Source organism: Typopeltis vanoorti, chromosome 15 (assembly GCF_054136105.1).
Source record: "Typopeltis vanoorti isolate ZY-2024b chromosome 15, IOZ_Tvanoo_1.0, whole genome shotgun sequence".
Taxonomy (NCBI): Eukaryota; Metazoa; Arthropoda; class Arachnida; order Uropygi; family Thelyphonidae; genus Typopeltis; species Typopeltis vanoorti.
The window spans coordinates 76453715-76505009 of NC_143563.1; the positions used below are offsets into that span (position 1 = coordinate 76453715).

At 35.7% G+C, this 51295-nt stretch overlaps 1 protein-coding gene across 1 annotated transcript; it reads right to left on the reverse strand.

Annotated features, from left to right (window-relative positions):
• Window positions 1–623: 623 nt before the first annotated feature.
• LOC150098907 (uncharacterized) lies at window positions 624–44572 on the reverse strand. Its single transcript, XM_090405527.1, has 5 exons — window positions 44354–44572; window positions 33137–33424; window positions 16172–16411; window positions 8495–8736; window positions 624–1055 (listed from the first exon to the last, which is right to left on the reverse strand). The coding sequence occupies exons 2-5, from the start codon at window positions 33305–33307 to the stop codon at window positions 737–739; spliced, it is 972 nt and encodes a 323-aa protein (XP_090261653.1). The 5' UTR covers window positions 33308–33424; window positions 44354–44572; the 3' UTR covers window positions 624–736.
• Between the last annotated feature and the right edge of the window lie 6723 nt (window positions 44573–51295).

Sequence of the window (51295 nt, forward strand, 5' to 3'; positions counted from 1 at the left end):
TAATGTATATTCTATTGTACGTTGTGATTTCCTTAAGCTATTTAGTAAGTAAATATTTCTAATAAACACTAACACAGTAAATACTTAATATTTAAAATCAAATTTTAGTACTAAAGCATGCCATCCATTTCCAGGAAATCAAGACTACAGATTACTTTAAACTAGGTAAAATCATTTGACAATCATGAACGGTTTGTTTGAGGTAGATTTGTCATCTCTAGCATGCAGCACTTAACAAAAAGACGTTATATATTTGTCATTTCCAGTATGTAGAACTACTTTAAGCAGTTAATCAATATTTAAACATCATTATCTGTTTATTTGGTATCACTGGAGATGGACTGAGTAATTTAGTCCTAAATGTTTGATTTTAAACCAATAAATATTTACTTTAAAGTGTGTGTTATATGAATAGAATTTCCTTTCTTGAGAAATTTACAGCAGCAAAAGATGGGCTCTCGCAAAATAGCTGAAATGTGTATACACATAATTTCATCTTAAGACTAAAAATTATGTTGCTTATAATTTTCGACAAGTCTGTATAATTTATAAGGAAATAAAAACAAGTCTGTATAATTTATAAGGAAATAAAACTCCTGTTTATCATATATATATAACATTTATGCTGACAAAAATGAAGATGATATAGGTTACTATTATATTTGACAGTAAACAACACTATAAACACATTGCATTATGATAACAGGAGCATTTTTTTTTAATTACAAGTAAGATTCTAGAAAATTTTTTCACCAGAATGAAGAATGGAATGACGATTCAAATCTTCTTTACGGGAAAAAAACTTGCCACATTCTACACATTCATGAGGTTTAAACTTTTCGTGAACACACTTTACATGCCTATGGAGACGGAATTTGCGATTAAAAATTTTTCCACATTGATCACATTGGAAGCCATTTTCTCCTGTATGATGGAATAGATGGGCTTTTAAGCCACCTGTCTGAATAAATTCTTTACCACAATATTCACATTTATGAGGGCGGATACCTGTGTGAATTCGCATATGAGAAGTCAAAGTTCCTTTGACAGCAAACCTAAAAATAAATAAATCATTTAAACTATATATCAACCAGAACATTTTATTTTGCAGCAGATCAAATTCTGAAATTTTTTTTTGGAAATTTTAAGTTCATGAGTTGAGGCAGATACAATATCTGCTTTCTTTGTAAACTGTAAAGTATCATCTGAAACAGAAGTTTCGTTTTGGCTGACCTTAGCATACTACCTAAGAATAATTCCTACAGAAAGTTGTCTTATATTCTTCTAGCTTGAAAAGGGATTTTTTTTTATTTTTATAAAATGATCTTTCAGTTATCTTACCTACTTTAAATAAACAAACCTTCAATTAAACCAATCTTTGAACGGATTAGTGTGTTAATTAACTTTAGTACAGCATCATGTAAACATATCTTCAGTTATTCAATCCTTCAATTATCTGACCAGCAAATTGCTCTCCAACTGTGATTGGATAATTGAGGAATTACGGTGGTTTAAATGAGTATTTAAATCTGTTAAGAGGGTATGCAGGTAATGCTAGTCACTCAATGCTGAAATGAAATAGTATAAGAAAAAGTAAAGTGGTCTCAAGAATTTTATTACACTAATAATTATTTTTGTAAGTTATTTTTGGGTATACAAAGAAAAACAAAATAAGACCATGCTGTTAAGGACTAAACTTTGTGCAATTAACTTTCACCATGATAAGAAACTTGTTCATTTCAACAAATCGCTAGAGCTCTACAGAAGTGCAGTTTCAATAATTTAGTTCTTAAATTGGGTTTCATTGGCCTGACAAATTTTGAACTGTTGATTCTCATCAGACAGGCAGAAGTGTATAAGTTCAGGAACAAGTCTTCCATAAATTTGGTGACCTTCAGACCACTCACTCGGTGTGCATGTACTCATGAATTTTAATTAATATCAACAAAAAGGAAGACAACTTAAGAACCTGCTTTCACTAAGGGACCAGAAAGCACCAAGCCAGTATTTGGCTTGGCAGCCAGTTACACCCCAGGTAAGGTCTGGGGTGTTGCTGGCTGCCAAGTCTGTGCCAGTAAAAGCTATACCATAGCAACCATTCAATGGAATGGATCAAGGTCACCTCACCAGAAACCACCTTAGTGGGAGCCAGATCTAGGCAGAGACATAAGAGGACAAAAACCTATTGTTCAATGGCATATCAATCTCTTGTCAGAAAGTTAAATTCATCAGGTGCATAATCAAATTCTAAAATATATAGAGCCCAAAGGCTTCAATTTGACATAAATAAGATATTAAAATCAAAGATATTATGGATCCATCCATATTTTTATAGCCAAATATAGAACACATCTTAGTTTCAAAATTTACCAGAGAACTTATGAAAAATACAACCTTTGGCATCAGAATTGATTTGGTTTGCACTACTTAAAAGATATAAACTTTGCTTAGGAGCCCATGTTTTTGACTTTTATTAATGTGCAAATTATGTTCACTGTCCTGACATCTTTTTCAAACTGTTTTGGCAGAGTTTATGTATATAATAACGCAAACCAAGGCAACTCCGATGCCAAAGGTTATATTCTCATAAGCTGTTTGGAAAATTCTGAAATTTTCTTTTTATATTTGGCTATAAAATATGGATGGATTTATATTATTCTCAATTTTATTATTTTATGTGAAATATAGCCTTTTGGATTTAGATTTTAGTATTTGATTATCTCTGCCTACCACAAGTTTATTTACAATGAATTTATCTTTCATACATAGATATTAGAGCAGTGAAGATCTAATCTTATGGGATCTGGTATCTGAGAGGATTTTAATCTGATTTGATTGTGACTCATCAAAACTGATTTATTGTATCTTCATGGGATTTGAGATGTTTCCAGAGGTAAGTACCTGCTAGTCACTAGATTTTCTCTCTTCTATTTTCTGATCTACCAACTATAAATGGGTGATTTACAGTGGGAAAGCTGGTGTTTGAGTATGCATTTACAATTCAGAAGTTTTTCTGAATTCTTGCAGACAAAATGACCAAACCAATCACAGGTCAAGCTCGAGGAGGCATGGACATCTTTGTCAAGCTCAACATAGAACACAATGAAATTGTAAATCCCACTGCTACCAACATAACAAATCATAAGGGTGTTGATCCAAACTGCAACTGCAGGTCCCTTGAAAACACACTATATATATAACTAACACTATAAACAAAGTTACTGAAAGCAGAATAACTGAAATTCTAGATGCAAACCAACCAGGGTAGTAACAGGAGACCTAAATGCTAAGCATACAGTCTAGATCAGCAAAACTACAAATTGAAATGGTAGAATCCTCAACAAATTTGCTGCTGCCAGGAACACAGTGATTATAGGATCTCCAAACTCCATGTACTACAATGTGACAGGACTCCCTGGTGTCCTCGTCATAGCAATACTACAGCTCTCAGTTTTACTCCAACCGGGCTTACAGCACGATATCCCAGATCAAATCCTATCAACTGCACAAAAGTAATGACTGCTCTACATGAATCTGTTGGCCCAATTCCAACCATCAACTTAAAAAAAAATAAAAATCTGACAACATAATTTTGAGCTTCGAAAAACAAATAACTGCATTAATTGCCACCCTGGATGTGCATATACAAACTCTAATTGACTTCCAGATGAGATTACAAACTTGATCAGCAATAAGAACAGAGCAAAATGCATCGATACACAGAACTCTTAGAAGTGTTTAACAAGGCTGTGAAGGAAGTTTGATATGAGCTTAAAAACTATTAAAATCAACAGTGAGAGACAAACCTTCAGTCCTTAGACACGTAGGAGCAGATGCTCTGGAAAATGACAAAAGCTCTATGCACAGACTGTAAATCCCTCTTACCCATCTGTAGTGAATGTGGTCTGGTTTATAGTGATGTACACAAAGTTGAAGCTTTTGCGGCCACCCTAGATGTCATATACTAAAATGCACAAAGCATGTGAACACTATCCAACTGACATCCCCTGCCAAGGTACATAAAATCCTCACCAAACTTAAGAATGGAGAAAGCACCAGGCCAAGATGGGATTTCTAACAAAATCATCAAATGCCTGCCACAAAGCCGTAATGTTGCTATTATTAATGCAATATTAAAATATCATTACTTCCCAGCAAAGGTGGAAAGTAGCAGACATAATCTTAATCTCACAACTATGAAAAGCATCACACCTCTACCCAAAACTACTGTTCAATTAGGGAATTGTTCAATCGGATAAAGGAAAAAATAAAGTTGCCGAAATATTGGAAATACAGATTAAAGTTTAATTTATATCCCTTGTGTGTTGTGGATTCCTTAAGTTATTTAATAAGTATGGGATACTAAGGCGACTGATGTGAAGTCATTAGCCTCTATGTACAAGTTGCCCCAGTCCTGATTATATTTCAGGTGTAAACTTTGTTTGCTTAACTTGGATAAAGGATTAAACTAAGTATCGTATTTTTCCTTGTATAAGATGCCTCCCTATGTATAAGAAGAACCCTACTTTTTCGAACCCAAAATTAAGAAATCAATATTTTAAACATTTCCACTGTCTAATCATACACTCAGTGGGAGGAGGTCCAAACTGTCTCTCTGAAGCTTTATTTCCATGTTCTTTTGCATAATTGATACTTTTGAAGAATATGACAATTGTTTTTTTATTTTCGAACATTTTTATGGGCGAGTGCTCAAAATATTGTTAATGCATTAACTTACCCCACCGAATTGCAGACATAAATGTTTTCAGAGTTCTGGTTATTCAGAATCAGCCGTTAATGGCGTCAATCTCAACAGAGTTAACAAAGGCTAGTGATTGGCAGAAGCCTGTTCGCGGAGACAAGGTACCGGCAGTTTCGCCACAGCAACCACGTGTCTCTCAGTCGGTGACTGGGGAAACCGAATCCAAATCGGTATTGACAATATTATTAGCGCCAACATTGCTACTAACATTTGAATCATCCTTTTTTTGTTTTTTTTTTTGAAATAGTTCAATAAAATACTCTGCTGATGTTTTTCAGCCATAATTTGAAGCACAAAATCCAAAAAACAAAATGAAATCTTTTACAAATTTAACTTTAAAATTTTAACTTTAACTTAACTTCAATGTTATTGAAGAATTTACGTACAGTAAGGTTACTCTTCAGAGATGGAAAGAAGTTTCAAGTTCAAGACATGCTTTTCAACAAACTCGATGCAAAATAGAATAGAATATGAGTGTATCACACATGACCTATGACCGAGCATCTGCAATGATTCGCCAATACATGATACCCGTGATCCTCTCTGGCCTGGATCGGACGACAGCTATAGGACAGCGTTTCTCACCCTCTCTAAGCCCAAGGACAAGTATAATGCCTAAAACAATTCTATGGACCACTAAGTTATTAATTTTTGTAAAAACGTATGTGGGGATTACCAACATTTGGGGAAAACTGTGCCATTTATAACATAATAAATCTAAAAGCATGTTTTGAATATATATGGAAACATAATTAACTTGGAAGTAAAAGTGTAGCATCATCGAACAAAGTTTTAATTTTTATTAAACAAATAAATAATATGATAATTATTTACTTTTAATGAGATGGATGAATTTCTAGGCCTTGCAGAGTTGCTGGATATCTGGATCAATATTGGTCAACGTCAGTCGAAGATCGGCGCACGCACACACTAAGACGAATTCTGTGTTTTGTTTTTATTTGAAGGAGCGATGAAAATCCCTTCTCGCAAAGATAGGTTGTAGAAAACTGCATGACGATTTTCGATGCTTCTTCAGATAATTCGGGAAATTCACTTCTCAGTGAAGGTGAGATCCAGAATCGAGCCAAACTAAGATCATGGAATTGCATTTTTAGCCCACTGTCACTTGAAAGCTCAATTAGCTGTTCTTTTGTCGATAACGAAAGGTCGTTCTCGTGACTGCAGGCCTGAAATGGATCGCGAACTCACAGAAATTTCTTATAAAAGTTATTCGGAAAATATGTTTCCAAATTCTGTTTCAGAGTTTTGAGATGGACACAAACGCTTTCCCAGTGGTTAAATTCTAAACTAATAAGTTTCGGGTCCTACAAAATAACCAATTGTATTTATCTTTTGAATACTATCCAGGGAAGCTCCAAACCTCCCCATCCCTTTCATCACGCGTTCGTAATCAGGCTACTGTTGATATTGATTTATATACACATTCTAAACTGAATAACACAATAATGTAGGCATAATTACCGTAAAGGGAGAAAAATCACAAAACAGAAAAATGTTCCTACAAAATAACCGATTGTATTTACCTTTGAATGAGATCCACTGGTCGAGTGTCCACCAAGTCTGCAAATCTTTCCTTTCGTTCAGCATATTAATATTATTGCGTTGCAACTGATGGGAATTCTGTGTTTCTGTGGATTCGTTACAGACTTCTTTCTCTTCAGAAACTACACACAAACTGTCATTACAAACTCGTTTGGTATTATCACTGTCATCCGAGTTATTTTTTTTAAGGAAGGTACCAATGTACTTATCCATAATTGAAATTCCGTACTTACTCGAATATAACTCACCCTCGCATATAACTCATATCCCTGATTTTACTTTTCGAAAAAAGAAATTAAAAAGTTTCGCATATACTTCGCAAATGAAAAAAAGCTAAAACACGTTCAAAGCGGGGATAGTAATTTGCTCCCGCGATAAACAGCACGCTCTTCCCTAATAGCCACTATATTGCAGAGGCAAGAAAAACATGTACTTTTATTATGTCAGTGAATAAGATACCAGCAGTCTGTGTAATATATTTCTCAACAAATAGTGCAATTAGAGACAACTGGGATAAAAACTAAGCTATTTAGACTCGAGCAAAAACCATATGTTGCACCGGCAAACACATATCTAACTAACAACTATTGTTATTAATTAGATGTGTGCGAGTTCCCCTGCTCCAAAGCAGCAATAAAGTTCAACCGAAGGTGCTAAAATTCGTAAATGTGTTAAAACTTAGAAATATATATATATATATAGTGAATGTTGTTATGGCAGTTTCACATATGGAATTTGGTTGAAGAGAGTTAGCATTTCAACTCAACTGGCAGCTTGCTTTTATCTTACCGCGATTTCCGAAAAATATATAAATAAATACCGGGGTTAACTGACAACACACTTTGCCCAAGTATTACTTAGCACTTCTGAAGATATATTGAGCCTTGGTTGAAGGAGGAAACCCTTCAACAATAAAAATCAATAAACAAAAAGCAATTGGTTGAAATATGGACAGCACATGTTCACTTCAAATCTGACAAAACAGCAAAGGGAGGCAGAGGCAATAAAACCATATTGTTTTTCACTTCACCCCCTCTTTTATTACTCGTCATTCTGCCACTACAAATTAAAATAGTGGCAGAATGTTCATGGAATGAACATTCTGCCGTTATTTTTATTTTATTTTTTAAGTATCCATTTTATTTCAATAATTTTTACTTATTCAATTTTAATTTGTTTTGTTTGGATAATTAAAATATATAGATTTATTTGGTTAATTAAAGTCTGCCTGTGGACCACCTGTCCCATCGTCGCGGACTATAGGTTGAGAAACACTGCTATAGGGTACTCTCACCTTATGTGACCGCTATTTTTTTGTGGGGGGCAAGGCCCCATGGGCCCCTCCCTGGGTGCGCCGCTGTGGCACTCCATTTCAAAGTAACCAGTAGTCAAATATTAAGGCAAGTGATGTGAAGTCATCAGCTTCTATGTACGAGTTACCCTTCATAAAGGGCTCTCTTTGTAACTCATGTTGAGCCAAGTGCTCAATAATCATCCTTAATCCAGCATTTTCCTTGCAAATCCAATGAAGGCGATCCATTGTGCCAATACAGATAACAATAGAGCAATGCCCTTCTGTTAACTGTATGAACAGAAGCTTTTTTTTTTGCCCTCTTAATGTTTCTAACATTAAATGTAAAGACTAAAGACTAAATAAAAAGTGAAGATATTGACTCCTGGGCAGAATTCATGTCTTAAGTAATACATACTAAGGCAACTCCAATGTCAAAGATTATATTCTCAAACTATTTAGTATATTGAAACTAAGTTTCTTTCTAGATTTGGTTATAAAACCATGAATCCATAATATTCTCCACTTTGAAATCTTATTTCCCAAGTTTTTCACATCACACTTCTTGAAGTTGGCTTTCATTCAAAAAGTTGATCTTCTTGTTTAGTAGTGAATACTACAGTTACTACTTCCATTTCTTCATTACTAATCTGAATAATACAACTAAAAGATGTTAATAACAACTTATAATTATTGTTTTTAAGTACATTGACCGTTTTTGTGTTCTTTGTTTCAGTAGGATGTCTCTTGAAGACTCATTTCATGAAATTATTTAACATTAACATGAGTCATAAAAATTGTGTTTTGGGAAAATTTTTTAAAACATTCTTTAAAAAAGAGATATATAATATATTTCATAGTAACTTTTTATTACCTACCTGAGTCCACATTCTGCACATTCAAAAGGTTTCTCACCAGTATGCATTCTGCGATGCTTAGTAAGTGTACCAGCAGAAGAGAAAGCACTTGAACAAAAATCACAAACAAAAGGCTTTTCTCCAGTATGTGTTCGAATATGAATTTTAAGAAGAGACCCATGAAATTCTTTTCCACAATATTCACATTTGTATTTCTTACGACGACGGACTTTGTGTGTTCTCAGATGTTCTTTCAAGTTATCCTGAAATACAATTAAAAAAAAAGAGTTAAGACAATGACTCAGTTACTTCTCATAGCATCATAAAATCTAAAGCTGATTTTAATATAATCGTTACTGCAGTTTTAAGGGAACTGCTATAGATTACCAATACAGCACAACTATTTTCCAGAACACTGATTATCTAGGCATGTACAAGAACCTGTAGATTTGCCATACATAATTAAAATGTTATCACAGTAATTAAAAAATTAGATTTAATAATTAGACAAAAGTACAGATATTTAAGTTTATGTTTCACCAGCATATGAATATAAACATATCGGAATCCAATGGTAACTGATAAACAGCCAATCACTAACAGTAACTAAAATACTTTTTTTTAAATTAAAAAAAAAAAAATTAATAATACCATTTGATATCAAAAATTACCAGGCTTTTGGTACAAATACACAATTGTGATTTAAACAGGACCAATTAAATAAAGTTCCAGAGCATTCTTTAAATAAATATTGACACTTGAAAAAATTCTGAAGTAGTTTAGAGTTGGCCAGAAAGATTCTGTAGCTGATGTGAGGTCTGAAGTTGTATGCTTTAATAAGCCTAATGTTTAGAGATCAAAAGTACAATAATGTCTATGAACATAAGACATGATAAACACCACAGAGATAAAGGGGCAAGTTTGTCATTTTAAGAAGAGAAGGAACTAACCTGGTGGATTTGGATTCTGTAAATGGTTTGAAGGTATGTGTGTGTGGGGGGGGGTTAACCAGAACTTATTGAAAATTCTGTTGCCATGTTATGAAATGCATTTCACACAAAGAATAGATTCTTCACATTGCAGGGAAATTTGAAGGGCTGTTACTGAAACTAATATTTTTAATTACTGAAAGGCTGTAGCAATTTTAGTAACACAGATTTTATAGGCTGTTACTGAAACTAATATTTTTAATTACTGAAAGGCTGTAGCAATTTTAGTAACACAGATTTTATAGGAAGAAAGAACACACCTGTTCTTTTATAAATTTTGCAACAGGGTGAGTCCCAAAGGAGTAGAATGTGGAAAAATTGTTCCGCTTCACAAAGGGGGGGGGGAAAATAAGATTGAAGCTACAAATTATAGGCCAATCTGTGTCTGGAGTTATGGTGTTAGAGGTTGCTGAGGACTAGGATTCAGATATGGGTTTGTTAAGGGGAGGTCATATGCTTGAGCAATCTGCTTACACATTACAAGGTGACAAATTCACTGGCTGAGGGAGCTAAATATACAGTGGTATAATTGGATCTTTCAAAGGCCTTTGACAGATTGCTACATGACAAGCTGGTAGCTAAACTGAAACAGATGAGATTAGATAACAGATAAGTACCAGCAGGATGTGTATGGAGTGGTATCCTAAAAGGAGGAAGATCACTAGTGAGGTGTTACAAGGATCTGTTTTGGGACCTTATTGTTTGAATTATTTGTTAATGACATTGGGACTGACTTAACTGGAGATATTCAGCTGTTTTCTAATTATGCAAAGTTGGGAAGAACTATGAGAAATAGAGCAGATGTTATGGCCTTGAAGGAGGATCTCAACAGACTATGTGAGTGAGCAAATGAGTGGAGCTATCAGTTTAATGTTGCAAAGTGCAAGGTCATGAAACCTGAATAACTTGGGATGCAATGTATACAATTAATGAGAAAATTCTGAAGGAAGTGGATAAGATGAGAGATTTGAGAGTGATGGCAGATAGGGACATGGAGTTTAGGGATCACACTGCTAAAATTCTAAGATCATAACAGATTATGGCAATAATGAATGAGGAGGACACTGGCATGCAGAACCAAAGAGGTTATAGTTGCCTTGTATAAGGCTTTGATCAGACCACATGTGGACTACTGTGTGCAGATTTGGTTGCCTGGTTTTCAGGGGGATGAGGATCCAAAGAAGGTTCACTAAGTCAACATCAGGTCTGTTAGATATGAGGAGAGATTGAGAGAATGCAATTTGCAAAGGCTTGAAGGAGAAGAAAGAGTGAAGGATTGTTACCAGAATAATGTGGAGATTTTTCATAGAATATAGAGGTACAAGGGTAGAACAAGAGGCCATCCCGGGAAGCTATAAGGAGGGTGTGAGCAAGGGAGTAAGTTCTTTGCATGAAGAGTGATTGGTGAGTGGAATGTATTGGCTGAATTTGTGATGAGTGTAGAAAAGTTTAAGGCGTGGTTCAATGATCTTTTTGTATGAAAGCATGTACCACAACGAATCAGATTCCATGGAGGTCAGATAATCATATTCAAGTTCTGTTCCTTAGTCTTACATATTCTTCTGTACTCTCAACATCCTGATTGTTGTTCCTTTTGCACATCCAACAATGATATGACTTCATCTGTTATCCAAGGATTTCTAGGTTCTCTTCTTACTTTGCACAGCCATTTCTCTGCTGTTTGGTGTACTGTTTCCTTAATCTCTCCCCCCCCCAGCTAACCCCAGCAGGGGGGAGGATTAGAGAAAAAAATTTAAGCTTTATATTAAATTTTTATGTATGTAATTTTTTCATTTATTTGTATCTTAAATTTTCCCTTTGAGTTTTTAAATCACTATTTGAGATTGGACAACTATGATTGCTATCTATTTGCTTCTGGGTAAGCTTTACAAGATTTAACTTTGTTTCATAAACTTTGCTTTTGCTATGTAGTCAATTTGTTATCTTCTTAAATTTCCAGGCATTTTCATATACATCTTCTTTTGTGAACTGGACTGAAGTTGTGCTACTAATGAATAAATTTCTTTGTTTGCAAAGAAATTTATTTTTTTGTGACACACAAATCAATTTTTGTGTGTCAATTCCAAAATTTCCAACTATTTTGTCTTCTTTTCCTTCTCCAGCTGTTAAAATCTCCCATTAATATCAAGTGCTCACTGTATTTCACCTGATCTATCAAGTCTATTATCTCATATACTCTATCTACTTCTTCCTCTTTTCAATATCAGATATTGACACAGACTTGTAATATAACAGTGTTTACTAGCACAATACATATTTTAAACATGATTATTCTGTCACTAATATGCAAGGTGTTCCATATTATATTGCCTCATGTCTCATTAAATATATTTTGTTTTCTATTTCTTCTTTTCTACAATATATTTCTAGGCCTTGCAGAAACTCCAAAATAGCCATAAAAATTAATATTTTAATTCATCAGATACACCTATAATTTCAATTTTCAATCATCTTAGCTTGCTTTTCAGTTCTTCCAGTTTTCCTGTCCTTAGTAATGTTCTTACATTCCAAGTTGCAATTCTGATGAAAGAATTTTGCTTGATGATGATGATCAAAGAAGTCTTGCTACCTCTCCAGCCAGACACAAGTCTTCATGCTAAAGGTTTATTTTTGTCAGTTTCTTTCTTTAGATTTTTTCCATGACAACTTATCCTGGGAAATATAATGCAGTAATTTCCCATTACTTTTTGTATCACAATACCTTGATCAAGTTGCTGTTATCCTGACAATACTGAAGATAATCTTCTTTAAAACTGTCCGACTTAACTAGTTCCACTTGTATGAAATACTGATGGTTACTGCTGTCCTCTGTCAGGGATACCTTGTTGAGAATGTGGTTCTTCACCACGCATGAATGATCTTGGTAAGGGAAGGGCTGGGACCTTCTAAGACCTTATAAAATGAATCAACTTATCCTGAGGTTTGTAAGTGTCCAGTCAACCTGGTGTAAAGATACTGCCTCTACAGAACTTCTTGTCTGGTTGAGACTAACACCATAAATCTTCCTGCTAGAATTATAAAAGTGCACAGGAAGGATATGTGCTATGCCACATAGTTAAGAAACAATAGTGTTATCATTTTTATTATTATTATTATTATGCCAGTATGGTGTCGAGTGGTTAGTGTATTCACTCTCCAGTTAAAAGGCTGTGGGTTCTAATCTCACCGTGCATGGATGTTTGTGATTGTCTGTGCAAATACTAGTGGTGGTGGGCAGTGGATGATGGTGTAGTTGGTGGAGACAGTTGTAGAAAATGTGCCCTCCCTCGATGAGTCTTTGGACTTCCTGGAGGTGTGTCATGTAATAATAATAATAATCTTTTTTTTAACGTTTTATTTATCATCATACAGAGTATTTACATACATACAATAAAGTATACTATAACATTTTCTGTTCAGTACAAAATGTAGAGTACAGTGATTTTTTTAAATATAAATGTACATAATTTTTTTTTCAATATCATAACTTATTATTATACAGCATATACACAATTTTTTTTTATTTTTAATATCAGTATCTTCATTATTGTTATGCACCTTACTGACTGTTTTGTTACATAATCTGCAGTCTTTGATTATGAGGATTATGTGTAGATGAGTGAGGCAATTAATCCCACCTACTTCGAAGCTTGGGTTAGCTTTTATAAAGAGAGTGGGATTAGCCTTCACTATTTATGTTTGTTGTTACTGTTTATGCATGGGATGTAGGCATTGGATGCTGGTGATTTGTGATGTATATTAGTGTTAATGGTATATTAACTTTATTCGTACATTTTCCAGAGTTCATCTTTTAATGCTCTGTAGTTATCTATGTGTTTTAAATTTCTTGGTAGTTTGTTGAGTAGCGTGGGTATCTGATGTGATCTCACAAAAGAACCACAGGAGTTGTTGTAGGGATGTAGAGAGTTGTTGTAGGTCATGTTATATGATATGTGTGTCTCTGTTGTTTCGATAGGTGATATTGAAGAAATTCTTTATTAATGTTATGTAGTGTTTAAGGTTTTAATGCTCAGGATTCTGTGTCGCTATGTGCTGGTTGGATATTGGTTGTTGCATATAAGGTGTCCAAATCACTGTTGACACAATTTTCCTATGTGATATTTCTAATTTTGTTAGGTGGCTGTTTGATGTGTTTGCATAGACTGTTATACTGTATCTGAGTAGGGATTCGCAGATACAGTGATATAGGAGTTTTTTTATGTTGGACCGAATAATGTCTTTTACTTGGAAGAGTTTTGCTGCGATGATCCAGAGTTTGGTATGTAGGTATTCTATATGTTTTGTCCATTTAAGGTGGCAATCTATGTAGGTATTTTGCATGTATTATAGGTTTGATTTCGGGACATTGGCAAGTTTTTTTTTGTTAATGCAGCAGTATGTGTGGCAGTGTATCGATAGTGGTGCTGGGTGCACGATTCTTGGGTTGTGTATTATCAACATCTCTGTTTTGGTGCTGCTGATTACAAGTGTGTTTTAGTAAAAGTATGTTGTGATTTCATTTAGGTCTTGTTGGGCTTAGGAGAGAGCCGTGTTGATGTCTGTGTGGATTGCTAGTGGTGCGATGTCATCTGCGTACTGAAATATTTGACTTCTTATGGCCATGTTATGAACATCATTAATGTATATGTTGAATAGAGTGGATGATAATATGGCGCCTTGAGGGACACCGTATTTTATTTTTTTATTTGTGTTCTGTTTGAGAGGTAGTTCCTGAACCATGTATGCAGTGTTCCTCTTATGCCTATTGAGTATAGTTTGGTGAGTAGAATGTCATGAATGTCATGTTTAAGTGTATCGAATGCTTTGTTTAAGTCAAGCAGTATAAGGACAGCATACTTGTTTTTGTCGAGAGCTTTGTTTATTGCATCGGCAATGTCTTCTAATAAAGTGATGGTGCTTTTTGTTTTCTGAAAGCCGTATTGGTTTTGTCAGATGTTGTTGTTGTACTTCTGTAAATAGTTCTGTAGTCTGGTGTGTGTGTTATTTTTTGTAGAATTTTTGAAATGACTAGTAGGGTAGCTATTGGTCTGTAGTTCTGAGTATCATTTCTTTAACCATGTTTGTAAATTGGCGTAATTATTGCAGTTTTTAGTTGTTGTGGAATAATGCCAGTGTCGAATATTATGTTCAAGAGTCTCAAAAGTATTGGATTTATTTGTTCAAAGTGTGTTATAAGGTTTGTGAGTCTTATTTTGTCTATTCCTGGAGTGGTCTTTGGTTTTAGTTGTAAGAGTGCGTCTTTCAGTTCCTGTTTTGTTACGGTGGAAAATACATAGTTTGTTGTTGACTTTGTGTCGGTAGTTTTTTGTTGATTGTTGGTAGATTGTCTTTTTTGAGTTGTGTGATATTGTTTGTGAAGGCATGGTTGAATGAGTCTGCTAGTTTCTCTTGGTTTGTGTCTGACCGAAGTTTTTTGCAATAAAATCTTGTGCTGAAGTTTTCTTTTTTCAAGTTACTAATTTGTTGAGTGTAGCCCATGTTTGCTTCATGTTGTTGTTATATTCCATGAATTTTTAGAAGTAGTAGTGTCTTTTTGCCTTACGAATTTTTGTTGTTAGTTGATTTCTTGTGTTTTTGTATAAGGTTTGTAAATGTGTGTTACTGGGTGACTTTTTTAGTGTTTTCCATAGATTTTCTTTTATAGTAATACTATTTAGTATGTCGTCATTTATCCATGGATTGTTGTCTGTTTGTCACCTCGTTTGTGTAGGCTTTGTTGCTTTTTTGTATATTTCTAAAACAATAATCATAATATATTAATGTTATTATATTATTAACCTGGAGGTCTTATATAATAATAAAAATAATAATTATTATTATATATTAATAATATTCTTATTATTTATTATTACGTGACACCTCCAGGGAGTATAAAGACTCGAGGGAGGGCACCTACTCTACAACTCTGTCTCCACCACTCACTCCACCAACTACAACGAATCACAACTACACCATCATCTACCGCCCACCACCACTAGTATTTGCACAATCACAAACATCCATGCCACAGCGGGATTAGAACCACAGCCTTTTGGTTGGAGAGTGGATACGCTAACCACTCAGCAGCCAACCAGACCGGCAATAATTATTATCTGGGTTGCACTGTAAAATATTATATTATTTCAGTTTGTACCACATATAATCACTTGCATGAAAATTACTTACTGCATAAGGCTTGTATAATGCTATTTTTGTCATAAAGTGACTGAGTGGTAGAACACAACCCTTACAAGTGAAACACATGGCAATGCTTTTGCAGTTATATGAGAAAGAAAAAATAAAAGCAACAGCATAGTATTCAGGTTTCATCAGTAGGCAATAACTATATATAAAGTGAAGTGCAAAATCTCGATGCTTTTACACTTCACTTGATATACAATTGTGATATATGTGGTTCTGAACGTGATAATATGGTTGATATGCGAATTTTTACATTTCACATGATAAAGTACAAAAATTCATATATCAATAGTACCATCATGATTTTCAAATCAACTCATTAAAAAGAAAATTTAAACACATTTCTATATATTTTTAGTTCACCCAGAAAAAAAATATCTATTCATTAGTTTGAATATTAATACAAAATATATTAATTATAGAAAGAATTATTTTCAAGAGAGGTTTCAAAGGATAAATTAAGTCAATTCCATTATAAAATTTAAATAGCAAAAACTAAACGATTTACCATTCTGGTATAAACTTTTCCACAGATATGGCAAGGATAAGAAGGAGGAGGAACACCAGAACATGGAGATAGTGCTAAATGTCTTTCAAGATAGTACTTTCGTCTGAATTCTTGAGAACATAGGGCACATTTAAACATCTTTGATGATGAAGGGGATGGGGGAAGAAATGTCTGTTCAGGAATTTCACTTTCGTCCTCCACAGTAGGTAATATATCCTCAACATTTACATCAACTACAATCTACAGAAATATGAAAATTGATGGACTTTATTTTAAAAATAGCAACTTAATTCTATACATCCACTGCAAGTTGTGAAGCTTATTTTGTATTTCTAGTTTAAACATTTAAATCATTTAGGAGAATAATATCATTTGCATAAAGTAAAAAACTAAGATTAATATCTTTGCCACATTTCGCAATTTTAAGTGTCAAATTCCTTTCTAATATATTCATTTTTAATGCAATTTTCCTTTAATTTTTCTTAGAACTTGCATATCTATAGTCACAAATATTCCATCACGTTTTATTTTTAACTCATTTTCAGATCCATCTGACATTACATTTAATGTCACTTTTCTTTATAATATAATATTATCCATACATAAGATGGATAAGTGAAGATACCATGTAGCCTTGTTTTACACCATTTAATATTTCCTATACATTCTTCATCTTCAATTCTAATTTCTCATTTACAACTTACATATAAGCTATATATCCCATCTTATCTTCTTCTTATGAGTTAGGCTCAATGACCTGCTACAGCAAAGTAATAACTCCATAGAAACCAAATTAACCCAATCCTATCTGTATAGTCTGCCATGTTTAAAATTACATATAAATCTGTATGTTGTGGAATGAAAAATTCCAAATTTCTCGTAGGGAAAAACTCTACATCTGTATGAGACAAGCTAACTCACCTTCAATTGAAAAGCTCTTAGAAGAGAAGACTTTTCAAACTAAGAAGGCTTTATATTTTAGATGGGATTCATACCCAGTTCATTCCAACCAAAAGACATAATTATCATTGACTGAATAAAAGTTTTAGGCTGTACATTGCTCTCTATAATATCTTGTTTACATCATAATGTCCTATTTACATCGTATAATTGTAATTTGAACATCCTTTCCTTTCAACCTTATCATATGCCTTTTCCAGATCCACAAATGTTAATGCAAATCCTTATTATATTTCGATGACTTCCCAATTGTTTTTAAAGTAAAAAGCTTGCCATGTATGGCATAAACTTAGTTCGTACTTTCCAAACTTTATCTTTTCTAATGTGGGCAAGCATAAATTTCTGGTAGAGAAATTTTTTCTGCAATTCAGACATTCAGTTTTAGTGCATTTCCCTTTAAACAGATGTATACTATGATAGATGTACTCCAATCATCTGGAATTCAACCTTCTGAATTCAGCGTAACAAATGTAAATTATCTGCAGCTACAATTACTGTATTCCTCCTATATTATCTTCTACCAGTGTTTTGAAACTGATTTCATTTAATACTTTTTAAAAGTATTTACTTCAGATATCAAGAATATGCCAACTGAAATAAAGATATTCATATATATATCATCATCTATTTCCTGATATGTATGACATATCCTGATATATATATATATGACAGCACTACATGATTAAGTTTCACCATCGTTTATTTACTATTTACAATTATAAATAGGGAACCTAATCTCTACCAATGATTAAGTTTACATTATTATTAATCTCCTATCAACAATTTTCCTCCAAATCAGTCTATTACTTGTGTCAACTCAAACATTTTCATATCTAACATTTCGTACTTTCTAAGGCACTTCTGAGTGAATCAATCCACCTAGATCTTGGTCTTCCTTTGGGTCTATTTACTGCCATCTTGGCATCATCAAACACCTGTTATGCTAAACTTTCCTCACTCATTCTATTTAAGCGGCTATACCACCTTAGATTAGCTCTGTTGACACATTCTTGAATGCCAATAATGCCAAGTTCCTTTCTGATATCTTCATTTTTAATATAATTCTATCATTGAAGCCATCAGTTCACTCTCCTAATTTTTTCATGACAATCATATCTGTGGTCTCCAGACTCTGATCAAGTAGTGAATGTGAGAATTATGGAGAAATTTTTCTATTAAGTGTTTCAGGAAAGGTTTATATAAAACCTTTTATGTATTTCTAACCCAACTCTCAGAACCATAACTTAAAATTGTTTTGAACACTATCTTGTATACTGCTAGTTTTGTGTTTTCAGCTGGCTATCCATCATACCAGCTTTGCTTATTCTTTTGTCCATTTCCAGATTTAACCTGCCATCTATACTAAAAACTGTGCCTAAATAACTGAAATATTTTACTCGTTCTAAAGAATCTCCATTTAGAATGCAGCTGAAGTTTTCTATGCTCCTGCTTATTTTCATAGTTTTGGCCTTTTTATTGCTGATTTTTATGCCAAATTTGTTACAGCTGTTATTCAATTTAGTTAGAGAATCCTGGAGACTTGCACTAGATGTGTTTCAGAGTGCAATCATCTGCATAAAGCAAAGAGCAAAGTTTGACATTTCCAAATCTAATATCAAGCCTAGTGCCACTTTCTTTCATAATGTGATCCGTATAGATGATAAATAAGAGTGGAGATAATGTGCATCCTTGTCTTACCCTTGATTTTACATCAAACCATCTTCCTGTATTTCCTTCAATTCTAACTGCTGACTGACAACTTAAATATAGACTATGTATTGCTCTGTATAATATTCCATTCATCCCATATAATTGAAGTGCTTCAAAAAGCTTTTCTCTCGGTACCATATCATATGCCTTTTCCAGATCTACAAAACTTAAGTACAGATCCTGACAGCCTCTATTTGTCCTGAACTCAGCTTTTTCTTCTCGAAGTTTCTCTTCCACAATCTTTCTCAACTCTTTCCAAGTATGCTTGCATAAACCTTTCCTGAAACACTTCAATAAGGGAATGAAATTTCTAGAATTCTTGAGGGACAAATGTCTTAGGCAATATGTAATAGAGGTAACAAGAGATTCAAGAGTTTTGAATTTGGTCATAGTATCAGAAGAGTTGATAATAACTGAGATGACATCTCTCCCACCAGTTGGAGAGAGAGAGTGAGTATATAGTTTTGACTTGGAAGATGAAAGACATGCAGGAGTATCAAAGAGAGGGGAACACATGTGGAATTATAAGGAGGGTGATTATAATAGTCTTAGCCGTCAACTTGGGAAAGTTTCATGGAGGGAGGAATTGGAAGGCCGGGTTATCATTAGTGCTCGGGAAATTGTGAAGGAATATTTGTTAGCAGCAACAGTAAGCTGTAATCCACAAGTGAAGAAGAGGACACAATTTGGAGTAAAGTAGATGACAAACAATATTACAGGAACTGCATGTGAAAAAGTGGCTATGGAAGAGATATAAGGAGACAGGTGAAGAGCAGATGCATGAAGAATATAAGACACAGGCCAAGAGAGTGATTAGTATGGTAAGAAAAGCGAAACTGGAATATGAGAAGAAATAATTGTTCAATGAACACTTTATTGGAGTATTTCATCCTGCAGGAGTAAATTTTAATACTAGAGGGATAGGGCAGGTTTGAGGTTTAGAGGTGCAGGAAGTGTGTTCCAAATAGTGAATACTCTGGATGTCAGTAAAGCTGTGGAACTGGATGGTATTTCACCACGAGTTTTGAGAGAATGTGCTAAAGAACTGACAGCTCCTTTGACCTGGCTTTTCAATGAAAGTCTGGCTATGAGAAAGGTGCCCAGGGAATGGAAGGAAGGTAAGATAGTGCCATTGCATAAGGGCGGTAGCAAACGGGAAGTGTCTAGACCAGTTTGTGTGTCATCAGTAGTTAAGATCTTGGAGAAATTAGTGAGGGACCGCATACAGCATTGGGCAAATGAGGGTAATGTTTTCTGCGAGAGTCAACATGGATTTTGAAGGGGGTGCTCTTGTTTTAGTAATATGTTAGCCTTTTATAATAAAGTTATAAGAGCAGTAGATAAGGGAAAGGCATATACTGCCATTTTCTTGGATTTAGCGAAGGCATTTGACAGGATGCTACATGATAAGCTGATATTTAAGTTGCAGCACATGGGTTTGGATGTCAGGTTGGTCAATTGGATTCAGGATTGGCTGTCCGATAGGTATCAGAGAATTTTGTATAATGGGGCAGTTTCAAGGAGGCAGAGGATTACAAGTGTGGTCCCACTAGAACCCATACTGTTTAACCTTTATATCAATAACATTGTTAGTGGATTGCAGGGGGATATTCAGTTGTTTGCAGATAATGTGAAGCTGGAAGAGTTATTAGTAATAGTGCAGATGTGGTAGCACTGCAAGAGGATTTGAATAAGCTAAACAGATGAGCAAATGAATGAGGGTTTCGGTTTAATACAGCAAAATGTAAGGTCTTGAGGTTTGGGAAACATCGATGGGACACTGCATACTCTATGGGAGGAGTTATACTGGAGGAAGTAGGGGGAGACAAGAGATCTGGGGTTGATGATTGATCGAAACCTGAAATTTAGGGGACAATTGTAAAGGTGGTGAAGGTAACACAGAGGATTACTGCAATAATGAGAAGGACACTGACCTGCAGAGATAAAACAGTTATCATTCCGTTGTATAAGACCCTGATCAGACCACACAAGACTATTGTTCTCAGATTTGGTCCCCAGGATTTGAAGGTGATAAATTAACTGTGGTAAGGGTATAAAGGCAGATAACAAAGATGGTTTCAGAACTGTACAATGTTAGTTATGAGGATCGGCTGAGGGAATGTGGACTGCAGAGTTTGGTGGATAGAAAAAGGAGAGGTGATATGATCGAGATTTTTAAACTGTTGAGAGGTGGTTACAGGGTTGCCACTTGGGAGTTTCTTTTGCTTGGTTGAACAGCGGGAAGGATTGATGACAAGGGGCCATCCCTGGAAGTTACGAAAGGAAACTGTGAGCAAGAAGGTGAGGAGTGATTTCTTTGCATGGAGGGTGGTTGAACAATAGAATGCATTGCCTGATAGAGTGGTGAGAGCGAGAACGGTCAATGAGTTTAAGGTGTGGTATGATAGACTTTGTGTTTCCTAGGAAGGACCTCCCACGATGAGTCTTGATAGACTTTGTGTTTCCTAGGAAGGACCTCCCACGATGAGTCTTGATAGACTGTGTTTCCTAGGAAGGATCTCCCACAATGAGTCTTTTGATTCCATGGAAGCCTGAATAATAATAAACATCTCCAATTTTGATATCAGGTTTAATACCACTTTCCTTCATAATGTGATCCATATAGATAATGAATAACAGAGGGGATAATGTACATGCTTGTCTGACACCATATTTAACATTAAACAACCTTCCTGTACTTCCTTTATCATCACTATCAACAATAACATAGTCAATGGAACTTTTCTTATTCCTTGCCTCTTCTCTCCATGTTAATTTGTGCACATTTTTATGTTGGAACATGGTGTTAGTAATAACCAGTCCATGTCCTGAGCAGAAATTCAACAGGTATTTGCTATTATTATTAGCTTTCTCTTTTCTTCAAATTTTCCCAAAATATTTTTGCATGTTTGACAATCATTTCCTACTCTGCTATTTAGATCCCCAACAAGGACCAACTGTTCCTTTTTCATTGTGTCAGTTGTTTTCTCTAAAGCCTCAAAAAATTCCTCCACTTCTACCTTAGTAGAACCTTCTGTGGGACCATAGGCACAAATAAGTCTCATTGTCCAGTTCCCCATTCTGATATTTACTCTACTTGAGACTGCCTGCCATTCAAGAAGATTAGCTTTGTATTTAGTGTTGAATACTATGGCTACTCATTCATTTCCTTGATTGTCATTGCCTGAATATAACATTTTGTATTTATTGCTCAGATCTCACCAGTTTTTGTCTTTTTTTTTTTTTGTTTTAGTCACCCCTATTATGTTGATCTGATACTTATCTAATTCCTCAGCTAGCTCCATTTCTTTGCCATTCATGCTTCTTATGTTGATAGTACTGATCTTGAACTCTGGTGATGTTGAGTTGGGGTGTGTTTTAGGATTTGTTCCAGTAGCTGACTTTTCATTATTGGCCCTCATTCCCTGGCGAAAACAACGGGGGCCTTGTTTAACCAAGCGACACTCCAGCCAGCATGAAATTCTGTCATGCTGTACCGTCATTTTTTTTTTTTTTGGTTTAAGCCAATAGGAATACAATTTGGTCAGCTAAATCCCAAATTGCCAGCCCATCCTCATTCATTCAGTATCCAGGTAGATACCTAACACGGTGCACCACGAGAAGATGAGGATTGGACATTAGGTCAGAGGCCCTGGTCAGTTTTCCCCATCCTTAAGGAAACTGAACAGCATAGAACAATAATAAAATAATTTCAAAATTTTAAAAAATCACTGTTTTAAAAGGATTAGTACACAGAATAGAAAAGTGGATTCCAAAACTGAAAAATAAGTGAGTAGCAGTACAATACAATTAGAGGAAAAATTAATGGAATGCAGTGATATTATAGATGACTATACAAATACAACAAACCCTTTAATAAATACAGATGACCTGGATACTGAACCATCGACTATTATGGTTGGTGGTTCAGTATCCACCAGAAAAATTATGGAAAGTCCTCAAATGAGTAAGGAATAATAAAAATCCTGAAGAAGATGGTATATTAGCAGAACCTGCGAAATTCCTTTGCATTGGAAAAAATTCCAATGCAAAGGAATCAGTTTATTATTGCATTTGTACAAAATTTTTATATCTATTACTGGGGGGGGGGGCATAGCCCCCTCCCAGTAATAGATATTTTGGCCGAGTGGTTAGCAGATATGCTAACCACATGGCCAACCAGGCTGGCAAAGTATAATAGTAACAGTTCTGAAAAAAGGCATATGATATGGCACCACAAGAAAAGTTCAAAACCATACAACTGTAGGAATGACAGAAGGTAATGTTCTAATAGGAGGATGCATTCCTCCACTGTTCTCTGATCCTCTACTGTTATTTACCATTTATATGAATTGGGTTATGAATCACTTATCAACTATTGTTCTCCTTAGTTTTGCATCATCAGCAAACAACTGAATGCCCCCTTCAAATCTTCTGCTATATCATTAATATACAAATTAAAGAGTATAGAGCCCTGGGGGCATGTCAATAGTCACCCTAAATTGCCTTGATTCCACTCTACCATACACAACCCTCTGATGTCTATCAGCCACTCCCTATCCATGCCATCAGTCTCATATCCATTCCCATTTGCTTATGTAATAACTTTCCATGCAATATTCTGTCAAATGCCTTTGCAAAATCTACCAGTATCATAATGCAGCCATTTCCTTTATTCAATTCTGCTGTCACTTTATTATAAAATGTGGGAATCAATTACTGAGGCAGGACCTACCTTTTATAAAGTCACGCTTCTCCCATTGATCTGTAAGTTACTATTTTGTCTTGGAACTAACTTTAATAAAATCTTATCCTCTCTCACTCCCTTGGAACCATGCCAGAGCTGAATCTTAGAATAAACAACTTCATCAGTCACTGCCAGTTCACTTGCACATTCTTGTAGCTAGCACACGAGCAGCCATACCGTTCAGTCCCACTGCTGTATTCAAACTGATATTTTTCAATATGCTGAGTACCTCCAGTTCATCTATCTCAATGCTCATTTCAGTCTCTGTCATACCATTAACTACAAAGTCACCACCTGGATAATATCCCCTTGCAAAGTGATCACTTGGTAACTGAACTATTTCTTCTGCTTCTGTCATTTTCCTACCATCAGCACTAAGTAAAGTTATATTTCCATAATCATTCTTTCTCTTACTTGCTACCTAACAAAAAACACTCTTTTGGATTTACTTTGGCCTGCTTAGCTAATTTTCTTTCAAAACCTGATTTAGCCTTCCTTAACATACTAATTAGCCTTCTTGTGCTTTGTTCATGAGCATGTTACTCACCTTTTTTGTTTATATTTCTTCCATAATGCTTTCTTTTTTGCAGCTCCTGCTTTATATTGTTACTCATCCACTTAATCCCTACTCAGTTTATCCTCCTAAAATTGGATATGCAGTCTGATGCTGCTTTGCTCAAACAATACCTGACCAATTCCCATGTACTAATAACATTCATTCCATGTGGTTTCTTATACATGGCACTGCTCCAGGTTGCCTCCTAAATTTGTCATAATTGCCAGATTTGCAGTTCCACAAACCCTTTCTTCAGTGAAAATTCCACATGTTGAGCACCCTCCAAGGACAAGAATGCATGATCGGAAATAGAGTTGCTACTGCTGTAGTTATAGATGTATCTGGTAATGGCATCAGAAGATCCAACACTCTCAAGCCCCTGGTCCCCCCTCCATCACATGCTGTTTCAGGTAATTATCCCTTAGTAACCCATTTCCATTTTTGCATATACCCTTTCCTCTTTCTAATCTATATCCCCATAGTTGAAGTCTCCCATGATAATCGCTTGGCCTGCACTCATTGTGGTGATCTGCTGATGCATGTCATCCACATCTGTTTCTGGACCCCCAGGTCTACAGCAGCAACCAAAAATATATTTTGTCCTATTGGCCTCACTTTCACACCAGACAGCCTCAAATGAACCATTTCCATCATATCTACAATCTTTTCTTAACTTCTATTTCTGTTTGTTGAAGTTTTTCAGCTATCATTAATACTCCTCCTCCTTCTGCTCTATTTCCTCTATCTTCTCTGAAAATACAATATTCATTACATTCTAACCTTGTAATTACATCATTCTCTAACCAGGTCTCACTGATGCCAATAATATTTGGTCAACTCAAGTTGACCAATGCCAAAAACTTATTCTTTACCTAATGTCATTACCTGCACATTCAGTGTCAAAACCTGGAATATGTACCAAGCTCTTCACAGTCACTCCTGCACTCGCATTCATTCTTTCCCAGGGGGATGGCTAGACATGTGCTTGGCATCCCCCCCCTAATATCTCTAGTTTCCCTGGTTTTGCTTCCAAACTCTCGATGAACAACATTTTCTCCAAGCATATAACTCCACTAAGTGTAGTCTATCAGGCATATACAGGCCTTCCGTCTAACAAATTCACTCCATACATCTGTAAATTGCACACCATTCCTCCTAAACAATCTTCTCATTGACAATCATGGTCCTTTAGGAGAGAATGACTACTATTTGGGGTTTTTTTGGTCAAATATATTTATTTTAAACTAAGTTATACCAACTAGTTTAGCCAACTGTGGCTGTTGGCTTCATCAGGGTTAAAATTATCTAAATGTAAGAACACTTAAATGTTAAAAAACTATTTGCACTGAAACCATAAATGGACCGAATACAACTGAATTTTTATAAAAGCAGAAGAATGCGTACATCACACGTATAGCACATGTATGATCTACTAGTTATTATGTAGGAACAGTCTGTAGTTGGCAGCAAAATTTAATTCTGGCATGTTGACAGATCTAATGAGGGTCTTCCAGATCTCAGGCAGAATTAATCCTTGGTTTCTATTTAGGTTTTCTTCTGAATGGAGAACTGTTGTGGCTTCTTTTATCATTCAGGAGCGGAAATCCTCCTCTAAGTGGAGCATGGAGTTTTTATCCCATTCTATAACATGGTTAGTCCTAGCAAAATGAAAGGCTAATCCCGATTTGTCTTCTCTATTATTATTATTGACGTCTCCTATGTGTTCCTTTTTTCTGATTTCAAAACTTCTTGAAGTCTGGGCAATATAGTTTAAGCCGCACGAGCAGGGGATGTTGTAAACTCCAGCATATTTGAAAAAAGGATGACTATCTTTTGGAAATCTTAAGAATTGGCGAATGGTCTGTGAAGGTTTAAAAGCTACTCGTATTCCATGTGGCTTGAGGAGTTTAGCAATCTTATTAGAAATTGTCCCTGTAAACAGAATCACAATAGTAGAATTGTAATGTATATCTTCCGGTCATCTTTGTGTGTGGGGGGGGGGTCACAGAAAATAATCTTGTGGATCAATTTTCTAGGATAATCATTCTTTGTAAGATTATTTGATATCAGGGATAGTTCATCTTGGAGGTCTTTATCATCAGTTGTAATGAGAGAGGCTCTATTTTTTAGCATGCGTACAATGCTAAGTTTTATGGTGTGAAGAAGTGAAGTGAAGTGTAGGTATCTACCTATATTGGTAGGTTTGCGATAAACTGTAAGGCTGATGCGTCCATTTATTTCTTGTTTAATTAAAATGTCCAGAAATGGTAATTGGTTATCTTTCTCCAGTTCAAGAGTGAATTTAATTTTGTGATGTAAATAGTTGATCTTGCTTAGGAAATCCAACAAATCCTTTTCCGTATTTTTCCAAACAATAAAAATATCGTCAGCGTATCTCCACCAAACTGTGTGTGTGTGTGTGTGTGTGTGTGTGTGTAGGAGACGTCAATAATAATAATAGAGAAGACAAATCGGGATTAGCCTTTCATTTTGCTAGGACTAACCATGTTATAGAATGGGATAAAAGCTCCATGCCCTACTTAGAGAAGGATTTCCACTCCCTAATGATAAAAGAAGCCACAACAGTTCTCCGTTCAAAAGAAAACCTAAATAGAAACCAAGGATTACTTCTGCCCGAGATCTGGAAGACCCTCATTAGATCTTTCAACATGCCAGAATTAAATTTTGCTGCCAACTACAGAACGTTCCTACATAATAACTAGTAGATCATACACGTGCTATACGTGTTATGTATGCATTCTTCTGCTTTTATAAAAATGCAATTGTATTCGGTCCATTTATGGTTTCAGTTCAAACAGTTTTTTAGTGTTTAAGTGTTCTTACATTTATATAATTTTAACCCTGATGAAGCCAACAGCTGTTGGCGAAACTAGTTGGTATAACTTAGTTTAAAATAAATATATTTGACCAAAAAAAAACCCAAATAGTAGTCATTCTCTCCTATAGTTCTTGTGGTCAAAAATAACCGTTTTATTATCAATCATGGTCTTTTTCACGTTTGTCTGAAGAACATAAAGAATGAGCCTGATGTATTCAAGTCTTAATACAATCCTCAGTCATGAAGATAGTCTAAGTTTTTTTGACAAGTTGACACTATATCTATGGAGAAAAAAACTTGACAGTCCAAGTTTTTTATGCATGGATATAGTGGGCTGTATGAGTCTTCTTTCAAAATACTGAAAATCGTAGACTGCAATCTGGCTGAGAAAGAATCAGAAGATCCAAAAAGGCTATTTCATTGTGTTTTTCTAAAGGTGAACTGGATCTTGGGATAAACTGCATTTATTTTAGATAGAAACTGCTGCAAATCAGAAGAAGAGCTGTTTGAAATTGCAAAAACAATTGACGTGTCTATTACCAATGTGTGGGTCTTGGTGAATTAGTGTCAAGTAGATGTCTTTCAAGTGTTCCATAAAAAAAAGTTGGCAATAGCTGAAGAAACAGAACTTCTCATGAATGACTGTTCCTTCAATCTGCAGATAAAATTTATTTTGAAAGGTGAAATATCCAGAATGAATAACAAAGCCCCAAAGTTTTAGAATATCACATGAAAATTCTTGCTGAGTAATTCAATGGTATCTGATAAAGCAATGTTAAACAAAGACAATATCTAAATTGATCATAACATCAAAAGGGCCTAGATGACAATCACAAATCTTGTTTTTAAAGTTCTTGTTTTTAAAAACAAATCTTGTTTTTAAAGTATTTTTAATGCCATATAAGTTGAAAAACATAAGTCTTATATCAAGTACCATGAACCTGAACGTTTGGGACTTGCTGAACATACCATCTCCATCAGCCCAACTTAAATAGATCGAATGGTCTTCATTTATCTCCTTTATGGGAGTAGTACTTGAGCAATCTGCTAACCTTTCTTAACTTTTGATTATATATATATATATATATATATATATATTTAAATTTTTTTTTTTTAAGTTAGGAATATGTTAACTTACTTTAGCTACTATGGTCACATTTTAGAATTTTCTGATATTGTTTAATTGCTGTTCTATTTATGTACTGAAGATGCCTGTGAAACAGGTAAACATTTTCCATTTAAACATCAAGATATTTTCCACATGTTTTACTTCAGGATAACTTACTACTATAAATCAGTTGATCAGTTTTGTCTATCTGGGATTATTATTATCTGTCAATGGATAAGGTGAAAAGACAGATTACAATGGGAAGATCTGCAATGACTCAGATCATCATGTTCTGAAAGAATGGAAAATATCTATCAACACAAAGATCAGACATGTCAGATATTTTCATCTCTGTGGTTCTTTATGGTTCAGAGTTTTGGACACTGAACAAGGCAATTAAGAAGATCAATGCTTTTGAAATACAAGACAGGAGAATTACATTTTGAGTTCCTTGGACAGAGAAAAAAACAACAACCTAAGCTTTGCTGGCCTGATTGGCCGAGTGGTTAGAGTATCCGCTCTCCAGCGAAAAGGCTGGTGGTTCAAATCCATGCGTGGGCATGGATGTTTGTGATTGTCTGTGAAAATACTAGTGTGGTGGGTGGCAGTAGATGGCACTGGCATAGTTGCGTTTCGTTGTAATTGATTGAGTGGTGGAGACAGAGTTGTGGAATAGGTGCCCTCCCTCGATGAGTCTTTGGACTTCCTGGAGGTGTCATGTAATAATAATCAGACATCAAATGATTATTGAAATGACTCTTTGCAACATGGTTAGGAAAAGAATTCTCAGATATTTTGGGCACATCTCAAGAAGAGAGTAACAGAACATTGAAAAACTCTTCAAGCAAAGAGTTAGAAGAGGCAGGCCCCATTGGATCACAAGTCCTCAGTCATGGAGAGATTGAATAAGAGAGAAGACTATCATGATACAATGTTACCTATGCAATGCATAGTTTGTATACCCTTTGAAGGTACATATCAAGAATTGTATGATATTCTATTTTTTTTAAATAAAAAAAAAATTAATTGCATTTAAGGTGAATGCAGCCAATTATTTATTTTTTAAACAGTTGTGAAGAAAAACAGTGCCTTTGAAATTAGGCATAGTGTTATAGGATACCACATCTTATCTCAAAGGCAGAGTATTAAGCCATACTAGAGGTAAGAAAATTGGTCAAATATTATTTAACTCATTGTCTATTCAAATAATGTTGTGTAATTAATTTAAAATAAAAAAGATTGAAGTTATTCAACCAAAAAGCAGTTACAGTCATTAACCTCTTTCAAAGGTATTCTTCTATATACGTGTTCCATCTTTTCAATTCCTTAAAGATAACAATAAATTTTATACTTGGTTTTTAATCCTTATCCCAAGAAGCAAAACACGTGAAATATATTCACATCTAATCTACTTGTATATATAGAGGCTAATGAGTTCATATCACTTGCCTTAGTATATATCCCATAATGCACAGCACACCCCCTTTCGGGCATGTATAATGCAAAGCATAATGGGAAGCCATTATGCATTGCATTATACATGCCAGAAGTGAGATGCATTGTATTATATATGTAAAGAAGTGACATGAATACTGAGGATAACAAGATTTACAAATGGCTACATTATATTATTTTTTATAATTAGTTGTATTTTTGTTATTAGTAAGGTATTGGTTAGATTTCAGAAGGAAATTACTTAGTTGACAATTAAAACAATGTTGGCCAAGTAATTTTCCCCAACCAATACCTTACTAACAGCAAAAACATGACTAAATAAGAATGACATCAGTAAAGTAGTCATAATTATGAGAAAAATGTGGACAAAAACAACTGTACAGGTGTCAGCAATTCTCTCCATGCCTTCACTTATTATTATGCTGAATTTCTTAGATCTTATGCAACATCAGAAATGCTATGTTCCAAATTTGGTTGAAATCAGCTGAACAATGTGAGCCCCTCAGCCCTTACAATTACTTAATTTTTTTTTTTTTTCTGAATGAAATTCATTGACAGGAGCTCAAACATACAAATTAACTATATTCCAAATTTGTTTTGAAATTGGTAGAATGATGTATACTTGTAGAGAGTGCAAGAAGACTGCTCCACAAAAACTTAATCCCCCCACCCCACCCCTCCAAAGCAATGTATTGATTATTTATAAAGTCAACAAGAAATTATTATTCAATATATCAAATTCTCAAACCTTGGTATAAAAATTAATAACAGAAACTTAACACACCTAAGATATGCAGATGATATCATAATTTTAGCAAACAGTCCAGAAGATCTTAATATAATGATAGAAGACCTATATCATGAAAGCAGAAAAGTCGGTCTAAAAATAAACTAAAATCATGTTTAATCATTTTGTAACACCAAAAACATAATAATAGAAAACAATTTCTTGGAAAGAGTCTCTTCATATACATACTTAGGTCATCTCATTGATCTAAACTGTGGATTCCAAAAGGAAATAAATAGGAGAGTTCAACTTGTCTGGGGTGCATTCAGAAAATTGAAAAGCATTCTTCAAAACAATGATGTCCCACTCTGTTTAAAAAGAAAGACTTTTAACCAGTGTATACTTCCAGTCATCACATATGGTTGTGAAACTTGGTCGTTAACAAAAGTACTGGCAAATAAACTAACAACTCAAAGAAAAATGGAGAGGTTGATGCTAGGCATCACATTAAAAGATAAGAAGCACAACACCTGGATAAGAAGCCAGACTCACATCACTGACATCATTCTTTACCATAAGCGACTAAACTGGAAATGGGCTGGCCATCTATCCAGGAGAGAAGATGAGCGATGGCCTACTATACTAACGAACTGGATTCCAAAAGAAAGGAAACGAGGCTGAGGACATACTAAAAGAAGGTGGAGTGATGAACTGTCAAAATTTGTTGGAAAAAATTGGTCAACCATTGCCAAGAACAGAGAACTGGAGGAGGCCTTCGCCCAGCAGTGAACAGAAAATGGCTGAAAAGAAGAAGAAGAATATCAAATTCTGCTTCCTGGATAAATTCTAAGAGACACACACTGAAGGATTGTTGTGCTGCTGCTGGACTGGATGGATGAGTGGCTTACATAACTACTCTCTAATCAACAAGGCTGCAGGTTTGAATCCCACTGTGGGCACAGGTGTTTGTGCCCACAGTGGGATTTGTGATTGTCTTTAAGTGGGAAATGAATTTCATTACCAATCACTTATTGCAGGCCTCAAGTAGCGTGAAAAAGTTCCATGCTTAGTCTTTAGTAGAGTTTCCTGACTATGTAAAAATAATACAATAGAAAATAATAAAAAGTATTCTCAGCCTGCCCATGGTAGTTATGTACTATAGATTTATAACTTTTATGAGTGGGAAGACACAAAAGTGTGTTTGTACACACACAATTTACCAATAATTTAATCTAACAGGATAAGTTTAGGTGTTGATTTAACAGTATTAACAACACAAAAACAATTTTATCAAAAGATGTTTTATTAACTGCTTATATTTTGCTGAATTTCAAATCAGCATCATCAGAGCACAACACAGCTTGTATATGTGACAGTGAGTAAGTGAAACAACTGTAATTGACAAAAGATCTAAAGTCCTATTTTGGCACCCTCTAATGGTGTAAAAAAACATTAGCTATGTGGGAGTTACTCTTAAGATAACAGTCTCCCAAATTTTTGGCAAATTAATGCAACCATATTTGTTCAGGTTAGGAGAATTCTTCAAAGCCACGGTCGACTCAAAAAATAATCTTTCAGATCTGTAATGACTTCTAAATAGTATATTCGTTTTCATCCATCTAATCCTACCAATAATTGTTCGGACAGTTGAGCAATTTACAATTGATACCAGAAGGAAAACCGTAATATCGAGTATGTCCTCCTTTGGCTTTGATCACCTCCTGCACCCTTTGAGGGAGGCTTTCCACCAATGTGCAGCAGACATCAGGTGGAATTGTCTCCATTCCTCCATTAAAGCAGCGCTGAGTTCAGCAAAAGATTGAGGATGTTCTGCTCTGGACCTCGCCATTCCAATTCATCCCACAGGACTATGCACCAGGGCAGTGGTTTAAACATCCATCTCTTCATACCATTTCATAACAGCTGCAGCTTTGTGGCATGGGGCATTGTCATCTTGATAGTAACATGGGTCCATTCTATAAAAATTCCACAGTATAGGCAGCACCTGATTATCCAGAATATCAAGGTACTGAGCTGCCTTCATGCAACCATGGACAACGACCTGTGGTCCCATTCCAAACCAGCTGAATGCACCCCCACATCATTACTCCTCAACCACCAAACTTTACTGTGGTTGAGTACAACACACTGTGGTAACAAGCATTCCCCAGGCTGCCTCCCCCCCCACACCCTACCATCAGACTGGAAACAGGTGAACCGTGATTCATTGCTCCAGAGTACCGTTTTCCACTGGTCTACTATCCAATCAACATGCTCTTTGCACCAGGCCAAAAGAGCTGCCTTGCTCATTGTAGTGATGTTCAGCTTGTGAGCCATTGCTCTTTTGTGGAAACCCAGTAAATGGGGTTCTTTTCATACAGTATTAGTGCTCACCATGGTGTTACTGGTGCTCTGGAACTCATCACGGATGGTCTGTGCCGAATGTAGCTGGTTTTTGGGTGCCACCCATTTTAATACTCTACTGTTCCTGTCAGTCATTTTCAGTGGCTGCCCTGAGTGTTTTCCTGCACCAGTGATGCCAGAATGTCTCCATTTGTTGATCACATCACCAACCGTTGATTTTGGATGCTCCAGTTGAGAGGCAATGCATGTATGGGCTGCCCACCTATGTGGGCAGCCCACGATGACACTTCTCTTGAAGTCAATGAGTTCATGTCGTGTTGCCATACCACCTGTATTTTACTGCTACGATGAAATACTGCTTCCTACTATCTGTGACCAGTTTTTATGTTATTAACAAACCTAGAATGTTCCATAACTTCAAATAACAGGGGTGTCTGGACAACTATTGGTAGATAGTATATATAAGTGGATTCAATGAGTAGATTGTAATGTTACTTACCCACTCTTCTGAAATGTTTTTGGTTTCGTTTTCTTTCTGTGAACTCTCTAACTCTTTACTTATATTTTCATCACTGGGTGATTTGACTGTATTTCTAATATCTTCATAATTTTCTACTGGCAGATTTCTAGTCGGACCCTGAGCATCTTTGTTATTAACTTCTGATTGCATTTTTTAATATTTATAATTCCTTGCATTCACTTCCTAAGAGGTTTCTAGGAATTTCTCTACATGTTGTGCACTTTCTTACATCTTTTCATAACTTTGTTCTTTCATGCTTTCGGGTAACTAAAATAAAGACAAAAGCTAAATTAGAAAATAAAATTTCGGTTTTCAAAGTATTTAAAAAATTCACACATTAATATGAAATAACAGGAAATACACCATATTTATTATGGTTTATTACTTTGTAGTACTGTTAATTATAAATTTTCCTATTTTTGGAAACTTTTTTGAAATATAAAATTACTTTTTACATGTTATATTCTTGAAGTAAGTTTGCAAAACATATTACAACATATTACAATAGATCTCTGCTTTTATTAGCTAGTTTAGTTTTCTTCATAGAAAGTGTCATTAAATGAGCCATCGTATATCAAACCCTGATTTTCCATATGTTCAGTGTCATGAATTGAAGTTATGTTCTTGGAAACAGTTTGAACTTTATAATACGTCGGGGGTCTGAAAAGTTCTCAGCCTCGACCATAGATGGCAACACTATCAGCAAAAATTTTTTTTCTAAGTTGGTACATCTGTCATAAGCATCCATGTGAAAATGCAAGTCATTCTATCAAGTGTTTTTTTTTTTTTTTTTTTTTTTTCATACAGCTGTCTGAATCAAAAGTGTTGTCTGTATCCCTTGAAATGGATAAAATTGGACATCATGCGGTTATAAAATTCTTTGTAAAAGAAGGTTTATCGCCAACAGAAAGTCATTCGAGGTTCATAAAAGTTTATGGGCACTCTTCTCCTTTGTTTTCGATAATTAAGAAATGGACTGCTGAGTTAAAACATGGCTGTACCAGCCTGGAAGATGATCCACATGAAAGACGTCCCAAAAAGTGTAACAACAACAGAAATCACCGGAGTGCACAATATGGTATTGGAAGACCAGCAAGTCAAAGTGTGTGAAATTGCTGAGTCTATAGGCATTTTAAAAGAGCGTGTAGGATATATTTTGCATGAAGAATTGCAAATGAAAAAGCTTTGGCAAGATGGGTCCCGTGCTTGCTCACAGCAGATCAAAAACGCACTCGCATGAAAATCTCTGAACAGTGCTTAGAGCGTTTTAACAAGAATAAAACTGATTTTGTGTGTCAATTTATTACTATGGATGAGACTTGGATTCACCATAACACACCAGAATCTAAACAGTGGACAGAAGCAGGTTGTTCAGCACCAAAGAAGACAAAGTCAGTTCCATCAGCAGGAAAGGTCATTGCACTGGTGTTTTGAGATGCTAAACAATAACCAGGGAATATTATTCCAATCTTTTAACCAAAGTAGATAAAAAAATTGGTGAGAAAAGACCTGGTTTGCAAAAGAAAAAAAATCATCTTTCATCAAGACAAAGCACTTGCCCACAAACGTGTTTTTGGCAATGCGAAAATTAAGGGATCTGCACTACGAATTGTTGGAACATCCATCCTATTCCCCAGATTTGGCTCCCTCTGACTTCTATCTCTTCCTCACTGGTCAGTGTTTTTCTTCGAATCAAGAGTTGATTGCAGCTGTAGAGGAATGTTTTGCAGATCTTACTGAGAACCACTACAGGGATGGAATAATGGCATTGGAGCATCTCTGGAATAAATGTATTAGTCTTAAGGGAGATTATGTTGAAAAGTAAAAATAATTTTGAAATTATAAATTCATTTTTTCATTGTTAGGCCTAAAACTTTTCAGCCCACCATCGTAAGTAGCAAAATTGCTTACCATTGTGTTGTAATCCTTAAGGAATAACACAGAAACTATGCATGTATATTTTGTATGTTTATTTATAGCAGTTTTCGTGTATCATGCTTTTGATTTGCAACGTGTGAGCACTAGAGGCAGCCATTTTGACACTTGAATTTCACTTTGAATCTTGGTAACATGAATGCGTGTTAGTTGTTTTCATAACAGCTGCCGGTGGGTAACAAATGCAAGTAAGAAAAGAGGAAAGGTCTAATAAACTACCAAATTATGTTATCTAATCTCAGAAAAGTTTTTATATGCATTTTTAATTACTCTCCAAGGATATGGAATTCTGAAGTTAATAACTGAAGGACAGTATAATGTATCTAGTTATGTGTAATGTAAACTTCATGGATTAGTATGGATGTTTTTTGCTTAATGAAAAGCATGTGATATTCCAAGAAGCAATATGGAATCTGCAGAAAAGTTCCTTTTATTGGAAATGTATTTGAAACTGCCCAAATAAATGTTTTCCTATTGTCTGAGTGATTATTCATCATGCCTACTTCCAAAAAATAAGGAAAATATTAAGGAAACTTGCATAACTGAAAGAACACATATGCAAGTATATCAGTTGACTGAGGCCTTTTAACTTGGTATTTTAAAAAATATGGCCAAGTGAAAGAATTGAGTTCATAATGTGCAAAGGGCCCCTTATTTAATTATTTGCATGTATTGAGAAGTTAAAAATTAACTCACTACTTTTAATTCTATATTAAAAGTATATTAAGAAATGTCAGATCTCCTTAGAGAGATAAAGTGAATTACTTATAGAAAATCGTATTTATTGTATCTCTTTGTATATGTTTACAGTACATATTTTCATTTTGTTTATATATCAGAGCTTCATTCTTCCAAATACACATTGATCCTTGAAATCAATGTACCATCGTGGATACAAATCTGAAACATTCTAACCAACTAAAATAGAAATGTATATATTTCTATCTATGCTCCACAACCGAAATTTTACACATTACCCACATTATATCAAGCATGGCTTCTGCAAGAAGGAGAACTTGCATGTTTGCAAAAGGTTATCTGATCTGAAATTTCCTTTATATGATCTACTTTGGCTCAAGGTTTCCTTATCTCATTTTGTTGCCTTCAATTGGTGCCTTTATTCTCTGAAAGTTGATTATGTACATTCTAATCATCCCATCAGTGAGATAATCTTCCTTGGAGATTTCAATGTTCACAATTCTTACTTTCTCACATGTCTCTAACTTTACAGACTATGATAAATACTATCTGTAATGATCTAATACAAATTGTTAACTTACCCACCAAGATTCCAAATAATTCTCATCATAATAAGACTGGGGCATAATAAGTTTAGTTTAATCCTTACTCACACTTGGATAAAGGATTAAACTAAACTTATTATAGTCTAACCAAGTGAAAAATAAACTCTCAACATCTTTCTCTGAATCCGGAGTAATTTAATAATAAGGTTGCACACCCTTTGGCAACTTCTATAGGTTTGGATGACCTCTCATTGCTTCTGCATTTGTATCTCCACTACTGGGCCTGGCTCCCACTGACGAGACCTCAATAAAGGTCGAAACCGGTATGGGTAGTGGCCCTTGCCTTAATGCATAGCATTACACATATCCACAAGGAGATGTGCTTTGCATTATGGGAGATACTGAGACAAGAGTAATGAGAGCTTTCTCCACCTTTGCAATGAGTTGCCTGGTGTTGCACTACCTTACCCCAGTCCTGAAGATACTTTCAGGTGCAAACTTTGTTTGCTCACACTTGGATAAAGGATTAAACTAAACTTATTATTTTAGACAGGTTAATTAGTTTTAGCCGCTATGTAGCTTACAACAGTATGGTGCTAGTTGCTTTGTTGTAGTGTATATGCACACATTCTTGAAGGTGGCTTTAATGCAAAGGTCAAAATGTAGAATGCTAATGTGACAAAAGAAAATTAACACAGGGTTTAATAGGCTGTAATATATTTAGTTAAACCTACTAGTTTTGTCACATATGCTAGTGGCTTCTTCTGGCTTAGGAAGAACAAAAAATATACAATAAGCGGTAAACATGAACCATTATATAATAAAAACCAAATATGTAGGAACTGTTACAAGTAAAAAACAGAAATATGAAGCATAGAAGCTGGCACCTATCAGTCACTGTTCATTAGATATGCATGATAGTTGACACAAAAGTTAGCCTGATGTGTTGCAAAATCTAATAAGTGACTTCCAAATGGCACATAAAATCATTCCTTGGTTTCTGTTGAGTGTGCCTTGTGAGTGGATAAGCATCCATAGCCTGATAGATATTGTCAGCTCTAAAGTTGTCTTCTATGTAAGGCATGGAGCTCTTGTCCCATCCCAAGAAGCTACTAGCATATGTGACAAAACTAGTAGGTTTAACTTAAATATATTACAGCCTATTAAACCCAGTATTAGTTATCATTTGTCACATTCATTTTTTGGTTGAAAAAAATCTACATACTCATCGACTGCTTTGTCTCGTCTATCCCTTTAGGATTGGTACAGTCCTGTAATGAAGGGTTTATGAATTTAATGCAGCTAGTTCATCGCTCCTCTGATGCATCCCCTAAGGGAAATAGTCATGACTGTAAATCCATGTGTGTTCATGGGGCCAGTTTGCCTGTTCTGGGAGATAAAAAAACCGAGTTTCTGGGTGAAAAAAACCAGCTAACTCACCTTTCATCGAAAGAGACCAGATAAAGGTTCCTCATGGAACCTTTATCTGGTGTTCCTGGGTCAGAAAGACCTGGGAATAGAACCCAGGTCTTTCTGAACAAAGGGCTTTGTCTATATCGACTGAGCTACGGAGGTTCTTACTCATCATTAAAGTTTATTATTTATTTATTTTTTTATCTCAAACAGTAGTTGAGTCCATAAATCTGATAAAATGACATAACGAGTGCTGTTTGCCATTCAATTACCCTGAAAGAAAGGATCCCAACATTTATAAATTCCAAATCTACTCAAACTTAGAATACTAGTCATTCTGACATATGCGTGGTTCCCCAAAAACTTTCCTCAGGAATGCCTGGTTGTATCCAGAAGGGGAACTACTTCTTTAATAGATGATTCCTCTCTTACTGACTCTCTCCAATTCCTCAATCTGCTTTCTCATAGACTCTGGCTCTGCATTGTCTCTTCTATAGGTATTTCCATGGATGCTGCTTCACTGCACTGGCTGCCACCATTCCACCACTTCTCTATTTAAGCACGAACACAAGCAGCTGCTGGTCAACATCCACATGTCATTCAGCTCCAAAGTCACCAAACCAATTTCATATCCCGTTCTTTCATTCTACAGGGTGGCCCAGAAGTAATAGAGCAGTCAGGAAATCTATATTTAAGCAGAAAAAAATTATTAGCAAAACATACATAATATATATGCCGACCTGGTTGGTCGAGTGGTTAACATATCTTCTCTAAAGCCAAAAGGCTGCAGGTTCGAATCCTGCCGTGGGCATGGATGTTTGCGATTGTGAAATACTAGTGGTGGTGGATGGTGTTGGTGTAGATGATGAAGGTAGTTGTGGTTGGTGGAGACGGATAGTTGTAGAGTAGGTGTCCTCCCTCGATGAGTCTTTGGACTCTGTGAAGGTGTTACGTAATAATAATAATATATGCAATTTATATGCAACTCGACTGAGGCTGAAAAGAAAAAATGTAACACCATTATGTTCAACCTACACACCAAAAGTGATGATATGATGAAGAAAGGCATCACCAAACTAATGGAAAAATCTGGTTTCGACTGCAGAAAAATCACCTGATGCCACTTCGGACCTGCAAACAAAAGAAGGGACGGGATGAACTTCCTGCATCTGATGAAGGTAACCTGTGACACACCGGTAAGTGCATTGGAACTAATGGTATCTGCAAACAGCCTCAAAGCCACTTACCATAATTGCTTACACAAGCCTGGGTTGACCTTACCTTCTGCCAATTGCTTATACAAGCCTGGGTTGACCTTACCTTCTGCCAACAACTGGAAGAAAAATGACAAAGCAGTGACAAAACATGAGACACTGACTACAAAAGAGGAATACTAGCGTGGAAATCAAGTATGGTTAACAGCAGACTTGAAAACCAAAGTGTGTGTGTATGAGCTATGTAGTCAACAACAATCCCCCACAGAGACTTCCAGATCCAATTTAGAAATATGTTCTCAGCTCCAACCTCCACAGTGTCCCACTTAAACCTCCGGTCTGCAAAATCCACCTAATTTTCCTGATAGAAACTCAAATTTCAGCCTTTCCATGCATTATCCATAAATCCTACCTGTTCAAGCAATACCCATCTCAACTTTCCCAAATACATGCCCTTCGATTCCTTTTGGCTCAAGGGTGGCATTTGTGTTTACATTCACTCTAATATATAATGACAGAGTATTCAACTTAGAATCTCCTACTTATGATTGTCTTTGGCTGAAATTCTCTCTGCCCCCACTCTGTCAAATATATTATTATTCTTATGGGATGCTCTAAGGAGTCCTTAGCCTCATCAAGGGAGGTTCTAAACACCATGTCAAGCACTATCCAACATTTGCGCAGAATCTATCATACTTCATTCACAGTCATAGCACCCACAACAGACTCTGACAACCTATTCCACTTTCACCACTCTCTCTCTCTAAGCAAAAAAAACTAGTTCTAACACCCTTGCTAACTACACTCTTACTCAGTTTCCAAGGACGGCCCTAGCTCTCCCACCACAAGACCAGTTCTGAAAAATTTCCTCTGAATTAATCTTGTAAAAATCCCTCAGTAACTTCTATGTCTCAATCATATCACCGTTTTTCTATCTATCAACCAGTTTCTGTAATCCAATAAACTGCTCTCTGATATCTCTCCATCAATCACCCCTCTTATCCACCTCATCAACCTATATCCATCCCCAATCTTCAATCTGTTCTTGTAAGGTTCATTCCATAGACTTGCTAACATCTTGGTCACTAGCCTCTGGATCCTCTCCATCTCTTCCTCGTCGCCAAGAAACCATGGTGGCTAGTTCTGCATGCAGTAGTCAAGATGTGGTCTTATCAAGACTTGATAAAGAGGAACAATAATCTGCTCGTCAAAGTATTCTTCAGTAATCAAGTAATCTGATGAGCTGTTTTAGCCACTTTTGCTATGTGCCCCCCCCTAAATTTTAACTCCCTATCTACTAACATTCCCAAATCTCTGGCTTCATCAATTTCCTGACATCTAGTCTCCTTTGCCCAGATTGCCAGTCTATCCAAATCATCCTGCAAAATTTTAATATCATCTGTATTAACTATTGCTTTACCTATCTTTGGATCATCGGCATACAATGGAATAATTCCTCTCAGATCCTTTCCTAAATCGTTAATGTACAAATTAAACAGTATCGGTCCAAGAACCAAACCCCGTGGCAAGACAGTAGTCAGCCTTCTTTTGGACTCTACTCCTGAATAAACTACTCTCTGATATCTCTCCAACAACCACCCTCTTATCTACCTCACCAACCCTATATCCATCCCCATGTGCTGCAGTTTACTGATTAAAATTCCACCGATGTGGTATCCTGTCAAAGATCTTTGTAAAGGCCAGCAGTATCACTGTAAACCCATTACCTTTATCCAGCTCAGATGTCACTGCATTATAAAACGTGAGCAAGTTACTGAGACATGACCTATCCCTTCACAAAACCATGTTACCCCCCCCCCCCCATACAGTATTCCATTTCTATCTATCAATTCCTGTATTTTGCTCTTGACCAACTTCTCTAATACTTTGACAACAAATCCTGATATGCTGATTGGTTGGTAATTTGCTAAATCAGTCTTGGAGTCTCCTTTATGCAATGGAAGTATTTCCCCCTCTTTCCACACCCTTGGGACTAACCCAGAGTTGAAATTAAGATTAAACAATGTGGTCAAGGGAACTGGCAATTCCTAGCAGCTTGACATAAAACTGAAGCTGATATACCATCCAATTCCACAGCTGTATTCACATTAAGGTTTTGTAATATGTTATGCACCTCCATTTCATTAACCTCAGTGCCCATATAAGCCTTTGCCTCTCTCGTTACTGCAATATCTCCACCTCGATGACATACTCTTCAGAGTGTTCACTTAGTAATTCTACTGTTTTAATTGATTCAGTTACCTCCCTACCATCGGCATTCATTAAAATCATTCTGCCATAAACATTCTTTCTTTAACTTGCAGCATATTGAAAGAACTGTTTGGGATTATCTTTACCCTACATTGCTAATTTCCTTTCATACTCTGCTGTTGCCTTTCTTACCACACTGGGGTAAGAAAGGCAAATCATCCATTCCCTTCTGGCCTGTGCTTTGTACTGCTCATGTGCCTGCTGGTCACCTTTCTTTTTGAATTCCCTCTACAATTTTTTCTTTTTTTTGCAGCTCCAGCTTATTGATGATATTCATCCATTTAACTCCTATCTGATTTACTCTTCTGATTCTAGGTATCTATTCTAGTCTACCATTACTTCCCTCAAACCCTCCTTTACCACTTCTCATGCACTATCAGCATCCAGTCCTTGCAGTTTTACATGCCATGGCACCAATCCAAGCAATCTCCCAACCATAGCTTCCGAATCTTGAATCTCATCCACTTCTTGCAGTAGAGTATTGGCAATATAGTACACAGCCTTATATTTCTGCACTCCAAAATGCAACACCTTGAACTTATTAATATTAAAACTGCAACCCCACCTTGTCCAAGTCAAAAGTCTATTCAAATCTTCCTGAAGAGAATTAATATCGTCGGTGTGATTTAAAATTCTCCCCAACTTTGCATCATCAGAAAAAAATTGAAGATCCTAAGTCAGTCCACATGATATATGATTTACAAACAAGTTAAACAGCAAGGACCCAAGAACAGAATTCTGGGGGATGCCACTTGTTACCCTCTTTTTTTTTTTTTTTTTCGAGACACTGCTCCATCATACACAACTTGATGGTATCATTCAGAAAGCCAATCTCCAATTGGCTTACTGAACTCTATTTCTATTCTCATCATCTGCAGCTTGTACACCAACTTATCAATATGTGGCAATCTATCAAATGCTTTTGCAAAGTCCAAGAATATTACTGTATATGATTCTCCCTTATCTAGCACACTCATCACTTGGTCATAAAATGCAAGTAAATTGCTAAAACAAGACCTACCCTTTACAAATAACCTGACCAACATAAAGAATACAATACCCATCAACCCAATCTTTTATTCTATTCCTAACCAATCTCTCCAACACCTTAACTACAACTGCAGTTATATAAACTCATCTATAATAAGAAACATCTGCCCTAGAACCATGCTTATGGAGTGATACTATTTTGCCTTCATTCCATTCCTTAGAAATCTTACTAACTGCAAGACTTTCACTAAATAACCAGGTCAAGGGCATAGCTAAATGTTTGGAACATTCCATAAGACGTGGCAATAATCAATAATCAACACCTGATACACTCCTGATTCTTTCACTTCCAAATCTCCTAATACTTGCCTCCATTCTATATATTGCATAGCATCATTTATATCAGTGGTATATGGTGATAAACTGCTCATTCGATAATTCTACTGTATCCTTTGAAATGGTCAATCTGCTGCCATAACCATTTGCCAGTGTCAACTTGCCATAATTATTCTTTCCCTTGCTTGCCATATAATGGAAGAATTCCCTGTAATTAACTTTGTCCTGACAAGCAAATCTCCTCTCACACTGCACCTTTCTTTCTTTACCATGCTCATCACATTCCATCATAGGTCTTACCCAGTATTCTCCCTAAGCTGTGAAAAAAATGGCACACGCATGCCTAGTAATTGTTACACAGTTACTAGGCATTTACCAGTTGCATGCGCTCAAGGGACGGTGATGGTTTTTTGGAGCAACACAGATTGAAGCGAATTAATGTAGTGTTCGCAGTTTTACAATTTACAGCTAGATAAAAACACGACATTAGCGCAGCACACATCGAGTCTGAGACCGGAAACTTGCACACAAAATGCACCCCTCCTAAGTTTTTCATACGCAGGCAAGAAAATAGAGGAAACATTGTGTAGGACTGATGAAAAATAATAATAGACTCTATTGCACATCACATAGCACAGAATTAACGGGAAAATTAAGATGTTTTTTTTCTTCTCTTCCACTGGCAGGTTGAGTTCCTCAAAGATGTTTTTAGAATACTTTTTTGATTCCCCTTCTAATGCACGAAACGATAGCAATCGCTCGGTCTGGCTTGACAATTGATCCTGAAGAACGTGGGTTTGAACTGCGCGCATCCACTTATACGCGGTTTTTTTTTGAATAAATATATTGGAAATTTTTTTGGAGATTTGCGACAATGTAAAAAAATCTCAATGACAAACCGCGTAGCCTAGAAATATCGAAAAAAGTAAGAAAAAGTTAGGTATGTCATTAATGCATAAAATATGTGTAGATACTAGTCTATTTTATCATTTAATACCATAAAATATACACAAATCTATTGTAAAAAGTTAAAATTTATCAAAACTTACGCACAATTACAGACCGTACATGGCACCATTCGCAGTCGAGAAATGTAAACAAATGATGATGCAGTATTAAATCATAACTGCATAAAATTAACTGTTAGTAATTAGTTAAATTAATTAATTAGCATAAAATAAAAATTTCATAACGATTCATTCATTAGTGTATAGGCTAGGCCACCGCGAAGCAATCGTATCGATTGCACTAGGCTACCATAAAGCAATCATATTGCTGCTGCTTCGTTATCAATGCACGAATCGTTATACCTGTAAATAAATATGAATTTCTTTTTCACATTATCTTTTCATTTTTGATGTCTAGTATTAGTAACACGTATAACATCTACAGTGTTTTGTATCATAAAAGTATCATTGTATCATTGATGTAGGTACTGACAGACATACGATTCAGCTTGTAAACAGACGACGTAAACTTATATCGATAAATACAGTACAGTACTGTAAATGTATTTCACTTTTTTAATAGCAATTTTGTTTTCTCTAGGTTACTTTAATGCAAGAATATAGTATATAATACATCACATATAACATATAAAAGGGTTAATCGAGTTTATCTTCCAGTCAACAGTAGACTAATAGTAGTTAAGTTTTTTGGAGAGTCAAAAGTTATACGCAGATTTTCGAATGCGGGGGTTTGCGCCCCAAATCTCCACGTTGTTCAAGGGTCAACTGTAGGTACTGAAACTGTGTATTAATATGCTAGAATTAATCAGTCATAAGCCACGTTACCTCAGAAGTGTTTTGAAATATATAAGTATTTTGTAGGTTAACTATTCTTTAGTCCATTCTAATTTGTGGTTAAAGAGAACTCGCAGATTAAAAGCTCTTTCAGTTGGAGATAAATGAAATAGTATGTGTATGGTCCATTAACCATGACGTACACTCAGCTACAACTATAACTCAAACACCTGCACACCTCTTCAGTTAAACATTGGAAACACTTTATTTCTTGACATCTCATGTTTTCTTCTAACGTACAACAATAAACATTGAGACATACAGCTCCTCCTCAAATTCGTAGAGAAATCGCCGATATTCGCCCATCATAAATTGAATCTTAGGTATAGTTTTCGTTATAGCAACTTAAATACGAAGTCTGTTTTTCACACCAGAACCCACTCGATAATTCAGTAAAGCTGGGATATGATAAATTAATGAAAACATCACTTGAAAATATGTACTCAAATTATAAATTATATACATAAATTAAAATCATACTAAAATTGAATAATATAATTAACATGAAAATCAATCAAATTAAAAATGCCAAAAAATTATATTCATGTTTAATCCTTTATCGAACTGTATACAATCAAAGTTTGCGCTTGAAGGAACTTCACGATTAGGCCACTTATACAGAGGCTAATGACTTCACATTAATTACCCTAGTGCCTCTTAATTATACACACACGAAGTCATTAGCCTCTATATACAAGTAGACTATTGTATAGTCTATTTGTATAGAAAGGCCACTATCCAAACCGTTTCGACTTTTATTGAAATGGTTTGGTATCTCCTGGGGTCTGACTCCCACTGATGAGACTTCAATAAAGGTCGAAACCAGTCTGGATACTGGCTCTTCGCATAATGCAAAGCATTGCACAGACACGAAAGGATGTTTTTGCATTAAGGGATACAAAATCAATTAATGTACTCGAGTATTCAGGCTTAGGTGCTGGTTTACATTCCTGTTACACTTTAATAATTAAATTACTTACAGCACAAGAAAAATAATTTAACTAAATTAAATAATAAAAAAGAAAGAGTAATATTGAAATCCTAACAGTTAACAATAGTGTTAGGATTAGGGAGCACAAGATGGCTGTACTTGTTAGCCTCATCTCTTCACCGGTGCTGTGTATAATTAGTGATGATCTTGGGCCAGCTATCTCTGATTGCTACCTGGTGGAGATTGAACTTCCCCCTCATTCTCCAAGAGTTAGATAGGACTAAAACGGCCTTACCTAATCCTTATAGGGGATTAAAAGGTGTTAGCTGATGACCAAATGAGAATCAATTGCCGAACTCACAGGCGTACTTACAGATAAATGCAAGTTTTACGATTACTACGAAAAGTTCCTTATCTAGCATGTTATGAGAACGCTTTAACTAGCCAATGGTGATAGTGAGAGGCCAGCTGACAAGCTAACAACGAATCAAGGCTTTTCGTTGGAGTGAGAGAGAGCTGTCGTCAACTGCTGTCATCTCATAACCTTAAATCCTAATACTTGTATTATTGCCTGTAACAATATGAGTTTGATAGGATCGATATTTGAGATGTGGGAATAAAAAGAGTAGTTTCCGGGAGAAACCTTACTTTCCCGGTCAAAGATCGACTTACCCGTTACTAGCCAAAGAAAGAGTTAGAAGGAAAAAAAAATTCCTCTACTCAGCGAGTGGAGTGAAATCTACAAGTCTTTTTTTTTTTTCAGGCAATCTAGAACACTACGGATGCAAAAGCCAATTCCACAGGGCTAACACCAGAAAGAAAGTTAACACTAAGAGAGTCCTTGCTAATCCCTTTTGCATTGAAAAGCATTAGAGGAATTTTTTTTATACTCCGAAAAATTCAAAAATCTCACAATATTTGTTAATTGAAGTGAACTGGCAGGCAATCAAGAGCTGCCAATAATAATAATTATTTTTATACATGACATTGCTCCCTCTGATTGAAAAAGACTTCGTTCGATTCTCTTAGTGACGAAAGGAATGTTTATATGGATTTTTCAACTGAATGTGAATAGCCGATCTCATTCAGAAATAGCAGGGTTTTTCTCCCTAAAACTCAGGTCTTTTATTCCGTGAAACGACGCTACTGTATTAATGGCAGAAATATCGTTAGAGAATGAATTATTATTAGTGGCACTCCCCCCAAGGAGTCCGAAGACTCATTGCGGGAGAACATCCACTGTACAACTCTCTGTCACCACCACCAATCATCTAGTCAATGCCATCCTCTACCCACCACCTCAACCACTAGTATTTTTTGTCTGTAAATTGCGTGTGTTCTGAAGGGCCGATTTGTCTGTATGCGGGATGAAAATCCCGAGTTTCCGGGAGAAAAACCCTGCAACCCCCCCGTATGAGATCGGCTAACTCACCTTCAGTTGAAAAAGTCCATATAAATATTCCTCCCGTCATGATGAGAATCGAAGTTAGGCCTTTTCCAATCGAAGGGCACAACGTACTGTTGTTCTTCCAATTGCACTATGGAAGCGCTTAGTTGGAGAGACAGCGAGATGTATGTAGCATAGTACAGTGAAATGCCCTCTAGTGATTAGTCCTTGGACTCCTTAGGTGTCACGTTGTAATAATAATAATGTATTATTATTAGTAGTAGTAGTAGTAGAGGAGAAATATAATTATCTTTATATTTATAGCGCATATGTCTCATGAAGTGTTAAGCCTAATCCTAAATACTAGTTTGGGTTAGTCGTCTTTCATCTTGGCGCAATATGGAAATACACTCAGCCTTAACAATGGAGGATACAGTTATCTCCTAGTTGCCTTAAGGTTAGAAAAGACTGTTTCATCCCTTGTGGAGCATTAGATGATTTTTAAATATATATATATGTGTGTGTGTGTGTAATTATATGCTTCAACTGGGTTGTTACGATACATTTTTAAAAATAGATTTAATGACTTAAAAACCGAGATTACTTATAAAGATTTAATAAGATTAATACAACTAGTTTCGGCTTATAATAGCCTTTATCAGGTATTCTTTCTTAAAGGAAGAGAATAGTAATAAACATTGAAGTATCTAAAAACTTGAAAATACAGGTAAAAAATCGCCACACATAATTGATACAAAAAAAACGTTGTATGTTTTCAAGTTGTTCTAACAGGCGTGCCATTGTTTATTGCAAGTATGCGTGCAGACTCACGTGAACGCCAATATTGAATAACTGCAGCATGGCTAAATTTGTGGTGGAAAATGATGAGAAAGATTATAAGCCGAAACTAGTTGTATTAATCTTATTAAATCTTTATAAGTAATCTCGGTTTTTAAGTCATTAAATCTATTTAAAAAAAAATATATATATATAGGAACTAGAGGGACTTTTTCTAAGCCTTTCTTCAACTGGTTTCTGAGTTAATCGAACTGTGGCACGGGTAAGCGGATTTTTTCTCCTGAAAAGTCCCACAAAACTTAAGAAAACCGGCCATAGAACCCATTTCAGATTGAAATATTGTTAGGATTAGTGACCACAAGAAAGTGACACAAGAAAGTTGTCTCTTCATCAGATGCCACAAATAATTAGTGATAGTGGTGGGCCAGCTATCTCTCATTAGCTACTGATGGAGATTGAACTAGCCATGCAATCTCCAATTGTTAGATAAGGCTAAATGGCCTCGCCTCCTCTCCATAAGCAAATAAAAGGCATTAGCTGATTTTTTAAAATTTTATTTTCAGTTTATGACTAAAATGTATATAACAGATAAATACTTTTATCTTGGATTTGAAATATCATATGAAGGAGCAAAAGACAAAATTAAAAAGTTTAAAATTTTTACAGATTATATACATTGGTCCGTGCGGTTGGCCTAGTGGCTATGCGCTTCGCAACCATATGCCGGGGGAAGGAGTGTCCTATTTTCGGTTCCCGTCGACAACGTGAGGAGCTTAAGGATCTTCCTCAGACATAGCCAAGTTAGCCGGTCTTGGGTGTGGACAGAAGGGTTTTTCACCCAGCAAGCAGGCAAACCGACCCCGTGAATACAGGATACAGTCATGAATATCGCCCTTAGGAGAAGCAGTAGAGGAGTGGCGAACCGGCTGCATTAATACGCCAGTATCTCCCCATTAGGAGGAGACTCAACCAGTCCTAGACGGAGATATATATATATGCCTGATAAACAGAATGCTAAATCTGAATATTGTACACAAAAAAAAAAAAACCGCTTGAAAATATATATTTTAGCAGCAGCTACATTATATATGGCAGTGAAATTTGGGCAGTAAATAAAGAACAGAAATAAATGAAATGCGATTCAAGAGAACTGCAAAATACACAGATTAAAAAAAAAAAACGATATTTTAAAAGGACTAAAAACGAAATCAATAAAAGAAAAACCAAACAAATTTGGATAGAACAAGTAAACGAAATACTCAACACGCAATATCCTAAACCAAGGCTGTTGTTAAACTTGAATAAGAGAGCGAGAACGAGAAGCGTCTTAACGGAGTGCAGAGGATTTGAGGTGACGTGTGAAAGTCATCGAGGGGGGGAGAGGGTATGTAGTTTTTTGCGACACGAAAGCGAGGCTTTTGCGTTTGGGCTTTTGCCTTTTATCGGTTCCAGTCGTTTCTGGAGAAAGGAAGTTCCAGTGAGGTCTTGGTGAGGTGAATGAAAGCGGCTATGCGGCCAAGTAGAATGCCAAAGGTCTCCGAATAGCAGAAATTCAGCGTAGGCCTAGAAGGAAATGCGGAACCTCATGGACAAACATCAGCAGCAGTGCTTCGTGGGCAACGAATCGTGATCCTATTCGCATATCTACCTTCCAGAAGCAAGAACCTAAGGAACGTATCAGCCATATAACCACGTCGAAAAAGGACCAGATGAAGAAAAAGTGAGCCGTATAATTCCAATTGATGATCGCAAGTATAAACCAGTGAGATCCCGACACCTCGGTAAAGTAAGAACGTTTCAATTTTTGTATACAAAGAAAGTTAGATTTTGACGGTAAAAGGGACTAATTAGAATTGTGATTTATGAAGTGTTGTAGGACTTTAGGAGTTAAACCATGAATAGGGAATGATTGATCTGAGTCAGAAAACTTGGAAAAGTGCAGTGTGAAAATAATTTAGTTTGTTATTGTCGGGTAGTTCTTGAACAAATAATTGTGTGAAAAAATAATCTAGGGGTGTTAAGTAATTAGAAGGACATCCAATTTTAATAGTGTTTGATAATATTTCATGTTGTAAAGGAACTAGACTGTTAATGTCTTTTAAAATTTACGTTAGTGTCTATAAAAATAATTGTAACATGCTTTATTAGTAATGAATTAATTTTTTTCTTGTCAACCAAATAACTTGCCTGATCACTAATCTCAATGCACCACTCATAAAGAGAACCTATGCGTAATATATTGGAGATAGTCACGATTGCAGTGCGAAATAAGGGCATATTAGATTATTGTGTTTAGAAATAGAGAAGGAAAGGATACAGGATCGTGTGCCATACCAGGTGTTTGCCCTTAGATAAAGAATTTTCTCTTATCTATAGAATTTTGGTGGCGCAGCGTGAACAAATAAATTTTCCGAAATTTGAAACAGGGTTAACACTAGTATTCTAACAAAGAAATTGGCTCTAGCCAGAGGCATTTCCTTTGTCTATAGAGTCTTTGCACACGTAGGCAATACACTAATAGCGGCCAAGGGTTAGAGGTAATATTAAGAATAGAGTCTGTAAGAATTATATAGGACAAACATTTAGAGTTGAAGAAATAACACGTAAAGTATAAATAATACAAATAAGCCAAGATTTGAGGAAAGGATATAAGATCATAGAGGAGTAAACACAATCAAAAAATCATAAGAGTGTGCTATTTAATAATGAATAGTTGTAAATTGCCGGCCTGTTTGGCCGAGTGGTTAGCATATCCACTCTTTAGCCAAGAGCTGCAGGTTCGAGTACCGCCTAGGCATGGTTGTTTGTGATTGTCTTTCACCTTCATATATTTATTCCCACTACTCCCCATGGTGACCCAATCCTCCCGCAATGGGAGAGGCCTTCACCCTGTAGTGGGTAGAAAATAGCCTGAATGTCATCAGTTGTAAATTATAATTGCATAATAATCAGTAAAATATATCCACTAAATAAATGCACTGCCGTTTTTTATCCCCCAAAAGAAGTGCGAATGCGGTTTAGCCCTGCTAATTTTTTGAAAATAGACGGCAGTGGCGCACCCAAAGGGGGAAAGGGGCCCTGTCCCCCCCCAAAGAAAAAAAAAAAAACTAGAAAATTTTCCAAAATCTTTTCCTAATTAAAATTCATTTTTTTATTTATTTATGTTGTGTCGTGTCTTCTATTTCTATACTACTTATGAATTAGCGATCATTCCAGATGCTTAGTCATAGGTGTCGTATGGGATGGAAGTGTGTATTCTGAAATCGTCTACTTAACTCCCCCCCCCCCCCCAAGATTAAATCCTGAGTGTCCTACTGATAGAAGGCAGCTACTTTCCATCATTAACAGATTCAAGGCCATCTTGCCAGCCTAGTTAGCATATCCGCTCTGTGGATTCAAATCCGGCCGGGGGGGGGGCATGGATGTTTGCGATTGTCCTAATAACTCTTTGTGAAAAGGTCATCTAAGGTCCCTAGATTAGCTAGGAGGGGGAGGTCTACCCCGGGCGTCACTTTGAACCGTTTGGAACTTTTGCAGTTAATTCTAAAATACAGTCTCGAGAACTCAGTTCCAAATATCGTAATACTAATGCGAATTTTCCTCACAATTGCTGTAAGTGTTGCTAGTTGTGAAAGGAGTTTTTCTAAATAAAATTTGATTAAGAATTGCCTACGTTACTATGAAATGGACTCCCCCAATCTCATCGATGATTTTGCTAACAGAAAAGCAAGAAAACAACATTTTAGAATGTTGAAATTAAAGTTTTACTTCAAAAATAAACATAGTGTTTTAATTTATTTCCCTATACGTCGTTTTG

Bases quoted from the DNA above. Each gene is read 5' to 3' on its own strand.
- LOC150098907 (XM_090405527.1), bottom strand. From the start codon at position 33,307: ATGCAATCAGAAGTTAATAACAAAGATGCTCAGGGTCCGACTAGAAAT. The intron at 8,737-16,171 runs GTAAATCGTTTA...ATTGTATTTCAG, and splicing joins GAAAAGTTTATACCAGAATG to GATAACTTGAAAGAACATCT. The intron at 1,056-8,494 runs GTAGGTAATAAA...ATTTATTTTTAG, and splicing joins TGTGCAGAATGTGGACTCAG to GTTTGCTGTCAAAGGAACTT.